At 32.2% G+C, this 61,117-nt stretch overlaps 7 protein-coding genes across 12 annotated transcripts in view; 2 read left to right on the top strand and 5 right to left on the bottom strand.

Annotated features, from left to right (window-relative positions):
* Window positions 1-5,704, bottom strand: part of LOC107900889 (protein IQ-DOMAIN 1) — a 6,801-nt gene extending 1,097 nt beyond the window's left edge. Inside the window, exons 1-8 of one of the 6 annotated variants that reach the window (XM_041100569.1) lie at window positions 5,465-5,704; window positions 5,174-5,366; window positions 4,895-5,004; window positions 4,002-4,122; window positions 3,019-3,261; window positions 2,004-2,231; window positions 1,485-1,598; window positions 1-218 (exon numbers count right to left, since the gene is read on the bottom strand). The exon at window positions 1-218 is cut by the window's left edge and continues 272 nt beyond it. In XM_041100569.1, the coding sequence (XP_040956503.1) occupies window positions 1-218; window positions 1,485-1,598; window positions 2,004-2,231; window positions 3,019-3,261; window positions 4,002-4,085 (887 nt within the window). In that variant the 5' untranslated portion in view covers window positions 4,086-4,122; window positions 4,895-5,004; window positions 5,174-5,366; window positions 5,465-5,704. The other 5 variants (XM_041100568.1, XM_041100570.1, XM_016827056.2 and 2 more) reach the window with 5 other exon arrangements.
* Window positions 5,705-14,448: 8,744 nt separating this feature from the next.
* LOC107901342 (dnaJ protein homolog) lies at window positions 14,449-17,159 on the top strand. The gene is made up of 6 exons (XM_016827336.2): window positions 14,449-14,944; window positions 15,070-15,235; window positions 15,695-15,833; window positions 15,915-16,191; window positions 16,275-16,473; window positions 16,555-17,159. Exons 1-6 carry the CDS (start codon window positions 14,795-14,797, stop codon window positions 16,875-16,877), a joined length of 1,254 nt encoding a protein of 417 aa, XP_016682825.1. The 5' UTR covers window positions 14,449-14,794; the 3' UTR covers window positions 16,878-17,159.
* A 761-nt stretch (window positions 17,160-17,920) lies between these two features.
* On the top strand, window positions 17,921-21,452 carry LOC107886695 (probable carboxylesterase 15). The gene is made up of 3 exons (XM_016811091.2): window positions 17,921-19,450; window positions 19,533-19,800; window positions 20,414-21,452. Exons 1-3 carry the CDS (start codon window positions 18,765-18,767, stop codon window positions 20,534-20,536), a joined length of 1,077 nt encoding a protein of 358 aa, XP_016666580.2. The 5' UTR covers window positions 17,921-18,764; the 3' UTR covers window positions 20,537-21,452.
* A 13,570-nt stretch (window positions 21,453-35,022) lies between these two features.
* On the bottom strand, window positions 35,023-35,865 carry LOC121220878 (probable carotenoid cleavage dioxygenase 4, chloroplastic). The gene is made up of 2 exons (XM_041100574.1): window positions 35,729-35,865; window positions 35,023-35,642 (listed from the first exon to the last, which is right to left on the bottom strand). Exons 1-2 carry the CDS (start codon window positions 35,748-35,750, stop codon window positions 35,023-35,025), a joined length of 642 nt encoding a protein of 213 aa, XP_040956508.1. The 5' UTR covers window positions 35,751-35,865.
* A 123-nt stretch (window positions 35,866-35,988) lies between these two features.
* LOC121220877 (probable carotenoid cleavage dioxygenase 4, chloroplastic) lies at window positions 35,989-36,633 on the bottom strand. The gene has a single exon (XM_041100573.1). It carries the CDS (start codon window positions 36,631-36,633, stop codon window positions 35,989-35,991), a length of 645 nt encoding a protein of 214 aa, XP_040956507.1.
* Window positions 36,634-37,023: 390 nt separating this feature from the next.
* On the bottom strand, window positions 37,024-37,614 carry LOC107887500 (uncharacterized). The gene is made up of 2 exons (XM_016812001.1): window positions 37,386-37,614; window positions 37,024-37,259 (listed from the first exon to the last, which is right to left on the bottom strand). The coding sequence occupies exons 1-2, from the start codon at window positions 37,612-37,614 to the stop codon at window positions 37,024-37,026; spliced, it is 465 nt and encodes a 154-aa protein (XP_016667490.1).
* Window positions 37,615-54,387: 16,773 nt separating this feature from the next.
* LOC107901491 (protein STRICTOSIDINE SYNTHASE-LIKE 3) lies at window positions 54,388-57,634 on the bottom strand. The gene is made up of 4 exons (XM_016827568.2): window positions 56,917-57,634; window positions 56,385-56,660; window positions 55,346-55,513; window positions 54,388-55,001 (listed from the first exon to the last, which is right to left on the bottom strand). Exons 1-4 carry the CDS (start codon window positions 57,243-57,245, stop codon window positions 54,599-54,601), a joined length of 1,176 nt encoding a protein of 391 aa, XP_016683057.1. The 5' UTR covers window positions 57,246-57,634; the 3' UTR covers window positions 54,388-54,598.
* Window positions 57,635-61,117: the final 3,483 nt, after the last annotated feature.

Genomic DNA, 61,117 nt, shown 5'->3' on the forward strand with positions numbered 1-61,117 from the left:
GGCTTCTTGATAGCAGGTTTTATCTGAGAATTGGCACCATTCTTTCCCTCTGCAGAACCATCCTCACAGGCCACTACTCCATCCTGAAGATTAATGTCGAGAAAACGATTCTCCCATGGACGTACAGCCATCCATCTCTCCAGCCAGTTCCAACCCCAGCTGCTTTTGTCTGGTTCAAATCCAGCAGGCACAGACTGTTGTCTTGATCCTGCTTGCCACTGCAGAAACAGATCTCAACTCTTAACACTAGCTTGAATGAGATCAGCCATTGACATGATTCTTAGACAACAGTACAATCAGGTGATTAGTAGGGCTTAAGCAGTATCAGGCAATAAAAGAACCAGGTGATTAGTAGAAGTTTTGTCACAAGATTTTGGCTACCAACATCAACTGTCAGAGGAGGTTGATGCTAATAACAAGGACTTGTGAGATGAGACATTGACCAGGTAACAAAATTTACCGAGATAAAAAATGAACTGTTAACAACAGATGTTCAACCCTTCAGAACATTAAGAAAGCAGAAAAGAATGATAATAATGTAAGAACAGTTTCCACATTTGGATGGAACTGGTGGACAAGATGCAGTTGTGATTATCAAGAGGCAAGAATCAAACAATATTTTTGATAAGTAAAAAGTAAAAAATAAACATTTAACACTCAATAGATAAAAATGCATGAATTTACTTCAAAATACAGATTCTGTTTAATTGCATTCACTTTGTTTAGCCATATGTGCAGATTGGAGAAAATAGAATTTTCCTATTTATTATGTGATTTCACTTTATAGCAACTTCTCAAGAAGCCAACAAAATCGAAGTAGGAAATGAAGCAAAATTAGAGAGCCTAAGTATCCAAAACCCATTTCTCTTTCCTCTTCCTATATCTTCTCCTTCGGTCAAAAGAAAAGTATTTATACAGAGCTTGCTCTGTTAAGGACACCTGTCCCTTAGAGTGAGTTCTTGAATAAATCCACTAAACTGAAGCAAAAAACACATACTTTATTGAAGAAATAAACTGTAGATATCATATAAGGTGGTACGAAAGACAGCAAAGTTTTAGCACAGAAATATCTTGATCATCAAATTTTTAAGCGGAGATTACTTCAGAAGTAGGAAAGACAACCAAGAGTGTTAATTAGAAGGTTCAAGAACTATCAAAAGGCTTGAAGCTCCAACTACCATAAAAGCATGCTTGAGCATGTTATTGCTATACCTTTTACCATTTCTAACTCAACTGATATGACAAATTTCAATTCAACTCCATTGAAACATATTATGAAATTGGAAACGCTTTCTCCCTCATGCAATCTGAGCACAGCTTTCAGGGGTAGAACATTCATTCCTAAAAAATTGGAAACGCTTTCTACCTCATGCAACCTGAGCACAGCTTTCAGGGGTAGAACATTCATTCCTAAAATGATAAAAGCTTCATAGGACTGTAAAATTTGCTGCTTTACCAATAAAAGTGGTATTATCAAATCTTACCTGATGAGCCAGAGCATATGCCATGGCTCTCTCACGTTTAGCTGCAGCCTCTTGCCTCTTTAGTAACTTGGCTTGGATTTCTTCAACAGATCCTATACTATCGCACCACCCTTCCTGCATTTAATCAGAAACCACATGACGCATTCAGCAAACCACCAACATCTATGCTTCAAATATGAGAAAAGAATGGATAACCTCATTCTAAAGTCCCAACTACATAATAAAAACTAGTATAGAAAACCTATCATCACTCTTGTGCCGGTTTACAAGCTACAATCCTTTTACTTTAGTCAATTGCATTCTAAATGAGATTTGACTCACAAAAGTTATGTAATTCATCAGCTTTACACAGTGGAATAATAAGATGACACATCAGAATCCTAAAATTTAAATCTTAAAACAATGAGTACACGCCTGAAAACATGCCTGCATGAGTTGAACTCTATTTCATGAGCGCATGTGAACAAATAGTTGTGCCAATTTATGGAAATAACGAAATAAGAATTTAATGTTTTTCACCTCTATTTCTTTAACGCGAGCCTCATCTGCAAGTTGTTGCTGAAGTTTCTGTTGGGCAGTTTCACTTTCTAATGTCAGTCGAACACGCCTTGCTCTTATGCGAGCCTGAACTCTCACCAAAGCTTGCATGCAGCGAAGGGTCATTGCAGCTTGTTTTCTTACAGCATGACCCCTCACCAGGGCCTGCAGTCTGACCAATCCTTTTAAGGCTCGGAGTGCTCTTCTAGCCTGACATTTAAGTAATATACATTTCAATTCCAGCAGTCGAAAGAATTGTGAATTTAAATTACTGATTTAATTATAGTTCAGGTAAAGGGAAAATCATTAGAAGGTGGGCCTTTCTTGTCATGAATAAATTTGTAATCTATGCAGTTAGGAAGAAATGCAATAAATTTTATTTTATTTTTAAAAAATAGCCTTGAAACTGTAACCTCAGTTTATGGTGTGATAAAAAAAGAAGAAATATAACATGAATAAATCTAAACTAGGCATCAATGATTAGACCTACTGTACTGCCTTATACCAATTAGCATAGACAAATCACATCCACAAACATATGCACATACAGGATGCATAAAACACATGAAAAGGAGTGCTTGTTGAAATAAACTCACTATAGATCCAACAAAAAATAGCAACACCATCCAACCCATTCTTTTTGTCCCTTATTTCAAAAAGAATTTTGGGCACAGCAGGGTTTGAACCCTGGTCTTTAGGGTGCCAACAAGGGGTTTGACCACTGCTTCATTATGTTGTTGGCCCCTTATTTCATTTTTGAAAGTACCAATTATCCCTTTCCCAGAATAAAAATATTTTCTACATTTTAAGGAAATTCTTTTAACTTATTCCTAGAAGTAGCTCTTTCTTTATTAAGATAAAGGAGGTTAAATAAAAAACACAAGTATTGACTTGAACTTTATGAAACTCTGCAAACCATCCCAAACAACTAGGAACAGAAAGAGGATTTTAAATTCTCATTTGACATGGCTAGGAGATAAAAAAGTGGGATCAATACCAGAAACCCACGGAAAGCTGTTTGTATCCTTGTGGCAGCCCATTCTTCCATTACAAGTTCATTAAGAGCTGCATCACGCACTTCAAGTGAACCAGAGGGGGAGCCAGCAGCATCTGCAATTGCTTGAGTATTAGCATCTCTGGCTGGTGAAGCAGCATTCTGATCCAACCCTTCTTGAAGTTTATCTGTGTCAAAATCAATGGAATGCTTCCTTCGGTGACGAAATTTGCTGGTAGCTCCCCTCTGTAACAACCAAAGACCAAAAAGTATAAAGTAAAAACATACTTAAATGGAGGTATACTTTAGATCAATCACATTTGAGTACTAACTTATTAATGTGCCAAAATAATATACACATACACACACATGCAAACACGAGACAAAGGATATTCTAAAATATCCAACTTTGACGACTTCACCTGTCAGACTTGCTATTTCCATGAGACCAGAATCGCAATAACAACCTATATTAAGCAGTAGCCAGGTTAAGTTTTTTCCCAATTGTTACTAAACATTTTTTTGACATTGATCTTTGATATTGAAAGTATATATGAAAAACCCACACTTATATCACACATTTCTATCACTTTCAATGCAACTACAAAGCTTTACTGTAAGGTTTTAAGCAACAAATCCTGCTGTATTCCAGTTATCAACTCATGTTTGCCTTCTACAAGGAACAATAAGACTAGATGAATAGAAAGAAGCATAAAAAAAGGTGCAATTATTCAGATAATGACATAAAGCATCATGGACTAGGATGGATGAAGAGAACAAAATCATATATTTCTTTTGACTAACAAGGAAAATTGCTGCATGTAAGTTCCCATAAAACACCCCTTTCCATTGTACCAGATAACTTGAGATAATAAGACATCACTTCATTTTGAAGAGGCACACATGATATTACACAATAACATACCCAATCTAAACCTCCAAAATAGGAGAAACTGTTTAGAATATATATAGTTAGTCATACTGACATTTACTTTCTTCTCTGAGGATTGTGACTTGTCTGTTTTTTTCAAGCCAACCAATGCTTTGATCCATTTTCCTGAGACACCCATGGTACCAACAATGACAACTGAACTAGATAAAGCAGACCTGCAAGGAAAATATGCTTGAAAAATCAATCCTATAGTTGCAGTCAATAATGATGCTTCACAAACTATATAGGAAATGAAAACATAAAAGAAAGCTAAGCAATGAGACAAACAATTTGCCTGATACTACTTCCTACATATCTGATCCAATGTGGAAGACACACAACCAAGAATCAATGTAACAAGTGTTGAGCTATTACAAAAATGAATACCATTTCACAACATGATCAGTATGATTTATACAAGAAAGAGTAGTCAAAATCAGTATCACTTCGAAGGAAATTCCTCTATTACCACAAAAGAAGGATAGCACTGAACAAAATTAAATCATAACCAGCACTAGAAGAAAGGGTCAATCCTTTCATGAGCTATGAAAAGGTAAAAATTCCTTACACATTGAAAGAAACCAGACTATCAATAATAAACAAATTATTGAATACATAAATCACAAAAGCATCAATCACAACATGAATTGCCCAATGTTCTCAGGGCGCTGGGTGCAGTCAAATTCTCAATTTGAATTATGAGATGGATAAGACTCCAAAATGTATTTGCCTCGACTATGTACTACCGACACAAATAGCATGCCTAAGTTCCATTTTAACTGTCACTTGAACCCTAATTTCGGTGGCCATACAAATTGGAAGCATCAAACAAGTAGATACAGGGAAGAAAATGGTGTCAAAGGAGTAATTATTGAATGAAGGAAAAAAAGAGAGAAGGAATCACCATTTTCAATTCACTAACAATATGCAAAGACATTATCAACTAACCTTTCAAGTTTCAATCTTGGGTTGAAGAAGAAGGACCTCGGCTACTTTAAAAGATTGTCAATTGGTTAATTCTAAGTAAAGCAACCATAAATTCCCCATCAACCTTCTCACTTCAAGCACCCCATGCAAATCGTTGTCATCTCATTAGTAAGATAGCAACCAAAATTTATATATATATACATATATATATATATATAGAGAGAGAGAGAGAGAGAGAGACTAAAAGAATTCACATTTTCCATGTAATCTTTTTTTTTCTTAATTATAAAAAGGAAATACCTGAAATTTATTCCCATTATTCACTAATGGATAACCTTTAATTCCTTCCATTAATAAACAGTCCAATTAAAATACTAATCACTATAAATTGCAATAATTACTCCCCAATTCTTGTTTTTGGACGTCATAATTACTCCCCAATTCAGTAATAGATCTTGCAAATTTCATCGCGGAGCTCGAAACTCGAAAGCTACTAAACTTTTCAGTGTTGTTCAGAAACAAAAAAAGAAGGAAAATCACTGAATCAGCGTCAGATAACCAAAAAAACAGTTGAAAACTAAGCAACAGTACCTTTTTAAACCGTTCGATTGATGATGATCTACCAATCGATCAATCAGTCAAATAAGTCGACTCTCAGTCAAAATTCTTATTTTTTCCTCCCTACAGAAAAAGTCAAATTTCACAAAAGGGATCAACATAAAGAAGAAATGGGACTCTCAGGCGGGGTTTTAGAAAAAAAAAATTCTCTAGAATTTGTGAGGACCGGAATCGGCTAAAGCACGCCGAGGAAGGGTCGTGTGGGAGTGGGGGGAGTGGGATTGGGTTAAAAACACTTAAACGGTAAAGGAACGGTGCCGTTTCGCCACTCTTGGTTTAGTCGTTGTCAAACGTGTCAACGACGAGAGGTAATCACGGGACGTGTGTCTCCTCTTGATTCCAATTTTGTAACGGTAGTACTAACCCACATGATACCATTCTACATTAATACTTTCAGAAAGAAGAGAAAACATATGTTAAAAAAAAAAAAGTTACTGCTATTAAGAGGATGTTGATGTCCCTATATATATACTTGTAATGATAGATGGAAAAGAACAGAAATATAATAGAGATTTTACTTTATTATTATTATTTTATAACATATTATCCGCACAATTTACTCGATAGTATTCAATATTTCGTTGTAGAATAAGTAATCTAGACATACAATGTTCTTGCTAAAGCAACACTCCTAAGTAGAGGTGCTCATGGGCTGGGCTGGGCCCAGAAAAAAATTTTGGCCCGTGTCCTAGGCTCGGGCTCGACCCGGCCTAATCTATTTTTTAATAAACACAAAAAATTTATTTTAAAAATAAAAAAAGTATTCTAAAATTAAAATATATATTATATATTTGGGCCGGACCCGGGCCAAAAAAGTGGTGCTTGAGGCCCGACCTGTTTTCTAAACAGGCCTCGTTTGTTTACCCAAACCCATATTTCGGGCCTATATTTTTACCCGAACATATTTCGGGCGGGCCGTCGAGCTAGGTCGGGCCGCCCAGTCCATGAGCACCTCTACTCCTAAGGTATGTGATTTCTATGCGTGTTTGAAAGATTTTGAGATTTCAATATTCCTAATGTAAAAAATTAAAAATGATGGTTTTTTTTCCGTACTTAAGGGTATGGTTATTTCACTGAAAATAATTTCTGGAAAATGACTTGTATTCTTAGAAAAGTTAATATTTTCTAGTGTTTGGATGAATATGTGTAAAATATTTTATGTTGTTTGACATATTTTTTAAAAATATTTCATAAAAATTATTTTCAGTAAAACAAACATACATTTGAGATTTTCTTATCTTTTTATTGTTTAATTAAGTTTATTTTATATCTATAATTTTATATTTTATATTTTTTTGCATATATTAAAAATAATTTGTTAATTTCAAGTTCATTATAATGTCATTTTTTTAGTTACATGACTAGCAAGTGAGTATTTTTATTTAAAAATGTGTTAACTTTTATATAAAAATAAAATTACTCATAGAAGAGTTTTTTTTTCCAAAAATGACTTATGCTTTTCAAAACGATAAGTCATTTTCCGTTGACCAAATTATTTTTTGTGAAACAAACACAGAAAAATGTTTTTTACATTTTTTGTAAAACCTTTTATATGTAAACAAATGGACCCTAAGTATGAATTTATGTTTTATATATTTCATGGTATGCTTGTTTATGATCGAAGACTTTTAATAAGATTAAAGTATCAACAACTTGAATATTTTTACTTAAATATGTATATTTTTTGTAACATATGTAATTGATATAATTAAAAAGTAGTAGTCATTTTTAAATATTTTATTTTGTTTGGTGAGCTTTACCAAAGGTACTTCGTTGCCTATTATAGATTATTGTTTTTAACACTAGTGGCTCATGTTCAATATTTGGATATGCAGTATGAAAAATTTAGAAAAAGTTAAATATAACCTATTGAATATATATCCAAATGCATACGACACAACTGATGACTATTTGATTCTTTACAGATAGAAATTTTCTATGGAAATCTTGATTATGGTAAATAGGATAATGTGATGTCTCTAATTAATATTCCATCAAACATTTTTAGTTTATTTTATTGTTATGTTGATTAAATTGCAAGGTTGATCTTAGCTATTATAAGGTTTTAATAGCATCCTTTTTATTTTTTGAGTTTTAATAGATTTAGAGGATCATATTTCTATATTTAAGTTTGAATAGACATGAATAATAGTGTTTTCTCGCTTTAGTTGTTAGCTCAAGATATATAACTTGACAGAAATAATTATGAAAAAGTTATACTATTGTGGAAGTTCAATGATTATCATTTACATGAAGGATTAAAAGTGGAATATCTAATTGTGAAATATCCTCTTGACTCTTGAATTGCGTAATAATTTGAAAGAATGATTTAACTATTAGAAAACAATAATAATCTCTAAAACTTGTCATGATTGAAATATATATGTACTCCTGCAGCATCAATATTGTGAAAAAGGTTTTATAAAGTATTTTGAAATGATCTCACGCCTTCTAATGAAAAAGGCTTCATTCTCTGAAGTGAATGTAATAATACTTAACAATTATGAAAAATTGAAATATAGAGATCTTGATTGCCGTTGTAATTGAGGGTGTGGTTGGAGACATATTAATAATTGTTATCATGGTGGTTATAATAGTGGTACGTGTAACACCCCTAACCCGTATCTATCGCCAGAATAGGGTTATAGAGCATTACCAGAGTTTACTAATTAATTTTCAGACTTTTCTTTTCATCAAGCATTCATATTTATAACCAATCAAAATCGAAACATTAATGAGCTAACGTTAACCAATTTCACTTGTACATGCCATTATAACCAGAATCAAATCATCCAAAATTATCGATAGAACCAATGGATAATGTGATATATCTCCAATAAGCTTCCAACTCAATCGAGTTTCCAATAATCATTTCAATGCATCAAATAATTATACATATTGCCAATAATAATTCAATTCCAATAATAAAACACACACACATATATATAATATTCATTACCAAATAGCATTCACTTCAATTAAATTTATACAAAATATAGTTCATACGAACTTACAAGGCTAAATTACAGAAATACCAAAATTCAGGGACATTTTAGAAATTTTCTATTTTTCTCAAATTTCTACCCAATCTTGATCAAAATTAATATTTCATTCAATTTACTAATTTAAATAATAAAACAATTCATTTCATGCAATTTGATCACTTTTTGACATTTTTACAAATTTACCCTTAAAATTTTACTTTTATTCAATTTAGTCACTGAGCCTAAAACGTGCAAATTATCCATGCTAGATGAATATTCATATATATATATTTCCTCCTCCTCCTCTCCATTCCACATCCTTAATTTATATAATATGCTTATAAGTAACATTATCTATGATTTTACTATTTACTTGAAAATTTATTCAAAACTGTCCATTTGAGTCATAGCCACTAAATTATTTTTATCTTGAGCTACAGAACTAAAAATTAGAATATGATAATTTTCCCTGAAACTAGACTCACATATATTCTTACCATAAAATTTTCAGAATTTTTGGTTTAGCCAATAAGTATATTTTATTCTTTAAAGTCACCTTTGTTCTGCTGTCTGACAGTTCCGACCCTTCTTCACTAAAACTTAATTATCTTCTTGTAAAGAATTCGGATGATATCCCTATTTGTTTATATTGAAAATAGACTCTTTAAGGATTTTAAACATATAAATTATAACCCATAATTATTTTTGTACAATTTTTTATGATTTTCCAAAATCAGAACAAGGGAACCCAAAATCATTCTGACCTTGCCTCACAAAATCTATTATATCTCATGATTTATAATTCCATTACTTACAGAATTTATTCTATGAGAAACTAGACTCAGTAAGCTTTAATTCCATATTTTTTTCATCCTCTAATTTAATTTCCACAATTTATGGTGATTTTTCAAAGTTAACCTACTGCTGCTGTCCAAAACTGTTTTAGTGCAAAATGTTAATTACTAAGTATAACTTCCTTATTCCCTTTCTCTATAATATTTCCCATCACTTTCACTTATTTCTCTTCACTAATATATCAAGAACATAAGAATTTATATAATAAAACTCTACTATAACATCTTTTCCATGCTATTTCAATAATATCAAACTTAAAAATATATTGAAATCTCAATGTTCTTATCTTGTCCTATAGATTTCAACCTTTAATTTGATTTTCTCTCTCCCCCAGCTTCAATTTCTTGAATCCAACTTAATATTCTAGCTCCCCATAGTCTCCTTGTTATCTTTCTCTCTTGATGACTATGAAAATTCTTTTGATTTCTAATTGAAAATGGTGAATTTTTTTGGTGGAATGACCAAATTGTAAAGAAAGCAAAACTTTCTTTCTTCTCTTCTCTTCTAACGTGAATTGCATGGAAAAGATGGTGGGTTGGGTCCTTTTCATCTTTCTTTCCACTTGTATATACTAAATAATAAAATATCATTTAAAAATCAAATTAAAATATTAATAAACTAATATTTATTTATTTTTTTAATCTAATCCAACATCATCATTATCTTCTAGATTTCTCTCTCTTCTAAATGACCATTTTTCCCTTCATGATCTTTTAAAATTCCATACTTGAGTCATTACTTAATTTGGTAAAATTACGATTTAGTCCCTCATAATTCTTCACCTATTCAATTTGGTCCTAATTCATCAATTTTCCTTAGTTTCTAGATTATTCCAACCTTAAAATATTTTCACTATTGGTCCTTCAACTTTTTCTTATTTTCACTTTAACCCCTCAAATTTTGAGTATTTACCCTTGAGCAACAAAACTTTTCTCACTTTTGCGATTTAATTCTTTCTTGAATTAATATGTCATAATTTACTTCTTAATGCTGACATAACTCAAAATTACCCTTTTTATCACTTTATTTCCTTATTTTACTATATCAGGAATGTTATCTTACTTTCTTACTGTAGTAAATTTTGGGGTATTACAGTACGTCTCACCACTACAAAAAGAATAATAAGGAAAAACAAGAAAATGGTGGTTAAAATATTCGAATGTTATTGAAAATTCATGTTACCAATATGGTATGAAAATGCATTGGTCTCGTACCTATCGTATGTTTAAGCATCTAGTAAAACTTTATCAAAGCATCCATTAAAAAAAAAAAAAGAAACAATATTGAGATAATTTTCGGTATCCCAAAATGATGAAATGGAGGATAATTATTCAGCAAAAGATGAAAATTTTACTATGATGCTAAAGCTGACCATACATACAAGGATGATTAATATGTTTTTAGTTTGTGTAAAAATTTTGTTGGGATCCAAGTATTGAAATTTAATTGTTTGGTTTAAGAATCATTAGAATCAATGGCTACTTGGTATTTACTTGGGGATGATCTCTTTCTCTTTATTACAAAGGATGCTTATAATCACTGCTTCTCATCCATGGTAACCTAAGTCAGTCTAATTAATTTCTTTTGAAATTTGATTTTATTTCTATTAAGAAGTTTAATTTATATAATTCTCTAATCGTAACTCTATGAATTTATATAATTCATTACAAAGGATGTTTATAATACATATGTCAGGATGTTATAAGTCAATTCTGTCTTTGGTTTAAAATTTAAACAATATTTGTCTTAGAGGCTCATTTATGACAATTTAACACATTCAATTGCGAAAGATCCTCTTGACAATTGACAACTTAACACATCTACATGAAAGACTACAAGTGGAATATCTAATTGCGAAAGATCTTCTTGACTCTTGAATTGTGAAAGAGTCAATTTGATCCAAAAAAAAAACATCTAGGGACAAATATAAAAAAGTTGCAAGTTTAGGGGCCAATTAGTATGTTAAACCTATTATTTAAAAGTTAAATGAATATGTTATAATATTCTAATTCAACACATGAAATTTAAAAGCCAGAACAATATTTTCTGCCAAATAAAATTACTAGAAATTAGGGTTTTTTCTTTCTAAATATCACCCTTTAGTAAATGTTTCGGGAAATGACAAAATAGCACTATGAAGCATACTATATTAAAAAAAAGGTTATTTTTTTAAATTTTAGTTGGCTTTTTCAATAAAACATATTTGCTAGAAATGTTTTTCAATTTCTCAGGAATCCCAAGCTTAGTCTTATTGGTTAGAAAACGTATTTTTCAATATTTTGTGAATCCTAGTTTTGTTTGATTTTTTTTTCCAACATTTTAGTTTGTGTTTCAAATTCGGTTGTAGTATTCTTGCTTATAAGTTGCAATGAGTGTTTTTCATCTTCGCACTTGAAAAAAAAATTGCTCTTAGTCGTCCGATGATTTCCACTCTTGAAATTTGGTATTTCGTTTTCATAATTGAAATTTGTACTTACTTGAATTCGTAAGTTAATTAACCTGATTAAAGTAATTTATTTCTTATTTTATTATTGTTATATCATTTCAAATTCGGACATGTGACAACATAGCAAACCACCTAAGAAACACTCACAAGTAGCTCTTTGCCCTCTATTGCCCGGGTAGTCATCAGATGACCAAAGTCTCGAAAGACCTACTTCTATTCAGCCTTCTGATCTTCTAGAATGGTTTTGGTCATGTCATTCATCCCTATAAATGGAATACCCGCTCCCTTTCGAATGGTCTTGTTCACCCGCCTTTATGAACAAACTACCCGCTCTCCAAGGCATCCGCTTTTCTAATATGAACACACTCGTTGACCAGTGACCCTACCTAAGCATAACAACCTTGTACCATAATTCAAAAGGAATGACAAAATGAACCCCATTATATACATCCCCCAATGTGTTCCATGATAATGGCTTATTGGTAGCAAGTTTACCATACTAGCACCATTGGACAAGAGGCCCCCACTATATATACCCTTCAGCATGATGAAGAAGGGATTGACCCTTAAGCATTCATAGCAACCCTATGGTCCTCAACCTTCCCCTTTGAGTTCTCAACCTTCTTACTTTACACTCCTACTAGAGTGGACCGACCTTCCTCAACACCACTACTTCCTTTCTCTCTGTCTCTTCCATTATTGATTCCCACATCAATAATCATATTTTTATGCTTAAAAATTCAATATTATATATGTTTTAGGATTTCTATTTTAATATATAATATATTCAAAATATTATTTTAATTTTCAAATGATAAACTCAGTGTTAGTTTTGGTATAATTAGTGGTATATGTATGTGATAATATTTTTATATTTACTTCTTGTTTTGTTATATTAAACAAGTTTTAGCAATGTTGTCTAAATCGGATCAGACTAAATGGTTGAAATGGGAACGACTAGGGCATCGATCTAATAAGAGGTAAAAAGTTGATTGACCAGGAACACATACGAATAGATTGAACATGCTAAAAACTAGTTGAAACAACGATTGAACTGATTTTTATAATTTTATTTATTTTTTTAAAATTTTTAATAATTTATATCCTTTAGATCGATTAGACCACAAACCATTGATATGACCGATCTGACCACCAATTCAATTAAAAAAAAATATTAGGTTTTGGTGTGCAAATATATCTTTCACAATTATTTATCACAACAAACAAATTTGTTACACTAAAATTAGGGTCATATTTCAAGCCGCTCATCTTGTAATCATGGTATTAAAGAAAAACATCAACCAGGATGAATTTATGAAAAAAATAATAGAAAACTCTAAGCTAAAAACTGGAAGAGATAATTGAAATTAACATATAGATTTCTGTGTCATTTAATCTAGTTAGGTGTATTGCAATTGAGCTGAATGATGATAATGGTGTTGAAATGACGATTAACGTACATTGTTCAACTAGGAATACAACAATAAAGGCATATGCTAGGCTTAACGATGTCAAGATAGGTGATTCGAGATTGTCCATATATTTCATATTTATATGTCCCATAATGTTCATCAATATGAAACCAGAAGCTCAACAGGATAATTGAGTAATGATTTCATGCCATTGTTGGAAAGTTTGTATTTTTGGAGATGCTACCATTATCTTTGGCGAGGCATTCTTCTATAATTGTCTTAGATTTTAACTTTGGCATAACAATGAAGATTGTTGCCAACCTGCATGTAAAGATTCCATCAATTTTTATTGAGTGATATTTTGTAAGCATCTTTATTAATTTCAATTCGATTGTCAACACCATATTGTATTATTAATGTTTTGTTTTGATGGTTTAATTTCAGTTTTCTAACACTTCATTTATGGTTTAGGAATAATAATTTTAAATTTAATTTAGAATGTTTAATTAATATTTATATCATTATTGTAATTTATTTGTATTTATAATTATTTTTTATTTCTTTAGATCTTTTATAAAATTCTGAGCTGTTAAAATACTGATTTAATTAATTAGGCCGAAAATACTACTTGTTAAATTCTGAAAGAGTTAATATATTTGAAGATACTTAAACTTGATATATATATATTTTATTTAATTGATATTTAAACATATAAATTGTAAACTAACTTAGTATTTCTTTTAGGTGCGAGATTAAAATCGTTACCAGTAAAATATGTCGACATATTTTAATGATGTTAGTATGATACCTAAAAAATGTATGAAATTAGCTTATAAGTTCTAAATTTAGGTATCAATTAAGTAAAAAAATTTTAGGTATCAAGTAGGCGTAATTTATCAAATTCAAGTAGGTAAGTATAAATTAAACCTTTCTATAAACATTCTTTAAAAAATTAAAAAGAAAAAGCAAAACAAAATTAAGAAAAATGAAGGTATAATGATTTATTTAATTATCTTAACTTTAAAAAAATATTTTAATAATTCGTTTAATTATTTTGACTCTTTTAATTTTTTAATTTATATTTTTTTATAAATTAATTCATGAAAAGATTAATTTTATTAACGTAGAAATATATGTGGATATTAATTTTTATTTTTTTGAATTTTAAAAAATAATTAATTATGGATATAGTATTTATGTGGCCGTCCGCGAGCATATTCATCTATTTTAGATAAAAAATATTAAATAAAAGTTTAAAATAAAATTTAAAAGGAAAGTGGAAGCGAAAGTCCCGCGGTTGAAGAGAAAGAACCATCTAGATTTCCAATGTATTTATTTTATTTTATTTTCTCTACTTCGTCCCAAAGGTAAAGAAAAAACAGAGGTAGAGAATTCTAGAGCCTTCTTTATTTTCTCTAAATCTCAGTCATCCGTTGAACAATCTCTCTTATAAATTATATTCCAAACCCAAATCCTTTCCCTCAAGCAATTTGAGTGATTCTTTCTTTTTATTGTGGTCTCCAGAGCTTCTCTGTTACATCGTTTATTTTCTCTCAAGAACTGAAGAAAAAATCCGAATAGATTAAAACTTAAGAAAGATCAAAAGATGTTTGGAAGAGCACCTAAGAAGAGTAATAACACCAGGTACTATGAGATTCTGGGTGTTTCGAATAACGCTTCCCAGGATGATTTGAAGAAAGCTTATAAAAAAGCCGCCATTAAAAACCATCCAGACAAAGGCGGTGATCCTGAAAAAGTATGAACAATTTTTTCTTCATTTTTGGGTATTTTATATGGGTTTCTTTTTGATTGATGGTGGTTTTAATGATTTTATTGTTAATTCTGCTTCTTCTTCTTTTTTGGTTTTTGTTTGATTGGCAGTTTAAAGAGTTGGCGCAAGCTTATGAGGTATTGAGCGATCCTGAGAAACGTGAGATATATGATCAGTATGGTGAGGATGCACTCAAGGAAGGAATGGGTGGTGGTGCCGGTGCTCATGACCCGTTTGACATCTTCTCCTCCTTCTTTGGTGGTAGCCCGTTTGGAGGTAAGAGATTTAGTTTAACAGTTACCATATTTAAAATTAAAGATGTATGATTTTTTTAAGAAGATCCTGATATAGGAATAGTTTAAGAATCTTGAAAACATTGTTATTTTATTTAATGATGTTGGGATCATTACAACTTGCAGTCAAAATCTGGTATGTGATCATTTTCTTTTTAATACATCAGCTTATTTGATGCACTAGTGAAACCTGATGAAAGAGAATCTTACTATACTTGTTTAAGGATATATTATAAAAATAGGGGTAGGGGGTAGCGGCAGGAGGTGTCTAGGGATTGAGCCTGAGTTGTATTCGACGAAGGCATAAACACAGGTGTTTTTTCTTACCCCACCTAAGGTTCAGTCGACACTTTTTAGGAATTTGGGAAATGTTGTTGAACTAGTTCTAAGGGAAGTAGGATATGGTTCAAACTTGAATGATGGTGTTATTGTTAATGATTAGGTGGTAGCAGTCGAGGTAGAAGACAGAGAAGGGGAGAGGACGTAGTTCATCCTCTGAAGGTGTCACTAGAGGACCTTTACCTTGGGACTTCAAAGAAACTTTCTCTCTCTCGGAATGTGATATGCTCGAAGTGCAATGGGTAAAATTGTTTTTTAATTCTTCTTTTCTATGTTCGGTTTTCTGCATTATTTGTTTATGTGGAATGTGTTATTTATAACAGCAAGGGTTCAAAATCTGGAGCTTCAATGACGTGCCCTGGTTGCCAGGGTTCTGGGATGAAGGTTTCAATCAGGCAGCTTGGCCCCTCCATGATTCAGCAAATGCAACATCCTTGCAATGAGTGTAAGGGTACTGGCGAGACGATCAACGACAAGGACCGCTGCCCTCAGTGCAAGGGTGAAAAGGTTGTTCAAGAGAAGAAAGTTTTGGAAGTCATTGTAGAGAAGGGTATGCAGAATGGACAAAAGATAACATTCCCTGGCGAAGCTGATGAAGCGGTATGCTTAGTTTGATAGAATTACATTTTAGCGTATGCACTTGGTCTCTTGACTAATTGGTTGGATTTTGGTGCACTTTGCAGCCTGAGACTGTTACTGGGGATATAGTCTTTGTCCTTCAGCAGAAGGACCATCCGAAGTTCAAGAGGAAGGGAGAAGACCTGTTTTTGGAACATACTTTGTCTCTTACTGAGGCATTGTGTGGCTTTCAATTCGTTATAACCCATCTTGATGGTCGACAACTTCTAATCAAGTCGAACCCTGGGGAGGTTGTGAAGCCTGGTAAGTTCTTGGAAGTAAGTAATCTCAAGGGGATTTTTTATCAATTGCTTGGTTTTAAGTTTGTAAAACTTGTTATTCCAGATTCTTGCAAGGCAATCAATGATGAGGGGATGCCATTATACCAGAGGCCATTCATGAAGGGCAAATTGTACATTCAGTTCACTGTTGAATTCCCTGATTCCCTTGGCCCTGATCAGGTTAAGGCACTTGAGGCCATCCTGCCTCCAAAACCAACCTCTCAGTTGAGTGATATGGAGCTAGACGAGTGTGAGGAGACTACGCTATATGATGTGAACATTGAAGAGGAGATGAGGAGGAAGCAGCAGCAGGCAGCGCAGGAAGCTTATGAGGAAGATGAAGATATGCATGGCGGTGCCCAGAGGGTGCAGTGTGCCCAGCAATGATGATGAAGCAAAAAAGAAAAAAGAAGTTGATATATGGTTTCAAAAGTATTCTCGAGGATATAGAAAGCTGGTTTCTCTAGTAATGTAGAGTGGCAAAGCATATCTTGCTCAGGTGGTGGATGAGCGTGTTATTATTGTTAGCCTGAGAAGAACCGAGTACTAAGTATTTTTTTTATGTCTCTCTTCGCAAAAGGTCCACATCCTGTAGTGTTTCTTGCTGGTAATTGGAAAGTAGTTAATAAGGGAGATAAAGTTCCAGCGAAGACAATTTGCTTTCTTTCATACTTCTCTTATCAAGAAAGGTTAGAAGGTAGACAATCTGCTACAATTGGATATTTACCTGAATAAAAAGAAAAACTAATTGTCTGAAAACAGAAAGGCTTGTGGAGGCCTCAACTCACGAAGGAAATATATTTCACGGAAAGTATCAATTGAAGTAAAACAGGGCCAACACTGAACCTCAGTTTGTGCAGGAAAAAGTTTGTAATCTTCCACAAGAACATACAATCTTGTACCAAATATGACCATACTTCAAGAACCCCTGCTTTGAATAACTTAACGCCAGGGAACAAATGCATAAAACCATTTAGGGTCTTTTAAGTTCTCACAATCCAAATTTCAATTGCTGAAGCTCCTTCCCGGGTATCCAATTCCTCCACATTTTGTAATTTCCAGTCTTAGGAACCTCTATGGACTAACCCACAAACTTCCCTTCACGGGAATCAGCAAACCACTCGAGAACTTAAAAGGTTCTGTGGTTTCTTTTAGATTAGGCATTGACATAATAACCAGTGCGAAATTTTCTGCATAAGTAGTGGATTGACCAACCCTCTCATTAACTGCATCGATCTCAGCCTTAAAGATTATAGGTTAATCAAACTACTTGGCCAAATACCTATTTTGCAGCAGAGTCAGTTGGAGTCGCTGCAACTTCCATATGGTATTAGACATGTTCTATTGACCAAAATCTGGTGGCAACCAGCTACGATCCATCTTTGATTAAAACAGGTTTCTTCATGGGATGCTTCTATTGCTTTCTATACTTATATAAAGACATGTTCATTCAGGAAATGCAGCAAAGCTGATAATGTTTTTATTTATTTATTCTGAATTGCGATGGATGTAGGTGATGTATAAATGAAAACAAGATTTGCTTGTGTTCTTTGTTACCATTTCAGTGGCCGTTTTATACCTATGATACCCAGATTCTTCAAATTTTTGCAAGAATGTCTGGTACATGGGATAGATTTTCCAAATGTATGAAAAAATGGAGTATATCCGACCCATATTAGACTTGTAACGGTATTCGACGCTCACTTTCAGGTCTGGGTTTTCCATTGATCTCCACATCACCTGCTTCTGCATTCACATGGAATTTAGTCTGCAGCAACTCTGCTTGAGTTTGATATATATCATTGTGTTTGAATGAAGTTTCTCAAACCGATAACCTTAAAACTTCAATCTGCTCAATCTTATTTTGGGAGCTTTAAAACTAAAAAGCTTTCAGCTCACTATCGAAATGAAAACTCTTTAAAACCTTATTTTAGGAAAGATAAAATGGAATCAAACATAAACAGGTTTATGGTAATTCACATGCAGGGATGTAAATTTTTAGTTATCTGCCTGCAATTACCTTAATCGCGGGTTAAGGTTCTTGATCAACATGTTAGTCTTAACAGTGACAGGCGAACTAAATTCCAAAGTAGCAGGAGAAAGCCACTTGTCCAACAAAACCTACCCATAGAAAACAACAGAAACAAAACGCCATTGGCCAAATTAAGATTCTCCAGAGCCGCCTACATTTAACTTTGTCCTTTGTTCCTCCTCTCCCCTTCATTCCCTTTACTCTTCCTTCTTAACCTCTCAATCCCATCTGAAACAGCAAAGATGTCTGACATGGCTGCCTCTGCTTCCATTACAACCCCTCCCCATGAAGTCGATGAATGCCGAGGTGTCCTTCGTGTTTACAGCGATGGCTCCACTTGGCGTTCTTCTAAGCCAAGCTTCAATGTCCCAGTCAATGGTGATGGCTCTATTTTGTGGAAAGATATTGTATTTGATCCTGTGCATGACCTTCAGCTTAGGCTCTATAAGCCAGCTTCACCTTCATCACCCAAGCTCCCCGTCTTTTATTACATCCATGGTGGTGGTTTTTGCATTGGATCACGTGCCTGGCCTAACTGCCAAAACTACTGCTTCCGCCTCGCTTCAAACCTTCAAGCTGTCGTGATTTCGCCGGATTATCGTTTGGCTCCGGAGAACAGACTCCCGGCAGCCATTGAAGATGGTTTCATGGCTATGAAATGGCTCCAATCTCAAGCTCTGGCCAACAACCCTGATCCATGGTTAACTGATGTAGCGGATTTTAGCAAGGTGTTCATATCTGGTGACTCAGCCGGTGGTAATATTGCTCATAATTTGGCGGTCCAACTAGGGGCTGGTTCATTAGACTTGGCGCCGGTTCTGGTCCGAGGGTATGTGCTTTTAGCACCATTCTTTGGCGGGACAGTGCTAACAAGATCCGAAGCTGAGGGTCCCAAAGATGCCTTCCTTAATTTGGAGCTCATTGACAGGTTTGTCATACGGCTTTAGCTAAATTTCAATAAAACTCCACTCTGAACAGCAGTATTTTGAATCTTTTAAGCTTGTGTGTAGGTTTTGGAGGTTATCTGTACCGATGGGAGAAACGACGGATCATCCGCTGATAAACCCTTTCGGGCCCGTCAGCCGCCGTCTGGAACAGGTGAATCTAGACCCTATTCTGGTGGTGGTTGGTGGAAGCGATCTGTTGAAAGACCGAGGAAAGGAATATGCTGAGAGATTGAAGAATTGGGGGAAGAAGATCGAGTACGTTGAATTTGAAGGACAACAACATGGGTTCTTCACTATTGATCCTAACTCTGAACCGGCCAAAGCATTGATGGTAATAATCAAACGATTCATTGTTGAAAATTCTAGCTGAGAGGATTTTTTAGGTAAATAATTGTCCTTTGTTTGAATGATGTAACGTCGGATTGAGTGAGTGGAAATCATGCATTGTAGTTTGATATTAAAACCTATGAACCAAATTTTAGTATGATATTAATATTATAACGTAATTACAACTTTGGGGAGAGATGGTGGATATTCTTCCACCCAGTAAACATCCTGAAGGTAAAATGAAACATGTTTTGCAAGTTGATGTGCACAGCTTCATTGATCTTGCTAAAATCTGTCCTTTTGTGATCGCTGGTCCCATGTCGGACAGGTCGATTTTCCTTTTTTTGCAAGCCTGTGATGACTTTAAGAGCATCCCCTTCAATGATAATTTTTTGATGTCTTAATTGGTGTGCCAATTCCATCGCTTTAACTGCAGCAAGAGTTTATGCGACTCCTGCATCTTCAACTCTTCCCAAGCAAAACAGAACAAAACCGTCAGTCTCTAATGATAAAACCGCCCCCCTCCTTTTTTGCTCAATTTGTCAACACAAGCATCAAACTTGACTATAACCAAATGATTTGCCCAGTAGCTCTCTTATAATTCTATATTCCTGCAGTTGGCTTCGAATCTCATCAACAAACCTAGGAGCACTAAACGAGATATTTTCATGAAGCATTCTATTTCTTATATTCCGAAGACACCAAGTCTATCCGATCTAAGCAACTTTCAATATCAGTAGAAGACAAAAATGCTGGTACCTGGCAATAAGAAAGAGCTTCTTTGGGAAAGGGACAATCTCGTAAAGCATGCATCTCTGTTTCACGTTCAAAATCTCACCACTGACATATATGGGATGCTCCTTGAACTCTGTAAGCAATGTTTCCGGCAGTCGGGATTGCTCCGTTACAAGCTCTCCATACAAAAAGTTCCACCTTTGGTAATTGGCATGATATTAGTCTTCCAAATAGCTCTCACTGAGATTGGGAGGATAACTGTCTATACCCACTCTTACTTGAATGCTTCCCATCACAGTTGAAATGCCAGTGTTATATTAGCTTGTCATCACAAAACTCCAGAGCCAGAGGCATTTGAAGGACTGCATTTGCCTCTACCTCGTTGAACTCAGCGCGTACAAGATCTTCCCTCCACCTATTATTAACAACATCAATAAGCATGCTGACTTTGCTATTTGGGAGAAAACTCGAAGCATCTGATTGCACAATAAAAGATTCGTTTGTTGGCAGCCATCTGTTAGTTTTCTATTTATAAGCTTATCATCCCCCACTCTCCATCGTGTTCTTTTCAGCATCAACTCTTTGGAAGACCAAATACTCCTCCACAAATAGGAGGTTAGATCCCAGCTCTGAATCAAGGAAACTTCTGTTCGGGTAATATTTAGAGCTAAAAACCTTGAAAAAAGGAGTCCCTGGTTCAAGCATTAACCGCCACCCTCGTCTTCCCAGCAATGCAGGATTAAAATGTTTGAGGTCCCGAAAACCCAGTCCACCAATGTCCTTCGGCTTGCAAACTCTATCCCATCCCATCCCATCCCATCCCATCCCATCCCATCCATTCCTTTTCTATCATTTTAAGTTATCAGTATTAACTATTCACCATGTACATTCAGTGTTCATTTGGAAGTTTATTTAGGTAACATTTTAAAAAAAAATTAAAAAAATCAAATTCAAGATTATAATTTATATTTGGATATAAAGGGTTTTTTTTCTTTATACTTAATTTGCAAGATTTTAAGATCAAAGGTTCATAATTAAAATACGAGAAAACATGAAAAATGTGTTGGAATCTACTTTACTAAGAATTTAAATAAATAAATATTTTCTTTGAAACAATCCTGACACAAATATATATAGCTTTAACTCTTTGAGTTTGGTAATTTTTTATACACTCCAAATAATTAACATTTTTATATCATAAAATTTACATATTTGTTAAAAATGTCACTATAATTATTGCTAATATCCTATATTTACATTGAAAATAATATGATTTTAATTATCTATCATAACAAATTACTATAAATATATCAATATTGTATTAAACTTATCATATTGTATTAAAATATTAATTTTTATGCCGAGATTAGAAGGTTGGTCTTTGACACATTCCCAAAGAGCATAACAGAGTAGCTGATTGGATGACTAAATTTAATAAAGGGAACTATGATGAGATGCATATATATATATGAGGAAGGCCCAACCTTATTAAGGGAGCTACTCAAATGTAATCTTTATCCAATGGTTGCTTCTTCTTATTTGCTTTCACTTTCTAGCTGTTCTTGTTACAAAAAAAAAGTGTTGTATGCAAGGGCGAAGCCAAAAATTTTTTCTAGGGGGGACCGAAATGAAATTTTAATTTTTAATAGTCTATATCTTTATAATTTTTAAAGGATTAAATTAAATTTTCATGATTTTAGGGGGGCCAAAATGTAATTTTATCTTTACTAATTTAAAATTTTAAAATTTTCTAAAGGGCCAAAACAACAATTTTTTATTTTAGGGGGGTCGGGCCCCTGTCCCCCTATTCACCTCTAGTTGTATGTTTAGTATATTTTGTATTTAATTATACTTATATTATTTGTAAATCAATTGAATTTTTAAAAAGATAATATGGAAGGATCCACTTACACCAGTGTAAAATTAAAATATTTTTACACATTTTCGTAACTTTTTATATGATTAATATTTTAACAATTCAACCGTCATATTTCATGCTTCATCCATATAGATTATGCATGCTAAATTTGATGTAAATTAAAAATTTTTGACCGTTTATTTTTTATAAAAAAATTCAAACTATCAATGAATATTCATATATGCACCTTTTTAGATCGATATAATAGAGATATCTGATCGGTTCGAAAATTTATATGCATGACAAATATAATTCTATCGATAAATTCAATGGTTGGATCATTAAAATATTACGAAAAATGTAAAGCCGGCTTAATTTTCCACTTATATAAGTGGATTCCTCCCCATTTCTTAATTATTCAAGACAATAAACCCTTACATATAGCATGGGTAAGAAAACTAGTATAAAAAATATTTAAACTTAATTTACATAGAAATTTCCGAATTAGTGGGAAAAAAAGCTATGAAAATCATTCTTTCTTATTAAACTATCAATTTATATGTAGGTTGTACTTGAAGTTAAAAAATTTAGAACTTCGGGCATTAATCCTGAATTCGAAGGGAAGTTGAACCAGATGTTCAAGGGGGATAGTTGTCAATGGTGATAAAGCATAGGCATCTTCTTTGCGTACACTCCTTAGAGAATTTTTTGAGGATGTTGACAATGACATACTTGAAAAAAATGAGGAAGAAAATACAATAGATGTTCAAATTGAATGAAACAATCAAAAAAGAAAAAACACATGAGGGATGAACTTCACATTTTAAAATTGGAAGGAAGAAATCCTCAAAACAAATTGGAGGGGCCACAAGATTGTCCAGTCAAATTGAAAAATTATGCAGTGCGACTGACAATATGAGTCAAGCCACATGTAGTTTGGCTCCTGTTATGTATCCATATGGTATTCCGCAAGTAGTCAAAGTGCTTGATAGCTTGTGGAAGGAAGTTCCAGATTCTAGTCCACTATACTTTTTCTCACTGAATTTATTACTCAATAAGGACAAGTGAACTATGTTTTTATCAATTAATCCCAAGATTAGAGCTTGGTGGCTTAAGATGGAAATGGAGGAGAGTTCAAAATTTTCTAGCCTTCTATGGTCTTGAGATATCTACTATGTGACTAAAAGTATTGCTGCTTCTTTGAATCGATTCCTTGCTTCTTTGAATCGATTGTTTATTGTTTGAATAAATTCTTTCTTGTTTAACTTGATTCTAACTCCAACAGTAATATTTGTTTGGCTATTTATTTTTGTTCTACCTATTTATGTCTTTAGTTAATAGTCATTTTTCATTCTCACATTACCACTATAACTATATTGGAATCCAAATGTATATCTCATTATTGATTTTAATCTCACCACTACATTTGTTTTCAATCTTAATAGAGTCAATCTCACTACTCATTCAAATGCACCCTTAAGCTACGAACATGAGCTAATTTTAGAACAAATGTTATACTGGATTTGTATATGACGTGCTAATAATACAAAATTATACACTATTTATAAGAATTATTTATTAATTTAATTCACCCATAATGTATGAGTTTATACATTATTAATGCGTCAAATACAGACCGATTCTAAAATTAGGTCACATTTGTAGCTTAATTATCTTATTGTTATTTTAATTCTTCATTTATTTTTAAATAGCGATTAAAAGACACCCATTAGAAGTACTTTTAAATTCTTATAATTATTTGTAATTATTGACAAACAGAGATGATCTTCAAGTGGCAATTCTTGACAACAACACTTTTGCGCCATTGCCGAGGCAGGCTCCACACTTTGTATTAATGGCTCCATTGCCATCGCATGTTCCTGCTATTTTCATTGTTGAGGTCCCCTGCAAAACATATTCCACCAAATTTCATCAACATAATGGAAGATTATTAAATTTTCTCAAATTTTTTTTGCTCAATCAAAGTAATATTTTATTAAAATCCCAAATAATACTAATAATATAACAACAATAAACACAATCACTCTAAAAAGGAACAATTTCTTTATTCTAGTTTGATTGTAAATAAGTTTATTTATTTATTCTAGAATTCCAAATAATTAATTTTATTTTATTATTAATATTTTACTTTTGAATAGAGAAAGTAAAAATGCAATAGACATCTTCATGATTTTTGCTTTGTTGCGTGTTCCCATATATTAAATTGTGTGCAAACTTGTAAGCAACTATTATCAAATTTATAGTTGCTTTGGAAATATATTTCTCTATATTTGGTTAGAAAATATCCATATTTATTGTTTTACAATATATATTTGAGTAAATATTTGAAAATTTTATTTAGAATTAGTATAATTATTTGTCTCTTATCTAATATAATAAAATATTCTAGCAATTTAGGAAATTTGCTTAAGTGTCATATTTATTTAATTGATTTGTGGCTTTCATAAATAATTGACAGGTGGGTGTTGTAACATTAAGGAAACATAACAACAATGACTTAGAATAAAAGGAATAAAAATGTTATTTTTATTTATAATTTGAATATTTCACAAATTATAAAGGTATAAAAAAACACTTTAATTATTAAATAGTTATTTCTAGATAAAAAAAAAAAGAAGAAGCCTTACCTGGTCCGGTCTGTGATTTCGACAAATGTCGTGTATTTTATTTGGATAAAATTTTTGTATTATTTTTCAAAAACAAAATTTGTTTAGATTTTGAAAATCTAGTTAAAGAAACTATTTTTATTTAACTGTTGCAGATTTTTAGATAATTGTTTCTCCCAATTTTACCTTTTTTTCCCTACATATTTTACTATGCCATTCAGAAAATTATATAAATAGGAGGCCATTCTCCTCATTTTAGACAGAACACAGCAAGAGAAATAGAGAGAAAAACAGTTTCTCTCATTAAGAGGGAAATTCTATTTAGGAAATTAGATTTTAAGCGGGACCATTTGTGACCCCTCCAATTTTTTTTTGGAAATTGAACCTAATGTGGTTTCGTTGGTTTCTTCCAGTTTATTTTTCGATCAGATTTCTGATCAATTGCTTTTATTTTTCGATTTTCATTCCTTTCGAGAAAATATTTTTATTTGACTGTTGCATATTTTTAGGAAACTGTCTTTACCAGCTTTACCTTTTTTCCCTATGTATTTTACTATGCCCCATTCAAAAAACTATATAAATAGAAGGTCATTATCCTCATTTTAGACACAGCACAACAAGAGAAAAATAGTTTCTCTCTTCCTTTTGTTCTTTAAATTCTAGTGTTATGCGAAATTACACGAGAGGGAAAAGGAGATTGAGTTTTAAGTGGGACCATCTGTGATCGATCCAAATTTTCATGAGAATTGAACCTAGTGTGGTTTCATTGGTTTCTTCCACTTTATTTTCCGATCAATTGCTTTTATTTTTCGATTTTTATTCTGTAACACCCCTAACCCGTATTCGTCATTGGAATAAGGTTATGGAGCATTACTGGACCATCGGATAATTTACAATTAATATACAAATAATTATCAAATATAATATAAAATAATCTTAAAGTCCCTTAGATGGACCCTCAAGGCCCAAAATACAAGTTAGGAGTGATTCGGGACTAATTTGGAAACTCGAAAATTTTTTTTTGTGCGAATTCAATATAACCCCCTTTATAAACATCTAACCTTCCCTGCAATTTCAACTACAACCAATTTACAATCAATATGGAAACCAACACATTTTCACATTCAAATGTATTTAAATCATGCCTAAAACATTTATTTATCAAATTGATCAGCAACATTCATAATACTATATAAAAGCTAACTAATAAACTTTGTTCATTTCATTTCAATTTTAGTACCAAACTATCTCAAAAGTATATCAAGATGATACTAGCCTATGCATGCCATATACCATATATATACAATTCAAAAGTACCAACTTAGATGTCCGATAGCGCGATGATGTTCCCGGCGACTTCTGGATCCGAGCTAGCCTTGATTCTCTATAGAACATAAGAAAATAATACAAAGTAAGCTTCATAGCTTAGTAAGCTCGTAAGTGAATAATTTAATACATTAAATAAATACAATTCAACTAATTGTACATAACATCACCATATATACAATTTCAACAAACCTTTCTCATGTCTTAAAACATGATCAAATACCATTTCATCATTTTTCTCTATTAAATACTCGAATAGGTTCCGTACGTACCTGTATCGTCTCGTCCTAACCCCTTTCTCATTCATCTCATTCTTTTACCCGTTGAACCATTCGGAATAGAAATCGGATACTCAAATATCTCATATGATAAGTACCTATACCATGGCCCGTAGCAAAATCAAGGTAACTTATCCAAAGAGCTAATATCGTGGCCCGAAGCCAATTTATCCGATATGCATGTCCCGAAGCCAAATCGGTATAAAACGCACCCGAAGTGCTACTATCATGGCTTGAAGCCAATTTATCTGATATGCATGGCTCGAAGCCAAATTGTAATATCAACTTATACATTTCACAAGTATCAAATTCTATTCATAAGGTTCAACCGAGATTTCTAGCTTGTCGATTTTATCTTCGAATATATCCGTAAAGTCATATTTACAATTTATACATTAATGAAAATCTTGTAATCACAGTTTAGGCATAATAAGAGAATTTAACATACATGCTAATGAAGTCATCACATTACGAACTTACCTCGTACTCGAAATTGACGAATCGAATCGATTACTCGATAATTTTGCCTTTCCCCCGATCTAATTCTGGATTCCTCTTTTCTTGATCTATATGTATTAAAAAATTAACTCATTTAATCATATATTTATTAAATTTAACACAATTTACACATTTTGGAAAAATTACACTTTTGCCCCTATTATTCCACATTTTTGTAATTTAGTCCTTATTACAAATTAACTCATCAAATGAGCTAATTTTTCTCAATTAACACTTTATTTAAATAATATAAGCTATTAAAAAACCCTTAATAAATAGAGTTTAATACCAAAACCTAAGATTTAATCTTTTTTACAATTTGATCCTAAAATCAATTTCTATTAAAATTACTTGATAAAATCATCATATAACAAAATTAAAACTTCAAATCCATATTAATTCATCATAAACATCCAGAAATCATCAATGGTAACTTTCAAAATCATCCATAGAATCTAAAACTAACTAATTAGATAGTTGGACCTAATTGTACAAGTCTTAAAAACACAAAAATTACAAGAAAAGAGCAAGAATCGAACTTACATGAAGTAAAATAAATAAAAACAGCTTAAAACCTTCTCCTATGGCATTTTTGGCTGATTAGTTGAAGAAGAGTAGCCTAGAAAAGTATAGAATTCAATTTATTTAAGTTAATTTGGCAAAATTTACAATTTTGCCCTTAAATCACTTAGGGCACGTTTGGTTCGCTGTATTAGATTAGAGGTGTAATGGAATAGAGGTGTAATAGCAAATCAACTGTTTGGTTGAATGCAATGGAATAGAGGCGTAATAGTAATCTTGTGTTTGGTTGAACGGAATAGAGGTGTAATAACATAATGGAAAATACTAAAATGACTAGAATACCCTTAGCATAAATTTGTTTTGGTAAATGATTATTGTTATTGTTATTGTTATTTAAATTTTAATAAGATTATTATTATCAATAATAAATAATTTAATCATATTTAAACATCATTATTATTAAATATATTATAATTAAAATATATATTTTAATAAAATTCTTAATAATTAATATTCTTATATGAATTTACTCAAATCATAATATATGATACTGTAAAATATAAATTAACATAATTATTATTAAATATATTATAATTAAAATATTCTTATATGAATTTACTCAAATCATAATATATGATACTATAAAAGAAAATTTGAAATAATTAATATTGAATATACTTTAATTAAAATATATGATTTAATAAAATTTAAAATAATTATAACTAATAAATTATATTTTATGAATTTGTATAATTTAAAATAATAATTATTACATATAATTTAATAATAATATATAATTTCATAAAATTCTTGATAATAAATTTTCTTATATGAATTTATACAATTTAAAATAATTAATATTAAATATAATTTAATAGTGATATATAATTTCATAAAATTCTTAATAATAAAATGTTCTTATATGAATTTACTAAAATCAATATATAACTTGAGAATTATATTCTGCATAAATATAATTAACTTATATTAAGAAAAGGTTAGATGAAAATGAAATTGTACATCATAATCCATATGTTATATAGTTTTACAACATTAAAAAGTTTGAACATTGATATTTAATGGTGAGAAAGAAATCTTCTGACCCATTCCAATCGGGCAACAGAAGGTAAACTAAAGAAAACGATCATTTGAGTTGGATGATCGGGAATTTTACTCAAAGCATCATACCGCTGATCGTCGGTTAAACCTTCAATTGACCATAAGGCTGAATATAAATTTGAAGCTTTCTCTTCCATCTTTTGATGTTCTTCTGACTTCTGCTGAACTACCACCTCGGAGGCAATACTCCTACTGATTTGATCGCCAACGGCCTGGATTTTTCCCCCCAACAAAGTGGCAGCCTCATCAAATGAAGAATACACATTATCACGAGCATCAAATTTCTTCTTTCTCTTGTTTGAAGATGAGGAACCCCCTTGGTCTCTATCTCCTCGCGGATCCGCACCAGAAACATCCATGTCGTCTAAAGAGACGTCAGCTTCGCAGTCATAGAATGTGTTTCTCTCTTCAGTCATATCCGTAGTACGTACATCCTCAGCATGTATTTCTTCAAGAACATCAGCAGCTGTTTAAGCGTCTTTCCTAGTCGCTCGATCTCTTGCGTATATGGCAGTAAGCTGGTTGTAGTAAGGGAAAGAACGATGTCTGAAATGAGAGGCTTCTTTGTGACTCTAAAAAAAATGAGGAAATCATATTAGTTATAAGTTTTGTAAAAAAACAAATAAATACTTGAAATACATTTTACCTTTACATAGGATTCCCAAACTGCATCTTCAGCAACAACGAGCTGCCTATGCTCATCCCAACCAAAGCCGCTATTGTTTTGGCCATTAAGCATGTCATAGACGACTGACCATTCCCTTTTTAGGCACCTAATCCGAGATTCAATATTTGGTTTCGCCTTCAACATTGCTCTTGGTAAAGCCTTTTCTAACATTTTCTCTAGCTCGTTCAAATAACCAGCTTTGAACCCGGTATCAGCATTAAATGTTCCTACATTGTGCAAATCCACCATGCAAGAAACCAAGGCTGCATCTTCTTCTGGAACCTATTTTCTTTTGCTTCCTCGAGAAGCTTGAGAAGAAGCATGTGATTGTGGAACACCTGACATATTTATCTTAAGAAAAAAAACAAATTAACATTATTTAATATTTTTAATATCATGAATCAAAAGGTGAACAGTTTATAATATTATATTGTTAGTTTGATATAAATTTAAATTTATAACACATCCTGAATGAAAAGATAATTAAATTATAATTCAACAAAGTTTAGTACAATACATAATTTTAATCAAACACCACCAAAGTTTCATAAACTAGATACCTAAAGTAACATCAACAAATCAATTCAAACTTAATTTGTCCCTAAACCTAACTAATTTCTAGATGCTTGCCATTCATCGAACATTTGGTTGGCTAGTTCCATCCTCCAAGTAGCCCAAGCATCCGATGGATGAATATTTGTGATATTCGGTTCATTGTCATCCACCACATTACTAGGTAATCCTTCTCTCACCTCCGCTTCAATGGGATCAATACTCATATGGGTTCGAATAAAATTATGGAGCAAACAACATGCAATAATAATTCTATTGTGCACCCTTACAGGATAGAACGATGGACTCCTAAGTATTCCCCATCTAAGTTTTAATAACCCGAAGCATCTCTCAATAACATTACGTGCTGAGGCATGTTTCATATTAAAAAACTCTTGCGGAGAACTTGGCTGATAACCCTGACGCCACTCGTTCAAATGATACCGCTGTCCTCTAAAAGGTGCAAGAAATCCCTCACAATTTGTGTATCCAGCATCAACTAGATAATAACAACCTATAAAATAAAATTGCTACTTAAAATGATTAATTCAGCACAAAAAGTTTGATCTTAATTATAAAAATCAAAGTCCTCTAACTATCCACTTTAACATGAGGAACTTGTAGTCCATGTCTTCTACTGATGGCATCTCGAAGAACCTGTCCATCGGCAACTGAACCTTCCCAACCAGGAAGAACATAAACAAATTGCATCTCAGGTGTACAAACACCTAGCATATTTGTTGCTATGTTACCTTTTCGCGTTCGATATCTAGGTTTATCAACTGTTGGAACCCTAATCTTGATGTGGGTTCCATCAAGAGCACCTAAGAAATTCTATATCACATGATATAAAACCTTGTGTTAGAATACTAATTTAAATCTAAATCAACTAAATGTTGTACAAGCTATATATAAAACTCAGTCCAATACCTTAAACCATTTCCACCTTGTGTCAGAAGAATCGGCTGTAATTGGCTCCGGCTTTTTAAATAACACATCTTTTAAGCGTATGACAGCATTTAAAACACTATGAAATGCTCTGCTAACAGTTTCCCTGGACCTTCTAAAGTGATGCTTGATAACTCGATTTTTCAGGTGATGGGAGATGATATGTAAAAATATTGCTACTTGCTCATCAACAAGCATGTTTCTTGACGACTTCAATCCCCCTATCGATTCTAACATCTCACATAGTTTAAAAAAGGCAGTTCTATTCATCCTAACTTGTTCAATACAAGTCTCGTCACTAGCATATACAAGCCTTTTCACATAATCCCGTTTTGCATAAAAATCTAAGGTATAGGACCTAATCCTTGGTCTATAAGTCTGTAGGCTAAGGCTGGCACCCATTCTAAATAAGAACCAAATCGCAATTCTACAGATTTCCAACCATATTGTCAGTGCAATACCAATTCTTTTACGCCTCTCACATTGTGCAAGTAAAGGCAGACGAGCCATTACTGCAATTAGACATTATCAAATAAAAATGAGAGTCAAACAAATTAAAAATGAGAGAAACTAGGTTATTAATTTTGGGGGAGTTGATAGGATTATATGGGGGATAAGAAATTACAGGAAGGAACATTGAATCTAAAAGAATCAAGATGGGACATGTTTATTTTTAATTAGTAAAATTATTAGTAAAATTTTGCATAAATGATTGATAGCTATTAACAAATTTAATATTTTAAAGATAAATAGTTAATAAGAATATAGTAATAAACTTTATCATTGTAATTATAAAAATCTATATAATATATTGATTCAGCAGAAAGTGTATATATTTTTATAAATATTACCTAATTGAAAATGGATTCTAACTTAATGTCTAATTGTAAATACATTATTTTAATTAATAAAATATTATAAATTCCACATTTTTGAATAATTCACGTAGATAAAATTTATAAAATAAATAAATATTAAATATGTTTTTATATTAATATTAAATTTTAATTGTTATGCCATGTTTTATTTATATTTTGGATTTAAATGTATAGTTTTATATTAATATTATATAATTATACAGATTTTAATTATATTTCAATTAAAAATATTATATAATCAAAATGATTTTAATTATATTTTAATATACCTTAAATAACATAAATAAAATTTTTATTTGAGCTTAAAGTTAGCACAATTTATTTTAATAATGTTTAAATTTGAACGAGATCTTTGAAAGTATCAAAATCATTATAGTTTTATCATAATTGAAATTAATACAAGAATTGGTACTAAAGTTTGATGTCCTTTTTAAATTATAACAATCTCATCATTTTTTGATCCATGTAGTACTCACATTTTTTGATATTAATACAAGAATTGGTACACCATTATCTTTTTCATGAATTGGTACATCATTTTTTGATATTAATCCTTTTTATAACAATATTCTGTCCATGAATTTCCCTTTTTTTTTTGTTCAGCAAATAAAAGTATTATTAAAATCCAATGAGTTAAAAATTAACCACAAAGTTAATAGAACACACTTGAAACACATACCAAAAAGAGATAACTTAAGCTCCTATAAACCCACCATAAATATTCGACAGTTGCATGATAACTTTTTCATGATTGTTTGGAAAGAAAGGAAGTACATCCACAATTGAAAAATGGGTTAAAGGAAATCATATATTGACAGATTATTTAACGAGAATAAATGGGTATATATATATATATAAAATTTACCTTAATGGAATCCAAATTCAAAGACCAAATTGGAAAGAAGTTATCAAATTCCAAGAATAATGTGAACCAAAACAAAGGTTATGTATCAAAGTTGACATAGTTGCCAAGTTCAACAGCCAAAACTTACATTAACCCAACAAGTTCAAGTATACTCCAACTCCCTATACTCTTTTTACATTTGAAATTTAATCCCAACTTTTATTTCAAACAATTTAACCCATACACTTTTCAAATTTACCAATGTAAGTTCAATTGTTACTACAATTGAGAAACCACTTCAGGAAAGCTTAGGATCAAGAGAAACACTTTATAGGGTGAAAACAGATCCATATTATAACAGCGGGTCCATACCATGAATGGTGTTTCATCATCCTCTTCATTCTAGAACAAAGTGGCACAAACATTTTTTACTACTTTACCCTATTTCAGTTCCCAAGCTCCTTCAATTTTCCATGTAATAATGGTTGAAAACGTCAGGAGAATTCACAGTTAATAAGCTAAAACTACAGAGATGAAGCCCTCCTAAGCAACAAGTATCAAATAGAAAAAAAGACTACAGGAATAAGAGCTAATATCATAGACCTAAATACCTAATACACAATTTACCTCTAATCCATTAAGGTAAAGTACATCCACAATTTACCTCTAATCCACAATTGGATTTCATGAATCTCTGTCTACTTTAGATTCCTTCTGAAAACAACCACCGAGAAATCCCTTGGCAACCAGGACTATTTTGTGGACATTTTAAGCAGTATGCTGTCATTCTAGAGCTCATTATATGCATGTTAAATTGCAATAGCCATGACAGAATTCTCAAAAAGCATACAAATCCAAACAAGACATGAGCATTCATAGTCCTTTGTTTTCATTTATGACTGATCAAGCAGATGGAGCCACTGCAAATAAATTATATATCCACTGCAAACAATTGTATAGCCACATGCAATGGGGGAAACTAACTTGTAATGAGGAAATCGGAGAGGAGACCGATGAAGAACTGCTGGAGCAACGAACCTGTAATGGTCAACAACCAAACAAATAATGAAAAAAAGAAAACCATAACCGGCAAGAAACGAAATGCCAATTTGCCAAGAACTGAAACAATCGCATGCAGAGAGGAAAGAAATAGGGTACTCAGAGGCGGAGATTACTGATTCAAGCCATCCGGAGATCTGACACCGTCGAGTCGGAGAAAGATGCAAAGTTGAAATCGGGATCGGCTGGAGGTTTGGTTCGCTGGGAGGGAGAGGGTCGGCTGGAGTCGATTTCGGCAAGGGGAGGGTAAATGAGACACCGATTGCCTAATCTTTGCTTTTGCAAGGGATTAGAAATCGGTGGTGAAGCAGCCAAAATGCGGAATCCGTCCGCAATGGATTAGGCCCGTATTAGGGCAATACAGCCAACCAAATGCTATACTCAGTGGGGCCACCGATTCGGGGTGTAATGGCTAATCAATTACACCCAACCAAACAAGGCCTTAATTCCAAGATTTTTTTTTCTGCTTATGCCGCCTCAGCCATTCCTTGGGTGTCTAATTGCCCTTTTATTCCTCCCTTATTTACCATTTATGCTATTTAATCACTGTAGCAAGTTTTACACCTTTTTCAATTTAGTCCTTTTTAATTAATTAACTATCGAAACGATAAAATTTTCTAATGAAACTTTAATAATACCTTAACGATACTTTGTAAATATTTATAAAAATATTTACGGCTTGGTTTATAAAATCAAGGTATCGATACCCCGTTTTAAAAATCAATTAACCTAAAAATTCATTCTAAACTCAAATCACTATTTCACCAATCTTTCTAAAATCACATTTAACTCATAAATACTAAATAATAAAATTTACGAGCTTACTCATCGGAATTGGTAACTTCGAATCACCGTTTGGATTAAGAGTAATTTACTTCTAATGCAATAGATATTCTAGTACAGAGTGAATTAATCCCTATCAACTTACAAGTTGCGAACACCGAGTTATAGTCCGACAAGAAGATTGAGAAGTTGAATTAATAGATTGGGACCGTGTTTACATAGAATACAAAACAGGATAAATTTGGGCAGTGGGACTGTAACCGTCACCTATTTTAATAAATTCACCAGCATTGTGTTTTGTTTAAAAAAAAAATATTCAAAAAGATATGTAGAAATTGGTTTTAGTGGGGGTATTGGCCATAAAAAATCACTATTACACAACTTTTATACATACAAACAATGCCACAATTTAGAAATTTTATTTTTTTAATTAACTTTTTAAGAAAAATATATTCATATGAAATTGACTTTACATGTGATTTGATTAATTAACCATGTCACAGTAACTTAAAATTAAATAGGAATTTTCGAATTAGTAAAAAAATAAGCTATGAAAACCATACGGTACACGCCTAGGTAACTTAACTGCTGCAATGGTAGCGAAATCGGGCGATTTAGGATCCATCAAAAGGAACATTGATTCATCCGTTCGCTCGTTATGAACGAATGTCATCACAAATCCATCATCTTCATCATCTCCAACATTCCTTCTCACAAACAATGGCTCTCCTCCGAAACAATCATCCCTATAAAATCTTCTTCCAACTTCGTCCCCAGTTTCCAAGTCAATCTTCACCAAACCTGACATTTTAGGGACCTCTTCAATCACACCAAGATATGCATATCGGGTTTTCTTTCCCATATAGCTAGTATTTATAGACCCAAGGTCCAATTTTCTTGTTGAGAGAAGGTTTCTGCAAACATTTCCAGTCTGGGTATTAATCTTTACCTTCTCCAAAACAACATCCAGTTTCATGCTGTCTAAAAAATTTTCCAAAGACAAAATGTTTGATGCCACCACGATGATCTCGTCCTCGCCATTTTCCCAAGCATTTACGATGTGAGATGCATTAAATCTTGGAATCTCGAACCACTTCATCTTTGAGTCACTGTTAGCGTACCGTGGGATGATTCCAATTCTTGTAGTTTTATCTGGTTCATAAACCAAAGGGGAACCTCTTCCGGTTAACACTTTTGACAATGAAAAAGATAACTGTGTCTCGTGAAAGATTGCGAACCTCTTGGTAATGGCGAAATCATGAATTATACTTGGTCTATGCACGGAAAAAATGGGCACTTCGTTTTGTTTAACACCCTTTTCGTCGATGCGGAAGAAGATAAGATGCGGAGTTTTAAAGCTCCATGAATAAGCAAATGTCTCCTTTGTTTCACTGTCGACTTTGGGGTGTGCAGTCATGTTGGAGTGCAAGTTTTTATCGATCTCCCAACGTCCCAAAGTCTCAATGTCGCCATTTTGAGTTACATTGACTATATATGGTCAATCAGACTCGCATAAAGCCAAAAGTTTACCAGAAACGACGGCCACGCTAGTGTTGGCGACCCCGATCCCTTTCAGGATATCTAGATTCCCCGTTACCAGTCTCTTTATGAATATGGACAAACGAGCAACGTCAAGCAGGCCATACAGGCCCGATAACATATTTGGAAAGATGGGGAAACCAACTTCTTTTTCGACCAAGTATTTGTAAGTCTTGACGTAGCGATTACAATACGTTGCCTTGCCATTTGATAACCTCAACGAGTGAAGCATGCCGTCGCCTTCGAACAAATTTAGAGCACGACGAGGTTGGAGTTGTGGGTTTGGACCATTTCGGATGTAAACGCCATTTAAACAGAGTGGAAGCTCACCTTCGATTACTTCACAGTCGGTTGGCTCCATTTCGTCCACCGGAGCCAAGTTTCCGTCGAAGACATGCGTCGGGTCGACGGAAGGGTTGAGAGGCGGATCAAAGAAGTTGGAAAAGAAGTGAAGGATTGAAGTTTTCATGGATTTAAGGGGCGATGAATTCATCTTCAATGAAGTGGTTTTTTCCAATGCTTTGGGGTTTCGGACTGCTCGGATCATCATAACAGCCTTCGGTTGTGTGAAACTCAGGATAGGTGAACATGTTGATGATATCATTTCGGTCTTTGCGTGATTTTTTTTTGTTTTTCTGGTGAACACGGAGAAACAGGGAAAGTCTATAGTAATAGCCACATGACATTTTTCGTGACAAATATCTACAACAGTAACATCAATTTTGCGCGTCTCCCACATCTCTTTTCTTTGGTTTCTTTTTCTAATCTCGCTTTCAACCATATAACAGGGTTTATGTCCGTGTTTGTCTGTTAATGACTGAAAGTTGATCTAAGTAAAAGGTAAATGAACAAACAGAATTGAAAAACAAAGAATATTTTTAGAATTCAAAATTTTTACTCACTTTCTAAACTCGTATAATACAACTATTTATAGAAGAATTAGCTAACACCTAACTGTATTATAACAGACTAACAACCTTCCTAAGCCATACTCTTAACATTCTCCCAGCTTCTCCAGAGGTAAAATCTGAAGACAATTCCGAAAACGCACAAAGGCGGAAACAGACAACGGTTTAGTTAAAACATCAGCAACCTGATCACAGGCCGGAACTTCCCCAACAACAAGTGAATCATTTGCAACCTTCTCACGAACAAAAAAACAAATCGAATTCCACATGTTTAAACTTGGAATGAAGAACAGGATTCGCTGCAACAGCAACTGCGCTGGAACTGTCACACCAAATGACCAGAAGATCAGCAGAACTCAAGTTCTTGCAATAACGACATTAGCCAGGTAACATCACTAGTTGCGGCTGCCACACTTCTATATTCGGCCTCTGCTGTAGACCTAGAAACCACTTGTTGCTTTTTGGAAGACTAACGATAACCGATCAGAAGGACGAAAAACAAGCCCAAATTCAATAGTACCACTAAGATAGCGCAAAATGCATTTTAACGCAACCATATGTACAGTAGTCGGAGCGTGCATAAACTGACACACACGATTAACCGCATATGCAATATCAGGCCGAATTAAAACAATGTATTGTAGAGCACCGGGGATCACCAAGAGGATCGCCCTCATCTTTTGATAAGTGTAAAGAACTGAACATAGGTGTAGGAACACTTTTAGCATGAACCAAGCCACTCTTATCAAGAATCTCATGAATGTACTTGATTTGACATAATAGCCTAAATTAGGAAAATTAGGAATTAAGATCCCTAAAGTCTAAAATTCACTACTAGCATGGATATTGATCAACCACCATTGTTGTCTAATTATTGAAATTCGTTAATTGAATAATTTACATGTTTAGACCTTTATTTTTGGGAAATTTTAGAAACTCTTTATCTAATTGTCGTACTAATTTCATTGCATTATTAGCCTAATAGCCTTTTCTATGCATGCTTATTTGTTCCTAGCGACCTAGCTCCCTAATTTCTATTGGATTCGTTCTTTGGAATATTTCGTGTTCCATTGTAACACAAAAATATTACAACTCGACTTATGACACTTGCAATAAAAACCACACATTAGTTTTTTTCTTTTATTTATATGTATATTTCTTTACTTAGTGCACGTATGTCGAGACACAATTCAGAAGCATTTGAAACAATGAAACTTGTCATTAGACCAACACCAAATACATTGGTCCGACCATGCATCCAAGTTTGGTGGTTTAGTTCTTGCAATAAGAATTAAAATTGATTAGAGATATCTTGAGTACCAAAATAAATTATTCTTAGAAAATAAAGATATAGATGCGGTTGATTGAACTAACAAAACATTGGATAATAACATAATTTTTTTCATTCACATCGTAAATGTATTTTAATCTAATATTAACTCAATACAAGTACTTAGAATAAGAGAGCATGTTGATTTAAAGAAGTAAAGGTAAACATGTGCACCGATCCACCTAAATATTTATTTAGAAAAAGGGTAAAATTACATTTTACCACAATTTTTTATATTCGGTCCTTCTAAAAATTTGAGTTTAAATTATGCTAAATTTATATTTTAATATAATAAATTTCTAACACTTTTAACTATACATCACTCATTATTATAGTTCAATTTTCTCAATCATTTTAATTAATACATTTACTTTGATAATTTAAAAACGTTTATGAATTTTAATTATTTTAATTACGTTATACCTTTTTAGACAATTGAAATTGTAATCCTTTAACAATGCTACTAAACAGATTCAGATAAATAAAAAATCTATATTCTTAACCTAGTTTATCCCATCTAACTTTTGATCCTTCTTTTAATATTAGAACTAGTGTGACATGTTAAGTTTATTTGTGTAAAATTATAAAATGAAAATTTAAAGATTAAAACATAGTTTAAGTAAGGTTTTCATAATTGAATTGGTCAGGTCACTGGTTCGTACGATTCGTTTAATAAATCATAAAAAAATTATTAAAAAATTAGTTAAAAAATAAAAAAAAAATAGTTCAACCGGTTTTTTAGTCTAGTTCAATTAGTCTGTACCGATTTGTGGGTCAACTAGTTTGATGTCTCTCTCCGAGCTAGTAACCCGGTTGGTTCTCAATCCAATTAGTCTAACCAGCCGGTTCAATCTAGTTCAAACAACCATGATTGTAAGTCTCTATACACTTCATATATTTGGACTTTAGTCTCCCTATTTTTATTTTCAATAATTTAATCCTTCTACATTTTGGATTTAAAATCCGCATACAAATTATATATAACTATGTAACATTTTAATCAGAAAGTTAATAATATTAACTAGTTGAACTAATTAATAACGTTATAAAAATATATATGTCAAATTATGTTCAACATTAAAGTATAATGATTAAGCCTCAAATTTAAGTATAATAGAAATATCAAAATTGAAATTTAATTATTTATCTATAATCCAAAAAAGAAAGAGAGAGAAAATAGCATGGTATCCATGTGTTAATATATGAAAGTCGACTTTTTATGTAGAGTTATATATTTTAGTTAAAAAGTTAATGATATTAACTATTTGAACTAATTAATAACTTCATTACAAATATAAAGATCAAATTATATTAGAAATTAAAATATAAAAAATAAATTTCTAATTTAAACATAACCGGAAAGTTAACAATATTAACTATTGAGTTTATTGTTAGAGTCGTAATTACGCATTTTATGAAATAGATTGAGTTTAAGTCAATAAATAATCTAAATAATTATTAAATAAAATCATTCATCTAAAAAAAACTCTACAAAGTAAAATTAATAAATCTCAATTAAATTATTGTACTCTTGTACTATCCTATTCAAACTTTCGTTTGAACATGGCCTCCATTAATTGTGTGCTTTTTGAATTACAAACGCATGTGCTGCCGACATTAACAGTAAATAGTTAGTACAGAAGACCCATCAGGATACACCCATAACCCATTCAACCCTTTATCATGAGTAAGCACATTTTTTCTGATTTGAATGGAATAATCAGCAGTGAAAGCCGCAAGTTATTTTATTAGTTCTATTATGGTATTAATTTATCATTTTATAAAATTTGAAGAGGTTAAATCACAATTTTATTATTGTGAGTAACCAAGGTTATCTCTCTTCTTTTGTCTAACATGTATTATAAATATTTCTATTGTGAGATATGATTAGAGGTGCTCATTAGTCGAGTCGGGTTCGAAGTGGATTTAAGTATGATATTAATATATTTTATGTTTATTTAAGTTTGACTTGGCCCGAAATATGGACTTAAAATTTTGTACAAGTTTGTCCATATTTGTAAAAAACTAATCCAAGTCCATTTTTGACTCGCTCATATTATTTTAAATTTTTTAAAAATATTTGTTTCATTTTAATATTTAATAAATTTATATATTAATTTTACTTATTGAAATTTTTTATATAGTCATCTTAACATTATTTTAATGTTTACATTAGAGTGGTATTATATATTTAGAATATATTTTTTAATATGTTATAAATTACATAATATATAAAGATAACATAATATAAAGTATTATAAACTTAAAGACGGGCTGGGCTGGGCTCAGGTCTTGAACCCAATTTTTTTGTCCCAGCGCATTTTTCGAGCCTAATATTTTTATTCAAACTCTCCCAAATTTCAAGCAAGCCTTCGGGCTTGAGCAGATAGCCTGACCCATGAATAGGTCTAGACATGATATAGAACACAAATTTTGATGTTATTAATTTTTTTTATATTCTTCATATCCGTTTTACAGTTTATGTTCAAAATTCACGACTGCTCTTTTTAATTATGTCGTTTTTATGGTTCAAACATGTATTTTCCCTTCAAAGTACAATGTATTTATCACTGCACTCAACACTTATTGATATTTTAAATATATTAAAGTTAGTAAAATTTAATTAGTTTTCAAATCGTTCTCCTTATCATATTTTGATTTTTCATTAGTTTTCTTATTTTGTTATGGCATTTAGAGACGAAGATCGAAATTTATTTTATGAAGACAAAATTAAAATTTATATTTTAAGGGGTTAAAGTATAGTTTAGGATTGTATTAATACATTAATTAAAAATTTTACAATGATATGATTGGGTTAGTGCTTCATGCTTTACAAACTTGTGTCGTGAATTGTTGTGTGAAATGTTATTAGTGGATGGAATAAGACGTGAGCGAGGGAATTTTCACACACAAATTCAAGGAGCAAAGACAAAACTACATCGGGGGATTCACTTCCCTTAAAAATACAGGTGTAAATTTCACCATTAAAATTTATAGTTTTGTTTTGATATAAGCCCATTCGATTTAACATAACCCATCTATTTAACAATTAATGTTCAAGGCTTTGTTTTGGGTTCATCTAACTAAACTCGATTTAAACTTTATTTTAAACAAAATCCAATTTTATTTTTATTTTTAAGGGATCCAAACATAATAATAAAAAAAGTAAAAGTAAAGTGGATGTGTCCACAACTACAAATCTTCTTCTTGACAATTTCCTATTCAGCCTTGACCCCACATCACACTTGATTGTTTAGATTTTGGTTTATAAATTATTTAAGGTTTATTTTCTTGAAAGTGTTGGTAAAAGTCATGTTGCTTGAGCTTACAAAAAACGAAAATAGATTCTAAAACTTCTAATTGCATGTTTATTGATTATACTGAATATAGTACTGCATATAGATTTTTAATTGTGAGCATAATATTATTCTTGAAACAAGAAAGTCTATTCTTTAAGCATGTTTTTTCCTTTAAAAATGGATAGTAATTCTCATGCTCCTATTGTACAAAATGACTTTTGATATGAGGATTTGGGATCTTAAAGATCTATAATTGAAAATTCTTTTGGATATGAGTTTTACACCTACTTGATAGAAAATGATCCGTTAATCTTTTTTGAAGCAATTTCATCTTCTAGTGCTTCTTTTAAAGCCTTTCGCACAACTATTTTGAATCTATCCCATGCTTGACCAAGTGTTTCAAAGGGATTCTGTTTGAATTGCAATAGCTCATCATTTGTCTTTAATCGCACAGGCATAGGTATGATCCTTTGTAAGAATTATTGCATAAACTCTTCCCATGTTGTAATAGTTCTCAGAGGTAACGCTTCTAACCATTCTCGGATTTGGCCTCCAAGGACAAAACAGATCAGTTGTAACTTGATTGCTTCTTCTAAAACTCCAACATGGCTCATCGTGCTACATATTTGTTCAAAGCGTCTACGAAAAGCTACCGGTTCCTTGGTTAAGTTGTCATTAAACTACATATTAGTTGATAACTATGTTAATAAGGAATGACTAATCTCAAATGGAATTGTACTCATTACTGGTTGGCAATACTAGGCTTTAGCCAATTTGTATCGAATATAGTTCTACCTATCAGAGTTACCATAATGTTCCTCCTCTAAATTTACTAACAATAAAATAAAATAAAATAATCGTATCTATAAGTTTTAATCTTCCTACTTATCTTATTAATTGTAAAAAATATTTTCTAGATTTAATGTCGAAACCTCCCTGGTAATGTCATTAACAACTTGACCGCTTATAAACAAGTTATCATTTATAGTAAAAATTGTTGAAGAAAATCCTATTTGAAAACGGTTTTCTTGCACCGCAAAAAATTAAAATTTTAAAAACTGACATTGTTTGTGATATTTATAGCAATAAACCTTAACTGAATTCGTACCTATGTTTTGGATAAACGAATCCTTGATGTTTTCCGGCTTTCAACCAAATGATCTTCTCTTCTATTCTCGTACCACGAAATACTTCGAGTGTGGGTTTGAACCAATTGAATCAAAATATGGAACTAGAAAAAGTTTTCCTTTTGGGGTGAAAACGAAAATTCTCTCTTCTTTAATAAAAACTAGTAAAACTGTTATTCTGAAAAATATGTTTATAAGTTGAGAATAAAGTCTCTCTATTTTTCGGTAGAATAACAGTCTCTCAAACGTTGTGTTAATAGTTGTACCGGTGCCATCTATTTTTAGGAAAGAATGTAAAACCCTTGTAGATTTGTACAGATTTATTTTAAATAGAAAAATAACATCCTACTTAGAGTAGGAGAGGGGTGAACGAATCACCCTTGTATTTTTACTAGGGTTGTTGCCCCATTCATGTTATATGAGGGGTTTAAGGTCTCTCTCACATCGGGTTCAATTACGAGTACTTTATGGCCTTTTTGACCCAATACTCTACAATGTGATCCAACCCTATTCAGTTTTTCTATTTCCCAAAATAAACTTTAATATTTACATATTAAATAATTTTCTAATCCTAATTTTACTCTAGTAAAATTATGACGATTTTACCCCCAGTAAAATTTTGATATTTTACTCCCGATAAAGTTTTTAGAAAATTCATTTAATATGGCACAACTCAACATGTTCACTATGACCGAATGATTTTTTTTAATTTTTGAGCTTCAAAACAGTCCAAAAACATAAACTCATTCTTCCATCATTATATATGATTGTAAATTTCCATTTTCGTTTTCATTTCCATTTTTGGAAACCTACATTCATTTCCAAATGATTCTATTTCTTCATTTTGGAGAAAACAATAACAATTCCTGAATGTTTTCCATTTTTTTCTATTCATTCTGTTCATTTTCATTCAAACACGTAATTCATTTTTGGTTTCAACGAGCTAACGGAGGGACCGATTGAACATATGTAGTTGAAGATCAAATTATTTATAATTAAGTTCCTATTTTTTGCCTATTAATTATAAACTCATTTAGTCACGAAGCCATTCCACTATAGTATCGTGACTGAGCTCTCCTCAATGACTATCAAATAGATGATATCATTTACCCATGTTTTGGGCTATGAATTCCACTGTTGTGAATGACATACTGCAGAAGTCGTACACAAAACACATTAGCTTTTGGTTCCTTATCTATTTGAACTTAGGTTTTTACTTACATCAAAGTGTACGAGTTACGCATACATAGACCGTCATCCACTCAGGATTTAAGTATGCCACACTATGAACGTCACAAGTGAATAAATCCATAAACGGATTCAAGATCTATTCTGCTTGGGTCATGTCTGATGTACTGTCAGTCCAGTCAGTCATATCTATGTCTCTATTTTCTGGGGGTCATCTGCTCCGATGCCCAAGACAGTCACATGGGCGATCGTCTCACCTCTTTTCTTGCGATTCTCTCTATCTTTTAGGGAGGTATAAAATTTATAGACGATAGCGTCAACTATCAGTTCGGTCAGTGTTGCACAAAATGTATCCCAATGGTTAGATCGGACTAGATCTCATATCTCGTTAGAAGTAAACATGGTGGGATCGAACCCACGCTTTTGAATAAATGAATGTTCACTCATCTGAAGGAAAAACCGCTCGACTTTCATATTATGAAAGCAATTGACATCAGGGTTACTCGGTGCCTGAGTGGAATATTGTTATTTTCGTGGTGCCATTTTTTAATTAAAGTAAACTAATGACAAACTCAAACAATAAAAATTGTAACGCCTCAAAATTTTAATTTTGAGTATTGTGAATGTGTGACACAAATATCTATCTGCTTTAGTGGTTATATGTTCTGGGAGTGTTTGGGAGGTCCCAAGTTCAAGCCAGGACTTGGAAAATTTTAGTATTTTTTGGTCAGTAGGATTTTAAGTAAAATTTAGCAAATAATTAACAAAATAGGTCTGCTGGTTTGGTGGATAAGTGGAGTGTTGGTGTGAGGGAGGTCATGGGTTCGAATCTTTGGGACGATAAATGTTGTATTTTTGCTCCTAATTTCAGCCAAGAGTTGTGCTGAACTGGGTTTCTGAATGGTGAGAAGTGATATGGAGCGATTTTAGGAGTAAATTAGGAGATTATGGGGGAGAATATCCAAAATATGATCACTTTTTCCTTTTTCAAAAAAAGAGAGTCGTTTTTCTCTCTATCTTACTGACGTTTTCTCTCCCCCATCTCTACCGAATTTTTTTCTTCTTTACTTCCTACTCGATTATCTTTTCTTTTCTTTCCTCTACTGCCAAAATTCCCTTGTTCCCCTACACCATTCTTTTCTCTTGATTTCGTAGCGTTAAGCAGCACTTGTGCAAACTCAGTAAGTTGTTGGGTATTATTTTAAGAGATTATTTTGTGTTCAATAGTCTAATTTCAGGGTGTTGGCAGTAGCATTTCACGAGGATTAACGCTCATCTCATGATTTTTGTAAACGTACCGATTTGAAGTTTTTGCGGTAACTGTTTATCGTTTTATGAGTAAGTATTTTAGTTTCAGGATTTTGATTAATCGCAAGGTAAGACTGATTATGGTGTTATTTTTTCAATTATAAGTTTTGGAGTGCTTGGGGATTGTTTTAGCATCAATCAAAACCAGGTGTGTACCGGAAACACAAAAATAAGGGATTCGGCAAAAAGGCAAAATTGCTTGCTGTTTGGACAATAATAGTAGGCTAACTTTGAAAAATCACCATAAATTGTGAAAATCGAATTAGAGAATGAGAAAATATAGGATTAAATACATTTGAGCCTAGTTTTTCATAGAAGAAATGAAGTAAGCAAAAGAATTTCATATTATGAGATATTTGAATTTTAGTGAGACAGAGTCAAAATGATTTTAGAATCCCCTATCCTGATTTTGGAAAATTATTAAAAATTTTATAAAAATAATTATGGGTTATAATTTATATGTTTAAAATTCTGAATGAGTCTAATTTCAAGAGAAATAAACAGGAACATCATCTGAATTTTGTATGAAAAGATAATTAATTTTTAGTACAGAAAGGTCGAAACTGTCAGACAGCATAACAGGGGAAATTTTAAAGAATAAAATGTACTTATTGGCTGAACCAATAATTCTGAAAATTTTATAGTAAGAAGATATGTGAGTCTAGTTTCAGGAAAAAAATGCGGATCTTAATTAAAAATTCTATAGTTTAAGATACAAATAATTTAGTAACATTGATTCAAGTAGACAACTTTGAAGGATCATATAAGTAAATAGTGGAAACACATATGAATAATTAACTAGCACGGGTTACATTAAAATGGATCATGAGGTCAAGGCCAATTTGAGTCATGTGGGCCACACGGGTGTGTGGGCCCACACGGGCGAACATCATGGGCTTGTAGGCCAATTTTTACTGTTTGACTAATAAGGTTACACGGGTCTCCCAAGTCAACTGTGAACCTACTGTAGGGTCGGTAAGCTTACTTAGACCCCTAATTGACTGAAATGACTGTATGACTGATATGATTAAGCCTGATGATGTCCCACTGATTTGATACTGTATGCCCTGTTTACATGCATGATATTATGTTATAGCATGTCATATCTGTATATTGCATTGCATTGGGTTGGCAGATTATAATGTTCGAAGGAAGTGTACTGAAGGTCTCGAGCCTAATTTACTGGTAGCTCAGCTGCAAGCTACTGTCTAGTATCGCATTTGGTACTACTTGGAGTGTAGGGATGGGTGGATTAATTATATCCCCACATGGAGTGTAGGGTTGGACGGAGATGGTGTGTAGAGGTTAGATGGGTAGGATTTTTGTGATTGCATATCTGTTACTGCTACTGATACTGTGATGGGCTAAAGCCCTACTGCATGACTGTTTTTGTAGTGAGATAGGCTAAGGCCCAAACTGGACTGATACTGATACTGAAAAGGGTTAAAGCCCAGACTGTGATTATCTGTTTATTGTTTGTTCATTTGTATGGGGATTACACACTGAGTTTACGTAAACTCACCCCTTTTGTTTAATCTGTACAGGTAATCCCCAGATATAGGCGGATCAGTGCGGCGGAGGACTCATTAGTGGCCACACGACTTCATTTACACTGTTTATTACCTATTTATAATTTTACTTTCATTTGGGAGTATTTTACTGTAATTATGGCCTTTACAGATTTTGTTTTAAATTTAGTTTTTATACGGTATTATGATTTAAATCTGCTAGTGTTAGTTAAAACTCGAGTTTTCAAATGAAATTAATGTTTTATCAAAAAATACCACGAATATGCAAACTGTTTAAAAGCTTCCGCAATAAAAAATGTTTTGAAATTGAATAACGATTTGTAAATAAATAATGTTTTGGAAATGAACGACACGATTTGAAATTAACATAAGGTAATAAAAAATGGTTAAATAGAAAAGGGAATTTAGCGACGACATATTTTTTGAAAAGCACTACCCTGTGACATCGTCAGATTCGGCCATAACGTCTAGGTCGAGTTTGGTGTGTTACAAAAATGATAAAGATCGAGTTTAGAACACGATACCTTGGGTAGTTGTCAATGGAATTCAACTCTAGATCGATGTGGAATGTAACAAAATAAAGGATGAAAGCTGAAATGAAAAGAGAAGAAGAACACTTACTAATGTGGATTGGAGGTTGGGAATGTGAAAAATCAAAGCTCGACTGCAGGGAGAATATGCGGCACCACAATGAGGGAGTTTCTCTTTTTTGGGGTGTTTTAGATGTGTGTTTTTATGCCTAAAACTAGTTAGTATAAATAGAACTTCGACTGGCTTTCTTCATGAAACGGCCCGATTTTGGTTGAAAACATAGGCGTGTCATGTCGTAGCTTGTGTATGGCGCAACACAACACTTTAACATTAGGTGACTTTGCTTTGAAGAGCCTATGTCGTGCCATGGCCTATGCATGTCCGTGTACACAAGCCAAGTTGATTGCGCAGACGAAAATAGCTTGATGTTGATTGCGTGCGACATAGGTCGACGTGCTGCCCAAGTATGCCAAGGCTATTTTCGTCCGCCATTTTAAATTCGTATAAAGTTGATTGCACGAACGAAAATAGCATCAGCATACTTAGGCAGCACGTCGACCTATGTCGCACTACGGGTCTTGAGTAGTGCGACACGACACACAAATCCTGCCTTGTGTCATTCGTTTTATGCTTTGACGTCTCGAAAAGCTTGTGCATCACTTGTCTCTTGCTTCCACGTCAATTGGGTCTTTATGTCTTCATCCTACACACTCAATTAGACATATTAGTACTATCTAAGGCTCGTGTCGACCTATTGGGTCACAACAGTTACAAAATGTGTTAAAAATATTTATTTTATTAATATTTAATCCTAAGGCCTAAATACTGGAAATGTAATATTAAATACTAAATTGCATAGAAAACAAACTCCTTAAGTGCGAAATTGATCCGAATTAACTACTACATTTAACGACAAGTCATATATACATTATTATATTTAGACAAATTTGAAACAATTTTGCTTTCAATTAAAATTACAAACTAAAAAACAATTTAAAAATTTCAATTAAATTTTATTATTAAATATTTAAACCAAATATTTGTTAAGAATAAAGTTTATTATAAAAATTAAATACTTGAATATTATTATTTAATAAAGGTAAATTTGTAAATTATCATTACATTCCTAGAAAAGTACTTAGTGAACCAAACGTGATAATGTAATTTTCCTACTATTTTAATCAATATCTTCTCATGTATACCAAATGTTACAAATTAACAATGAACCACATCCTATTGGTATCGTAATATGGGAAAGCACTAAATGCTAATGTAAAACATCTTTACCAAAAAAATAAAATATGAAAATAAAAAATAATTTTGATAAATATATATATCTAATTATGAATTTCATCCTTTTACTTTATAAAAAATAAGAAGTTAATCTATCTATTTTAATTTGTCGAAAATTGAAGCTCATATTTTACTAAAACTAAAAATTTAGTTTAATTAGTCTATCTATTTGAATTTGTCGAAAATTGAAGCTCATATCTTAGGAAAATGGTTGAATTATTGGTTTTTAAGTTAAGGATTTAATGGTAAAGTTGAATTAGATTAAGTTGTGAGTTTTGACTCAGAATTATATAGTAAATATAATATTGGTTACCAAGTTTCCAACTTCCTCCGTTTGATAATTAAAAATAAAAATAGTTTGTGTTTGACTTTTGTCAAATAAACTAAAATAAGAAAAGTAAAAGAGATAAAATACCCTCATTGAATGTTCCGTCGATATTCTCGGGAAATCTTTTTATTTTTTGGCTGGATCGTCCCCTTTCTTTTCTAATTTTAATCCCAATTGATTTAAAAGAAACAGAAAAAGGAAAAGGAAGAAACTTGTTCCAAAATGAATCAAGAATCACCTTCTCCCATGTTTTCTTCTTTTCAAAATCACCGTTTTCGTTTCCCCTAGCTTCTATTTTTGGGGGATTTAGAGAGAGAATAAACACAGTATCGGTTAAAGATGACTCTTCAAGTTTTGTCTCGTTCACCGCCGGTGAGACACAAACGACCGTGTTCACCTGATGACCTGAAGACGGAGAGAAAAGGGAGGAATTATGGGGGAATGGTCGGCGGTTCTGCAGCGGAGTGCACGGCGGTGTGTTGCTGCTTTCCACTTACCATTATGGAGCTGCTTGTTTTGGGACTTTACAAGGTTCCTACTGGACTTTGCAAGAAGGCTTGCAGAAGGAAGAAAGGAAAGCACAAGAGCCATGGCTTTCATCCTACGTCGTCTAGTGAGGACCAGGACACGGAGCTACACCAAATGGTGGGTAATGCGGATGATGGGTCCAGGGTAACCGTGGATTCGGAGGACAAGAAGTCGGACCGGTTCTTTGGGACCGGGTTTTGGAGAGATCCTTCGGAAAAAGAGACCCATGACGTGATGTGTGAAAGGAATTAAATCCACTTTGATTATTTTTTCTCACTTTTCTTTAGAAACTTCGATTAGGTGTTTTATGTTTTTACTTCATAATGAGATCAAATCATAACTCACCATCCAAAACCTGTTTCATTATTTTATTTTATATGCTACATATTATTATCTTTAACTTTGTCTCTTTATTTTCGGTATTCTCAACTATTTATTTTGTATTTATAACACAAAACTGGTCCTCCAAGGGAGTAAAACCACCCTTTGCTTGAATTCACGCAGCTAACATTGATGGATTACCATCCCACCCTGATGCGATTCGCCACTGTTATTATGAAGATGCCTCTGCTAACCTGAAACAACAGAGAAGGCCAAATAATCCAACATCAATTCAAGCCACCGGGAACGATCTCAAAGGTATTCCAAAAAGGCTTACACCTCGACTCAGAGGAACCGAAAGACTTTCTTCCTAACAACCACCGGCGACAATAAACAACAAGAGTCCGGCAAAAGAAAAAGAAGAAAACGAAAAGAGCAGAGGAAAGAAGAAGAGAAGAAAACAGATGCGAAACGAAGAGATCAAGTATTCAATGATCAAGAGAGGAGGGAGAAGGTGGGTCAGCAGTTCAAGCACCCACCATATACAACAGCAACACTGTAGGGGCAAATGAGGTTTTTTAAAAGGAAAACTCGTTCCACAATTTCATAAATTCATAAAGAGTTCGCAATTACATGATCATGTAGCACATATCAAACTGGGTTTCATGCGGCTAATGCTATCAGTCACTCTATTAGTCCATCTAGGAACATAACAAAAATACAAAGAGCTAAAGTAAGATAACATTAAACGAGCCTTATTAACAAAAATACCCAAATGTGCTAAATCTAGAGTAACAATTGAGAATTTAGAGACCAAAAAAAAACAAATCTGCCTCAATAATAATATCCATGAAGCCAATCTCTCGAGCAAAATCAAGTTTCATTCGGATAGCATAAGCCTCCACCCATATAGCATCCCAACACTCAGACAAGTGCTGTTCCAAACCACCTAGGACCAACCCATCTTCATCTCACGCCACACAACCAAGGTTTGCAACCCACGTGTTCTCATCCCAAACCGCATCCACGGTCGCTTTAATTGTCCATATGTTAGGCGCGCGCCACTGCTCCTCTCTCGATTGTCTGGGCAGAGTGGTCGATTAAGAAAGTTATGGAGCTAAAATTCCTCATGCAACGATCAAGCAAAATTAAGGGCAATATGCGACCATTGATTACTTCATATTTATTAATAGGGTAAATTATATTGTTGGTCACTCAAGTATTAATGTGTTTCTATTTTAGTCATCAAACTTTAAAACAAAATTATTTTGTAACCAACATTATCGATATTAAATATTTTGGTCACTCTTCCATTAGATGGTTAACTGAAGGGTCACATGAACTTTTTGATTAGTCTAATGACAAATTTAACTCTCGACGTTTACACATTGTCAATTTAACCATGATTATAGAAAAAAGATCACTTCATCATTCCATTAAATAATTTAACGGACAAGTGATACAAATATTCAATGTTGATAATGTTGGTAAAATAAATAAATTTTTTTGAAGTTCTGTAATCAAAATAAGAACATGATAATAATTTAACGGACAAGTGATACAAATATTCAATGTTGATAATGTTGGTAAAATAAATAAATTTTTTTGAAGCTGTAATCAAAATAAGAACATGATAATACTTTGAGTGACCAACAATGTAATTTACTTGATCAAACACTTGACGGAAAAACATGAATGTATTGTATACCATAGCCAAAATTGTCCGACGAAACAAAATGATTGAAGAAAGAACCATCAAAGTTATTATATTGAAGTTGCCACATGTCATAATCACAGATGCCACTAGATTAGAGCTAGCAAAACAAGCCCAAGTTCAAAAGTCTGCCTGTGTTGATTCGAGTCCGAGAAAACTCGAATTGGTAACATATTCGAACTCAATAAAATTTGAGCCTAAGAAAACTCGACTCTATAAAAATTCAAGTTTGAGACTAATCTGATCTGAGCCCAAGATAAATCTAACCCAAAGCTCGAAAAACTCAAATTTTATATTGAATAACTATAACAGACATTAATAATTAATATAAGTATAAGATATTACTTAAAATAAAAATAAAAATAAAAATAAAAATAAATTATAATTATTTATTTTATAAAAATGTATTAATAAGCCTTACATATTTATATTAAATTTTTATTAATAGCAAAAATAATTAATAATATATATGTGTAATTTTGTATATTACCATACATGTTTATAATTAGTAATATATAAAATATTATCAAAATTTTAAAATCTTAAAAAGTATTATTTTTAATAAGTTAAATTTTGGATTGGGTTTTATATTTTACAAATTGTATATAGATATTGTGTTTATTTTTTTTTATTTTGGACTTGAATTTTGGAATATAATTAGTTTATTTTGGGTTAGAATAATAATTTGTATATTATTTGGGTTTGGGCTTAATATAATATATTTTTGTTTTGGAATAAATATTTTAGCATATGAGTATTAGGTTTATAAATTTAGTAAGAAATAAAAAAGTTATTCAATTGTCAATATAATATAATAAATAATAAAATATATTTTCATCAATTCATATACATATCATATAATAATAAATTTTACACACAATAAGAATTTTAATTATTTTAAATAAAAAATTCTATTAAATATATAATAATTAATATATTATATAATACTGTTACAATATGTGATATAACATTGCATAATATAATAATATATTTTAAAACTATTAATTGGTTCAAAATTAAAATCGATTTTGTCAACCAATTTGCTTGAATTGACTTGATTTAGTCGATTAAATCAATTTTAATCGCTAACTATAATAAATGATATACTATTACATAATATAATAATGTAGTAGATAACCATGACAAAAACTATTAATGCACATGTATAAATATAACTGTTATTATATTATAGATTATAATAAAACATATAGTATCACATAATATTGTAATGTTTAATATTAATGCTTATACATATAAACTATTAATATATTGTATATGATATGATATGAGATATCATTATATAATATGTTTTTTTTTAACTAGGCGATCAAAACAATTATTATAAAAGTGGAATCTCTACATAGTGAAGCCAACCAAAAGTTGCACAAGGCACACAAAACGCTACAATTAGATATATTTATGAATCGGGTTACTTATCCAAGCCCGAGGGCTCGCCCAAAATTTAGGAGAATTTAGGTAAAAGTATAATACTCGAAAAATGAGTTTAGACAAAAAAATAAGCTTGTTAAAAATGGGCTAGGCTTGGATTTAAATGTTCAAGGCCCAAGCTCAACCCAACCCAATCTTTTTTCTTTAAGTTTGTAATGTTTTATATTATGCTATATATGTATATATATTATGTAATTTATTACCCAACAAAATATATATAATTAAAAATAATATAAACATATTTTTATAAATATATAAAGTCATCTTAATTTTGACAATATTAGAATTGGGTTGAAAAAAAACCTAATTTAATTAATTAATTAAAAAATACTTTGAAAATAGAAAATTAATTATTGAATTGGATAATTATACAAGTTTGTTTTAATTTAATTTAAAGCTAAACTACACATATAATTGTACTCAATACATGAAAGACCCAATAAAATTACACAATAAGGGGTGCTACAGAATCCTAGTGTGTGTTGCCCACCAGACGAATTTTAGTAGAACCTTGGTATTCTATTAATATATTATTTTCCTCTCTCTTTCTATTCTAGTAGAACTCTTATTATTATTTTTCTCTATATAAATTAATTAAGAGGCTGCCAAAAATGATAAGAAAATATACAAACATATTCTACTGAATTTTAGTAGAAAACTTATTTGAGTTAATTCCTTAAATTCAAATAAATTCTATTATTAGTAAGTACTTGTGAGAAAAATTTGTGAGTTAATTACATACTCCTTGACAATTATAATTTAAATTTGTCAGTTTGAATTTTTTGTTTTAGATTTTCGGTTGATTTTTCCCATTGGAAAGTTTCGGTTTTCGTTTTATGTACAATTCTTGAAAAAGTTCACTTTTAACATCGGAGGGTTCGAGAATAATAGAAAAGATCATCTTATTAAAAGCCAAAAGAATTTAGACGATAGATCCAATATATGATGAATCTCCCTAGCTTGGAAACACAAATATTAAATTTGATAATATAAATATCCGAAAAAAAGTTTGGTTTTGTTCAATAAATCATTTTTTATAAATAAATTTTCCAACACTTCTCTTCATTAATGTGTCAAAAGCTATTGAAATGAGAAAGAGACAATAAAAGCCATCAATAAATAAGTACAACTTGTCATGTTAAATTACAATCAATATGAAATTCTAGTTCCGCAAAAGTATCCATCAAATAAATATTCAATAGAGCATATTGACAAAAATTTTCTGGTCATCAAACTCCATAAAGATCAAATCTCTTATCACCAACCAAATGTGCTCAACAATTAAAAATTCAAACAATTTTAATCAAAACATACATGTGGACAACTGGTAGTTATAACTAACACTAAGATTAGGAATGGTAGTTATAAATGTCCATATTGGTGATTTCAAGTAGTTTTTTCTTAAAATCTTTGGCTATGTGTCTTACATTTGATACTTCGTTTCCAAGATAAATTTAAGAATATGTTCTACTTGTAAAAACTAAAAATCATTATGGACTGAAGTATTTAAATGGAAAAACCCAAATACTTTCTTTTCAGCAGAATTTTATCCAAATACTTGCAATCCAAGTAATACAGCCCCACTGCCAATAACATGTATAGACTTAGAAAACATTCTTGTGTTTTTCTTCATAGTGAAAACGATGGCTAAGAGAAGATTTGCCACATTCATAAAACACCATTGCTAACTCTTTATTTTTCCTTCTGCCTCCCAACTCAAGCCAAGTTGTAAACTGCCACAAAGGGCATAAGAACACTCCCTAGCCAGAGCTTGCCATCCCTCTCTTCGACTTCACTAACCGCTTTCACAACCTTCCCTTCACTATCCTCCAAAACCTGCAACAGCTTTCCATCTGGACTGTATTTCACAACAATTCCGTGCAGCTTACCGCCAATCTGAAGCAGGTATTGAATTTTTGCAGATATAGGGAGCTTGAGAATGAATTTCCTGAGTTTTGGATATAATCCCATTATATGAGCATACGTGAACCTGCGACAGTGAATTGCTACCCAAAATTCACCTTCTTTATTTGTTCGGACATTGTCCGGAAATCCTGGTAAGATGGCAAACACCTCAGTACTCCCTGCTTTCTCACCTTTCAACCAGTACTTGAGTAATCTGTGCATTTAACATAATATCAAATCATCACATAGCAACAGTTAAAAGTTGTACTATAACTATTAAGAACTAATCTACTTTGCCTCTGTAATCCTGGCATTTTTACAAGGAAATGATAAAGGTAAAGAAAAATAAAATCTACAATCATCAATTGCGGTTATCTTTTTTTAAACAGGATCTTTTGACATTCATGGAAAGCAATATGTCATGTGTTGAAGCAAAATGGGTTCAAGCAATGTGAAAAATCATCATTGTATATAAATCCAAATGAAAGTGTTTTTAAAGGCTATAGCACGTGCAGATCTAACACAGCAATATTTGAGTACATGTAGAAGCATGCAAACCTGCCCGGACATCCTTCGCAAAATACGAGAAAAGAACCATCCTTGCTTAAGGATACACCGTTCGGAAATTGGAGATTCCTGACAAGGACAGCAGTTTCCTTTGTGTAAAGATTATACTTCAGAAGCCTCCCACTATTCTCCGAAGAAAAAACTAGCTGCATGAAGTTCCTGAATGCTACATTGTCAGTGCCAATTACCAATAATCTTCATTCTACATCATGGGGTCTTTCATGTAGAGTGAAACATGATCGAAGTAAACAGAAAATTTGCTCCGTTCCACTGGCAGAAGTTGCAAATATAGTCTTAAAGGTTCACATGTCAATCAATACAAGTATAACTAACTTAAACCGATTTTTTATGTAGGGATTTACAGAAGAGTTTCAATATATCAATGATTAGAACACAAAATTTTCAGTATACCGAGATTTCTACGTCTTCTTTCCAATAAACACTACCAGCAGTCTCAAAACTAAAATAGTAAGTTACAGTTGGAATCATTTAATTACCTTATATTTATACAAATTGACAAGGGTGGTGTCAAAATCCATAAACCATGCATGAAAAGAAATCCCATCCCTGGGTGTAAGCACAAATGCAATGCAACAGTAACTTAAATTTAAGGGGCCATCAGGCATGTAAGTGATTCTCGGACATGCCGTATCATGTGACCCCCAAGGCTCATGCATGCAATCAAAGAACACATATTGCATGGGGAATCAAATGACTTCCACTCATTATTAAGACATAATATAAAGGGGAAGTATCGACAAAGTCAAATAACACTTTCGTGGAGAACTCTCTAGTCTTGACAGGATTTGAACATTCCTCCCCACAGCCAAAGTCTGTTCCATAGAACAGCTTTGTTGAAAAAAAAATATGACAGCATCTTTTGCATCTTCTTCCATGTCCTAGAAAATAGGTGGCATTTGAATGCCTTTGTGATCTAATAAAATCTTCAATAGTTCATACGTTTTTCAAATGCACTACGAATTTCAACGACATTAGTCCACAACTTAGAAAATTATTGTCAGAAACCTACCTTCTCTGGAATTTGCTGCTGCTATCAGTAAAATATATGTTTCCTTCATCATCAATGTCAAGGTCATTGGTAAACCTCAGGGGCACCCCATCTACCTCAGTTACAAGTGGTGTTGCTAATCCGCCTTCCGGACCCACCTTGAACAGCCCCAAATATGCATCAGCAATGTACAAATCACCAGTGTTCTTATCAAACCGGAGACCCAAAGGCCTGCCACAGATATGCTCATTTGGCAGGTAACTCTGTGGTGATGGCTTGGGATTACATATTTCAGACCTGAAATCCCAAATTGCACATGGTAAAAGATTATAAGAGTTATACTTCACACATTATTCAATCATATGACATCACTTCATGAAGGCAGCCATCCCCAAATTTTCCATAGGAATTTCTAACAAAGTACAGCTATGTAACATAACCTAATTCTGCGCGCGCGCGCGCGCGCACACACACACATAAAACTATCACAATGGAAGGTAAAAAGAAAGAAAAAGAAAAAGAAAAAACCATTAGCAAGAACTAGATAACTCACCTATTGCTGGAAGTATAAGCAAAATCCTTCCAGTTTTGACCATCCCAGAGGAGAACTCGACCATCAGCAACACCAGTGTAAGGGCCACGACCAAGTGGGTCAAATGCTATGCTTTCAGGGCCCTGAACCTGGTTCAAGAACTTAATCTCTGACTTCTGAAGCAAATTATCCTTGTCCCTGTCTGCCGGAACTAGTTCCCATGGAGGCAAATCCACCTTGTAAGACTCAAAGTCAGGAAATTCAGAGATTGCACTGTGCTTAAAAGGGTCTGTCCCACAGTATAGAGCGAGCAGCAAAAACAGTAAACCCAGAAACCCAATTGGAATCATCGCTAGAAATTTTGAGGAAATACGGCACAAAAGCAAAGCTTGGAACAGAAAAAGTATCAGTTCTTCAGCTGATGTTTAAGCCTTCAACCACACTTGGGTGTCCAAAAAGATTGCTTTTCTCTTGCAATCAAGAAAACAACCCCTTTGTTTGTATGTTTTGAAGGACGGATAGAGTGTTAGGTAGATCTCATTTTTGCTGCCTCTAGTTTCTGGTAATTGGTAGATACTGAAATGAGGCAGGTGAGGGTTTTTTTTTTTTTTTCTGTTTTAATGAGACAGGTGAGTGTTGTCAAAACCGATGTTGCAATAACCAATTTCAGTTGAATGATTTTTTTTTTATCATTTCAGTCCTACAATTATTTAATTTTGTTTATTTTTGTCATCTAATCATTTTAAAATTTTAGGTGTTTTCATTTTTAACTCATCTAACTGATAATAAAAAAAAGATAAAATTAAATAATTAAGTGACTAATTTTTATTTTTATAGTTAAATGAAAAAAGAAATACTAATAATTAATAATTATTTTGTAACTTTTCATAATTGAATAATAAAAAAAATCATAGTTACATATCTGCTAGTTTATTCATAAAAAAAATTCTAAAAATTAGTAAGTCACGAACAAATAATTGTAGTAATGTAAATTTTATTTTATAACAACAAAATTAAAATCTAATCTATCTAATTTATATATAAATAAAACCAAAAAAAATTGGGTTATTAAGAGTTAATAGTGATAATGTTGGTATTTTAAAAAAAAATATTAAGTCAAAATAGGTTTTCATAGGGAAATTTGTAAATTACTTCATTTTTATTTAAATTTATTGATTTAAAAATGATTTATTTACCATGCTTTTAAATTTTGTATTAATTAGAGTTTTTCCTTTCTATTGCATATTTTTTTATTCTTTTTTGTTAAAGAGTAAAAAAAAATCGAAAAAAAAATCAATTTTGCTATTTGTTAAAGGAAATCTTCCTTCACCAATTTGGAATGTCCCAAAATTCCTGAGAGCAGCTATTATTGTCCGTGGGAGATAATTTTCCTTTAAATATTACTCGCTAATTTTAAACAAAATAATTATTTTATTAAAAAATTATTCCATTTATTTAAATTTAAATGTTACCTAGCTATACGATATACGATTCAGTAATATATATACTTGGGCCTTGTCTATTATTACTCGTACAGGTTTCATGGGCTGTGGCCCAATGAGCTCTTAGAAAATTTGTTTTTGACAAATGTTTGGATGATCAATGAAAAGTTTATAGGAGAATAAGGTTTTTTTTTTCATGAGTTAAAAAAATTGTAAGATTCGGTATCTTATACTTTTAAGAAAGAATTAAGGTTTAAGTAGTAGCGGTAATATTGTTGAAAGGGATAATTACGAATCTCGATAATAATAAAATGGACATGAAAGATTAAAAAAAAGTAGTAAGAGAGAATCAAATGGCTGAAAATTCGGTATGACATTTATATTATAATTTAAGTTTTATATTGAACTATTAAGTTTATATCACAAGTCAATTGAATATTAGTAAGTCTGCTTAAAACTATTTTTTTATTCTTTTACAAAATAACAAATATTAATACAAGAGTATTTTTATCTTTTTAATTTTTTTAATATAAAATATTTCTATAAAATATTACTATAGTGGAATTTGAAATTAAAAACACCTATGTTTGGTAGGAGTGTTATTTTTTTATGCATATTTTAGTATATAGTTTAACAATAAATTAATTTAATTGGTAATATTTAGCCCTTCCCATGACTTATTTTTAGCAAAGAGAAGATTTTTTTTTGCTTATTTTGAAGAAATCTTATTTTTTACAAGAATTTTTATTCATCTCTCTAATTTCAAGTTTAAATTTTTAGTGACTATACTTTATTTTATGTCTAACTATTATAATACATATGTAATAAATAATTTTTTTATTACATTAATAACCAAACGAGACATCGACTTCAACTTAACCATTTCAACTAAAACTTAAATTGATTTCATATAAATAAATTTGTTACCTTTTTTTTTCATCCAAATTGTGGGAGTGACGTAATCTAGTAATAATAAAGTTGACTTTTAATGCCCGTATCTTTGTTATTTTCGTTTGGATTAATTTCACTCACAACCTTTATTTTGAATCATTTGTTGTTTCTTTTAACAGAAATGATGGCTACACTGTTAAATTTTTAACAACACTAACGTAACACACCATACATATTTTATTGTTAGTGTAATACTATTTTATGTTATATGTTAGGTTAACAAATAATTTTAAAATTCAATTTTTTTTAAAAAGAATGTCATGAAAATGATAAAAATAAAAATTCTTAAAATTTTTAAAAAATAAAAAAATTAAAATTTATTAAAAATAGTTTACTTTTTTATTAAAATTTAAAAAGCAAATGAAGTAAACTACACCATTAATTACTCTTTTAATATGATACTTTTTTATTGGCAAGGTAAATTTATCCTTCAACAATAAAATATTTTGTGAATTTAATCTTAAATTAAAAAAAAAAGTTTGCTATGACACCTTTGGTTGATGCATGCTGATAGATGAAGAAAGTTAATTCGAAAACATGGGAGCATTTCATACAATAATGATTAAAGCGTACTCAACATATACTTGAGTTTCAGATACAAAAAGCCATTGGTTTTTTTTTCAGATCCAGTTGAAGCACAAGCAAGCATTACGAGCCCTTTGATGATCCAACACTCATTTAATTTACACCCCATTAATAAGATAGGGAAAGGCTACATTCACCCACATATTACACAGTAAAAGTGAATCAGAAGTTTAAAACTGAGTTATGCAAAAGAAAATCATGTTGCAACCTGCAAGTACATGTTTCAAATTCTGCAAATGAAGTTGCCATAAGCTCATAGAAATTTAACGGAATAAATTCACCAGTTACTGGTTGATAAATCGAAGTAGAGGGAACAAGGCAGGGACCTAATGAGCTCAAAAGTATGCAGTGTCCCGGCCGATAAACGAGTATGGTGAGCAGCAGAAAAGCGTTAAGCAAACCAAGGATCTAGATGGTTATAGAGAGCCATAGCCCCTTGGTTGTTTGGAGAAACCCAAGTCGTACAAGGATACACTGATACAATCCAAATTCCAGAGCAAAGTTCCTTTGAACCTCATGAAAAAGATATAGAAACGAAACCGGAGGAAAGTGATGAGGCCGAGATAATCAAAGTGGATCCAAAAGGCGACATTCATGTCCACTTGACGAAAAGGGAGAAGCTACAGGTTAGAAAGAGGTGGGAGCAGGCTTTGATAATCAAAGTGTTTGGAAGCACAGTGGGATCTCATTTCTTGATATTCAAGTCCACTTAGGCCAGGATTATTTCCTGGTTTGTTTACTTGCACGCAAATTTATGATGAAGTCATCAAACAAGGGTTGTGGTTCATTGGTGCAAGTGGAGACGACCTAATTTTCGAGCTTCACAAGCTTTCTCTTATCCATCGAATATTTCGATGTTGATGTACTCCAAAAATTTAAAAGAGCCATAGGAAGCTTGTTAAGGATCGATAACTTCATGATGAATGAGGAAGGGGGCCGGGAAGTTTGCCCTCCGTGAATCCAAATAAATTTGGAGAAGCCTTTAAAGAAGTTCATCGACGTGGAAGGAAGGAAGCAAGCCATAGTCTATGAAGCTTTGTTTCGGTTGAGGTATGGTTGGGCGCAAGGTAGATCTATGCTGGGAGAAAGGAAATGGGGGTGCCGCCCACGGTGGAGATGGGAGAAACTAAGGAGCATTTTCTTGAGGAGACAAAGAAACAAAAATCGTGCTGACACACAAACCGACAAGTCAATGGGGATAGACGACACATGGATGCTCGTAAGGAGGAAAACGACTTGGATAA

Source organism: Gossypium hirsutum, chromosome D09 (genome assembly GCF_007990345.1).
Source record: "Gossypium hirsutum isolate 1008001.06 chromosome D09, Gossypium_hirsutum_v2.1, whole genome shotgun sequence".
Classification (NCBI taxonomy): domain Eukaryota; kingdom Viridiplantae; phylum Streptophyta; class Magnoliopsida; order Malvales; family Malvaceae; genus Gossypium; species Gossypium hirsutum.

What these genes read in the sequence shown, in the direction of transcription:
- LOC121220878 (XM_041100574.1), bottom strand. Translation starts at nt 35,750, where the DNA reads ATGATTTCGCCATTACCAAGAG. An exon ending in GATTTCGCCATTACCAAGAG is followed by an intron (nt 35,643 to 35,728) that starts GTTCGCAATCTT and finishes TTTATGAACCAG; the next exon opens with ATAAAACTACAAGAATTGGA.
- LOC107901342 (XM_016827336.2), top strand. Translation starts at nt 14,795, where the DNA reads ATGTTTGGAAGAGCACCTAAGAAGAGTAATAACACCAGGTACTATGAG. An exon ending in TGGTGGTAGCCCGTTTGGAG is followed by an intron (nt 15,236 to 15,694) that starts GTAAGAGATTTA and finishes GTTAATGATTAG; the next exon opens with GTGGTAGCAGTCGAGGTAGA. An exon ending in ATATGCTCGAAGTGCAATGG is followed by an intron (nt 15,834 to 15,914) that starts GTAAAATTGTTT and finishes TATTTATAACAG; the next exon opens with CAAGGGTTCAAAATCTGGAG.
- LOC107886695 (XM_016811091.2), top strand. Translation starts at nt 18,765, where the DNA reads ATGTCTGACATGGCTGCCTCTGCTTCCATTACAACCCCTCCCCATGAA. An exon ending in AATTTGGAGCTCATTGACAG is followed by an intron (nt 19,451 to 19,532) that starts GTTTGTCATACG and finishes GCTTGTGTGTAG; the next exon opens with GTTTTGGAGGTTATCTGTAC. An exon ending in AACCGGCCAAAGCATTGATG is followed by an intron (nt 19,801 to 20,413) that starts GTAATAATCAAA and finishes ATATTCCTGCAG; the next exon opens with TTGGCTTCGAATCTCATCAA.
- LOC107887500 (XM_016812001.1), bottom strand. Translation starts at nt 37,614, where the DNA reads ATGAGGGCGATCCTCTTGGTGATCCCCGGTGCTCTACAATACATTGTT. An exon ending in CTTCCAAAAAGCAACAAGTG is followed by an intron (nt 37,260 to 37,385) that starts GTTTCTAGGTCT and finishes TTGGTGTGACAG; the next exon opens with TTCCAGCGCAGTTGCTGTTG.
- LOC121220877 (XM_041100573.1), bottom strand. Translation starts at nt 36,633, where the DNA reads ATGATATCATCAACATGTTCACCTATCCTGAGTTTCACACAACCGAAG.
- LOC107901491 (XM_016827568.2), bottom strand. Translation starts at nt 57,245, where the DNA reads ATGATTCCAATTGGGTTTCTGGGTTTACTGTTTTTGCTGCTCGCTCTA. An exon ending in GCTTATACTTCCAGCAATAG is followed by an intron (nt 56,661 to 56,916) that starts GTGAGTTATCTA and finishes TTGGGATTTCAG; the next exon opens with GTCTGAAATATGTAATCCCA. An exon ending in TGCGAAGGATGTCCGGGCAG is followed by an intron (nt 55,002 to 55,345) that starts GTTTGCATGCTT and finishes TTAAATGCACAG; the next exon opens with ATTACTCAAGTACTGGTTGA.